General features: G+C 47.1%; 1 protein-coding gene, 2 long non-coding RNA genes and 3 pseudogenes across 3 annotated transcripts; 4 read left to right on the top strand and 2 right to left on the bottom strand.

Annotated features, from left to right (window-relative positions):
* Nucleotides 1-20,565: 20,565 nt before the first annotated feature.
* On the top strand, nt 20,566-23,866 carry LOC141041604 (uncharacterized). The gene is made up of 3 exons (XR_012202259.1): nt 20,566-20,949; nt 22,195-22,266; nt 23,600-23,866. It is a non-coding gene; the product is annotated as an uncharacterized lncRNA (long non-coding RNA).
* Nucleotides 23,867-28,891: 5,025 nt separating this feature from the next.
* On the top strand, nt 28,892-32,111 carry LOC141041992 (uncharacterized). The gene is made up of 3 exons (XR_012203800.1): nt 28,892-29,120; nt 30,366-30,437; nt 31,771-32,111. It is a non-coding gene; the product is annotated as an uncharacterized lncRNA (long non-coding RNA).
* Nucleotides 32,112-38,194: 6,083 nt separating this feature from the next.
* On the bottom strand, nt 38,195-39,700 carry LOC109777197 (aspartic proteinase nepenthesin-1-like). Its single transcript, XM_020335839.3, has one exon. The coding sequence runs from the start codon at nt 39,676-39,678 to the stop codon at nt 38,371-38,373; it is 1,308 nt and encodes a 435-aa protein (XP_020191428.1). The 5' UTR covers nt 39,679-39,700; the 3' UTR covers nt 38,195-38,370.
* A 1,763-nt stretch (nt 39,701-41,463) lies between these two features.
* LOC109777198 (uncharacterized) lies at nt 41,464-42,612 on the bottom strand (annotated as a pseudogene).
* Nucleotides 42,613-46,340: 3,728 nt separating this feature from the next.
* LOC120973226 (cysteine-rich receptor-like protein kinase 6) lies at nt 46,341-55,327 on the top strand (annotated as a pseudogene).
* Nucleotides 55,328-56,629: 1,302 nt separating this feature from the next.
* LOC109777199 (cysteine-rich receptor-like protein kinase 6) lies at nt 56,630-59,603 on the top strand (annotated as a pseudogene).
* Nucleotides 59,604-72,089: the final 12,486 nt, after the last annotated feature.

Here is a 72,089-nt window from a genome sequence, read left to right as displayed (position 1 = left end):
GTGGAAGCCGGCTTGACATCACTTAGCTTGAATCTCTTTAGCATGTCTTGAGTGTATTTGGCTTGGTTGATGAAGGTTCCTTCTCTTCTTTGTTTGATTTCGAATCCGAGAAAGAACTTCAACTCTCCCATCATAGACATCTTGAACTTTGAGGTCATGAGAGCGGCAAATTCTTCATTGAAAGCTTTGTTAGGGGAACCAAAAATAATATCATCAACATATAGTTGGCACACAAACAACTCCCCTTTGACCTTCTTAGTAAAAAGAGTGGGGTCGATTTTCCCGATTTCGAATCCACGATCTTGTAACAACTCCGTAAGATGCTCATACCACGCACGTGGGGCTTGTTTAAGGCCATAGAGCGCCTTGTGGAGTTGATACACATGATCGGGGAAATAGGGATCTTCGAACCCGGGGGGTTGTTTGACATATACCAACTCATTTATGGGACCATTAAGAAAGGCACTCTTCACATCCATTTGTTGCAAAGTGAAACTATGATGAGAAGCATAAGCAATCAACAAACGAATAGATTCAAGGCGAGCAACGGGGGCAAAGGTTTCACCTTAGTCGATACCCTCGACTTGGGAGTAGCCTTGTGCCACTAGACGAGCCTTGTTGCGAACAATGATTCCATGAGCGTCTTGCTTGTTCTTGAATATCCACTTGGTTCCAATGACATTATGATTCCCGGTTGGCCTTGGCACTAACTTCCACACTTGGTTATGTTCGAAGTTGTTGAGTTCTTCATGCATGGCGTTGAGCCAATCCGGGTCCTCAAGCGCTTCATAAACCTTTTGGGGTTCGACACAAGAAACAAACGCATGATGTTCACAATAGTTTGCTAATTGTCTACGAGTGCTTACCCCCTTTCTTAGGCTTCCAACCACATTCTCCATGAGATGACCTTTGGTGGTGAGCTTGGAAGCGATCTTAGCGGCACGACGCTCCAATTCCTCCTCGGAAGTGAAGTGAGGAGGGGTAACTTGATCATCTTGAGCATCGTCTTGAGCTTGTTCTTGATCTTGAACTAGCTCGAGGGGAAGAACTTGCCCTTGGGCATCATTTGGTGGATCACCACCATCTTAAGGTTGATCTTGCCCTTGATCTTGTTCATGAGGTTGAGGGCCTTCACTTTGTTCTTCGGAAGCGTGTGGGTCTTGGGTTGGTGATGGCTCCACTTGAGTGGAGCATTGTCCTTCTCCTTCGGCCACAAGGGGTTCCTCAATGGGTAGGATATAACCAATACCCATTCTTCTTATGGCTTGGGGAGGAATTTCATCACCTACATCACAAGTACCACTTTGCTCCACTTGGGAGCCGTTATTTTCATCAAACTCCACGTTACACGTCTCCTCAATAAGTCCCGTGGACTTATTGAGAACACGGTAAGCATGGGAGTTTGTAGCATAACCAACAAATATGCCCTCATGAGCTCTAGTCTCAAATTTAGACAAACGAACACCTTTCTTGAGAATGAAACACTTACACCCGAACACCCGAAAGTACTTGAGGTTGGGCTTGTTACCGGTGAGGATCTCATATGGAGTCTTGTTCAAGCCTTTGCGAAGATAGAGCCGATTTGAAGCATGACACGCGGTGTTGATGGCTTCGGCCCAAAAGTTGTATGGAGACTTGAACTCCGCCATCATGGTCCTTGCCGCATCCATCAACGTCCGATTCTTCCTCTCCGCAACACCATTTTGTTGAGGGGTGTAAGGTGCGGAATATTGATGCTTGATCCCCTCATCACTGAGAAACTCATCCAAGGTGTAGTTCTTGAACTCGGTGCCGTTGTCACTTCTTATTGTCAAGATCTTTGTATTGTGTTGACGTTGGGCTTCATTTGCAAAGTCAATGACTGTTTGTTGGGTCTCACTCTTCCTCTTGAATAAATACACCCACGTGTATCTAGAATAATCATCCACAATTACCAAGCAGTACTTTCTACCCCCAAGACTATCAAAGGATGGAGGCCCAAAGATATCTAAATGAAGGAGCTCCAACGGCCTCTTCGAGTAAATAAGAGTCGTGGGAGGGTGAGCCTTCTCATGAAGCTTTCCTTCGATACAAGCACTGCAAGCACGATCTTTGGCAAAACTAACGTTTGTTAGTCCACGGACATGGTCCCCCTTGAGAAGACTTTGCAAAGATCTCATATTGACATGGGCTAAACGGCGATGCCACAGCCACCCCACGTCAACTTTAGCCATTAGGCATGTCGCGGTCTTAGTGGGTTGCTCCGAAAAGTTAATCACATAGAGACCGTTCTTGACATGCCCAACAAAGGCTACTTTAAGAGTCTTGCTCCACAAGAGGGCCACGGTATCAATATCAAAGAAGGTGGCAAAGCCCATGATAGCAAGTTGACGAACGGAAAGTAAATTGTATGCAAGGGACTCAACTAGCATGACCTTCTCGATCGTGAGATCATGAGAAATGGCAACTTTGCCGAGTCCCAGTACCTTAGAAGACGAGGCATCACCCCACTCGACATTGGTGGGCATAGATGGATTCTTGTGCACGTCCACCACCAAGTCCTTGCTTCCGGTCATATGATTTGTAGCTCCACTATCGAGCAACCATGATCCCCCACCGGAAGCAAACACCTACAAGAGATCAATGCTTGGTTTTAGGTACCCATTTTGTAATGGGTCCTTTGATGTTAGCAACAAGGGTCTTAGGAACCCAAATAGACCATTCAATGTACTCATGAGGAGAACCAACGAATTTGGCATAGACATGCCCATCACTAGCACGGCATAACACATAAGAAGGATTGAAGTCGCCGGCTTTGTTGGAAGGAGTGGCATTGCTCTTCTTGACACCTCCACCCTTCGCATTGTTCTTCTTCTCCTTGGAAGCACCCTCTCCCTCCTTCACAAAAGTGTGCTTGAGAGGAGGTCGCTTGGTCTTGTCATTCTTCTTCTTGTTCTTGGGATTGGGTGCGAACCCAATCCCCTCCTTGGCCACAACTTCCTTTTGATTGCTCAAGAGGTCGTTGAGGTTCTTCTCACCTTGTATGCATGACATAAGGCCTTTCTCAAGTTGCTCCTTTAGCTTAGCATTCTCCTCAACAAGATGCACATGCTCACAACACGGGTTAGTAGCATTTGCATTATCAATTAACACCATATGAGGAAAGGTGGCTTTCTCCTTTGTTAGCTTCACTTGGAGTTGATCATGAGACTCCTTGAGGCTAGCATGAACACCCTTCAAGACTTTGTGAGCCTTGTCGAGAATGCCAAACTCCTCTTTGAGTCTAGCAAGATCAACCCCAAGTTTTGCCTTCTCGGAGTTTAGCACACGAGACACAACAAGAGCATGATCAAGATCATTCTTTAACTTAGCATGATCATCGTTGTATGACTCCTCAAGAGCCAAACGAAGACCACGCTCTTCGTCAAGAGCATTGGAAAGATCCGAAATCTCATCGGCATAGTCACGACTATGCCCCTCCATCTTAGAGATGGTATCTTCGTGAGCCTCGATCATGTCATTGGCTTCACCAAGTTGTTCCAAGAGAGCAACGAAGTGCTTCTTGGATTTACCCTTGAGTTTACTCATAAAGATCTCAAACTCATTTTCCTCCACATTTGTTCCCTCATGTTCATCAATGCTATCCGTCGAAGAAGGATGATTAATGATGGTAGTTTTGATGTTGGAGGTTACCTTATTGGTGGCTTTAGCCATGAGGCACTTGGCGGTGATGTTCTCATTGGGTGAGTCGAAGAGAGACACCCGTGGAGTCTTTGCAACGGCAACGGAGGCCATGGCAACCGACTCACTATCTTCATCATCGTCATCATCCTCATTGTACTCTTCTTGAACCACCAACGCCTTGAAGGGAGTCTTCTTGGTGAAGTTGCTCTTGTTGGGGAACGACTTGGCCTTGTCTTTTCTAATGAGCTTGCCACCATTGTCTTCCCTCTTCTCGTAAGGGCACTCTGCAACAAAGTGGCTCACATTGCCACAATTGAAGCAAGTTCTCATCCGTTGCTTGCCCTTTACGCCACTTGAGTTGCTTTTGTTGAAGTTTGGCCTCGTGTTCTTCTTGCTCCAAAATTGCCTTGAAGCAAGAGCCATGTGTTCATGATAGGCATACTTCGTATCTTCGAGGTTGCCCTCCTCTTCTTCCTCTTCATCCTCTTCCTCCATACTAGCCTTGGCCTTTGGAGCAAGGTTGGGCTTCTTTACTCTTTGAGAGCGAAGAACCGCATTGTCGGCGGTCTTGTCCAAGATGCTCATAGCAACAAACTCATCCAACACTTCACTTGATGACAAAGTGTGGAAGTCCGGCCTTTGACGAATTACAGAGGACATGGCTTTGTGGTAGGGCATCATTGCCTTGAGGAATTTGCGCTTGATCCAATTGTCATCCGTGTCCTTACTTCCATGATCTCGGAGAGAGACCGCGAGTTTGGTCACTCTCCGAAAAAGCTCACGAGGTTCTTCATCTTCTTTCATTGCAAACTCGTCGGCTTCATCTTGCACCACTTCATAGTTGGAGCGTTGAATGCTTGCGCTTCCCCGATAGAGGGAAACAACTTGGAGCCAAGCATCTTTGGCCACGGTGTAAGGCCGGAGATGAGGAAGATCTTCGGGCGGGATTGCTTCTTGGATGATGAAGAGAGCATTCTCATTGAATTGATGATCCACAACTTCTCTAGGAGTGAAGTTGCTTCGGTCATGCGGATAAAAGCCTTCTTCAATGATTCTCCAAAGGTTAGTGTTCACATGATTTAAATGACGCTTAAAACGATAGACCCAAGAATCAAAATCTACATTCTTCTCAATCTTAGGGGCCGGGCCGACATGATTCAAATGAGTGGAAGGAAGCGGTCCACCATAGACGGGTGGAGGTTCCACATGGGCAAAGATGCCGGTCCCATTTTTATCACTAGAACAAGGAGCCTTCTCGCTCGAAGCTTCCCCCTTGTCGGAGGTAGCATCCGTCACCTTGTTAGTGGGATCACCCACTTTCAACGGTGCGGTTGTAAGTTTAAGCCCTTCTAAGAATTTATTCAACATGCTTTCGACCTTGGTCGTCATGGAGGTTTTCAATGTGTCCAATGCCACATTGAATTCCTCACGAGAGACCGCGGTTCCCCCATCTCCCGTAGACGAGACAAGATTCTCAACGGAGTGCTCCTCCGCACCGTCTACGACGTCAACCATACTCTTTGGACGATAAAGTCCTTAATAAAGAGACGAGGCTCTGATATCAATTGAAAGGATCGATATAGTTGACTAGAGGGGGGGGGTGAATAGGCAACTAACAATTTTTACCTTTTCTTTACCAAATTAAACTTTGCATCAAAATAGGTTGTCTAGATATGCAACTAAGTGAGCAACCTATATGATGCAACGACAACAAGCACGCAAGCAAGTAAGAGAAATAACACAAGTAAACTAGCGAAAGTAAAGGAACAAGATAACCAAGAGTGGAGCCGGTGGAGACGAGGATGTGTTACCGAAGTTCCTTCCTTTTGAAGGGAAGTACGTGTCCGTTGGAGCGGTGTGGAGGCACAATGCTCCCCAAGAAGCCACAAGGGCCACCGTATTCTCCTCACGCCCTCACACAATGCGAGATGCCGTGATTCCACTAGTGGTGCCCTTGAAGGCACGACCGAACCTTTACAAACAAGGTTGGGCCAATCTCCACAACTTAATTGGAGGCTCCCAACGACACCACAAAGCTTCACCACAATGGACTATGGCTTCGCGGTGACCTCAACCGTCTAGGGTGCTCAAACACCCAAGAGTAACAAGATCCGCTAGGGATAAGTGGGGGGAATCAAATTTCTCTTGGTGGAAGTGTAGATCGTGGCCTTCTCAACCAATCCCGAGCAAATCAACAAGTTTGATTGGCTAGGGAGAGAGATCGGGCGAAAATGGAGCTTGGAGCAACAATGGAGCTTTTGGGGGAAGAGGTAAGTCAACTTTGGGGAAGAAGACCCCTTTATATAGTGGGGGGGAACAAACCAACCGTTACCCCCCCTCTGCCCCGAAGAGAGCGGTAGTACCGCTGTGCCAGCGGTACTACCGCTTGCAACAATAAGCGGTACTACCGCCCAAGAGCGCGGTACTACCGCTTGGTCCACAGCGGTACTACCGCGGAGGGGGGCGGTACTACCGCACAGGAGCGGTACTACGGCCCCCCATAGTCGCGGCTAGTACCGTAAAACCCGACACGAAAAAGGAGCCCTCGAATCGAGGCGGTACTAGCACGAGACCAGAGCGGTACTACGGCTTGGGGCCACCAGCGGTACTACTGCTCTAGAGCGGTACTACCGCGCCCAGAGCGGTACTACCGCTTGTGGCACCCAAGCGGTACTACCGCTCCGTCCCGCGGTACTACCGCTGGGACCAGAGATAGCACACACACGGAGGTACTAGCGGTACTACTGCTCTGGGCGGTACTACCGCTCCGGAGCGGTACTACCGCTTGTACCACCCAAGCGGTACTACCGCTCTGGCCCGCGGTACTACCGCTGGGACCAGAGAGGGCACAAAGAAAGGAGAACCAAGCCCATCATCGAAACGGAAAGGCTCGGAGGGAGGGGCAAAGGAAGTGTACGTGATGATTTCGCCCTAGCCTTTCCAAAACGGACCCCCTCTTGATAGTACGGTGATCCCTATGAAACTAGTCCACCAAACTAATCCGAAAGGACTACACCGTCTTCGCTTTAAGCTCCGAGGGGAGGATATCATCTCGTGCCCAAACGAATGAATCTCTGAAAAACACTCAACGCACACGATTAGTCCGCAAAAGCATTGTCATCAATCACCAAAACATCTAAGGGATAAATATGCCCTTACAATCTCCCCCTTTTTGGTGGATTGATGACAACCGGTGGCCAGGGCGGTTTGTGGCGCTGGAGCGGTGGCGAGGCGACTGCAGCAGGGGGCTTTGGCGGCGGCCGTGGCCGGTGACAGCAAGCACGGGGCGCAGCCAGGAGACGAGGGAGGATCCGCGGTCGACCAGCGTCGAGGAGCAGAGGCATGGCCACACGCGGCGCGCGTGCGCGGGCATCTACGGCGAAGGGGCTGCCGGCGGGCGCCTATGCGCGGTGGCGCACCAGCAGCAGGGGGACGGTGACGCGGCAACGGCAGCGCAGCGGTGAGGCATGGGCGCGCGCGCTGGGCGCGCGGCCTGCGCAGCTACGGCGCGACACGGGCACATCAGGGGGGTGGTGAGTGCGTGGGTGGCCGCGGGCGGCGTAGTCGCGGTGAGCGCGAGGTGGAACGGTGCGGCGGAGGAGCAGGACGGTGCGCGTGAGGGAGAGGGGAGGACGCGGGCTCACTATGGGCGTAGGGCACGGGCAGTGGGGCGCGAGGTGGTCGATGGGGACGACGGCGTCGGAGGAGGTAGACCTGTGGGGAGGTGGAGGCAGGCCGGCGAGGGGCGTCGACGACGGACAGGTCCGAGCGGCGCCACGGGGTGACGGCGACGGCGTCGAGCGCCCCGATCCCGATCTGGATCGGGGAGGGAGGCGAAGGGGGAGTGGGACGAGTGGGGGGTTAGGGTTTGCGGGTGAGTTGGACTGGGGTTTGTAGGGGGCGGCTAGGCCGGCCTAGTCGGCTTGGTGGCCAGTTGGGCCAAGGCCCATCGGACAGGGGAGGTTTTTCTCCTTTTGTTTGTTTTTTTGTTAGTTTTGTTTTCTTCTTTTTTTATATTTTCTTTTCTGTTCTATTTATTTTAGAGCCTTTTAGCATTTTCTAAAAATGAGTTTCCTTCACAACAATTACCTATGTAATATTTGGCACTAACCGAACATTTTTGTTTTAATGTTTGAAAACTTTTGTTGTATGCCATATTTGGAATTTGAATTTTGAATCGGTTTTTGAACTAACGAGGAATTAGCAACAGTAACGGAGGTGACGTGGCATATTTAGCAGAGTTTTATTGTAGCCTAATTATCCGGGCATCACACCTGGCCCAACTCGCTTAGAACCACCGGAGTTTCTTAATTTCAAGATGTGTATATAGACAATTTGAATGACTATATGAATTGAAAGTACATAGATAAACATATAAGAGAAGATGCAGCACCAGCACCTGTTGTTCTTGGGCGTCTGAATCTGATCATCCTTTTCTTCGGCATCAAGCGAAGAAGCATCAGCCTGAGCATCCGGGGTGGCCTGAATCGCAAAACAAAACGGATCAGAATGCAAAGATGTGTATATACAGCTCGGCTGCTGGAGCACAGGTTTACTCTGGTGCAGCAGTTTTGTTGGCCTCACCTGCTTTGTGAAAACCTAAGAAAAGAAAACCAAATCTTCTCTTCTAACTTCAAGTCACCAATAAGAGAGGAAGCAGTTGGTACAAAATAATTGCTGCAACTACGAAAAGAAAAACTGGAAATTTTACTTATGCACAGTATAGTGCCTAGCCATCAATTGAATATAGGTGTAGTACAACAGCTCTTACAGACATTAGCACAAACAATTTGCAGGCAAACTTATACCTGGCAGAACACAACCTAAGAGAAGGCAAAATTCCACCCCAAAAACATAGGCAGAATGCATATGTAAGTGCAAATCGCCATGGTTATTGGCCTATCAACCAACAACAGTTCAGAGAGACAAATGCTAGCAAGGGATTGCCTAGAATTTTGCCATATGCTCTTTTCTTTGTCCAAATAACTTCATATTTGGTGCTAAAGTTACTAATTCGTCTTGGAAGAAGGAATCCATCATGAGATGGAAAGGAGAGAATAAAATCACTGACTATCAATTGAGAGAGGGGAGAAAGGGAGTCGAGCTTACCTCGATGTTGTGTATCGTGGCGTCCAGCAAGAGCCGCTGGTGGTGCCGTCATGAAAGGAGGTGCTCCATCGAGGAGCCACCACTGGTGCCATGGCATCAGAAGAGGTGCAGCCAGGGATGAGACGAGGATACACCGCCAGACTCCTTCCTCTTCCCCTGTGAGATCCTTCTTTCGCTCCCTCGATTCACCTCTTCTCCTGCTCCCTCTCACTTGCTGCCCTCCATCCTCGGCGGATCCACGGCGCTGGAAGCTGGTGGGGCGAGGTGGCCGAAGGAGGAGGCGTGTGGATCTGGGCCGGCCGGATCAGCAACCCCGGCTCCTCCTGTTGAGCACGGAGGCCCTCATTTTCTGTTTCTCCCGCAGGGACCGATCCATGGCTGGATCAATTCGAGCGTCGCCCTTCCCTTGCAGGTCGCTGCCGCGCCCGCACGCCTCGGGTCCGGTGGGATCCGGGATGACGAGGGGGATGGGATGCGTGAGGGGAAGGTCGCCGCCGCGCCACCATCTCCACACTCCTCCTCCGCCACCAGAGGGCGCCGCCGCCACCATCTCCCCCCTCCTCCGCCGCCACTAGAGGGCGCCGCCGCCACCATTGTCGAGGGAGTGGAGGGGATGAGGAGCTTGGGAAGGCGGCTGTAGGGGGAAAAGATTTAGGGTTGGAGACTGAGGGAACGGGAGGAGAAAGCGGACGGGCGCGGGGCTCACCACGGCGCGGTGGTTTTTCCCCTCACGTGGTGCGCTGCACCCCCACGCGCGGGCGCGGTGTGGTGGTTTTTTCGCCTCGCGTGGTGCCGTGCGCTCGAGGCATCGGTTGTGCCTAGCACTTCTTGAGGCTTTATATGTTAGATGCTACGAATAGTACTGCCCTATCCTGTACAGATGTACCAGTCTGAGCCAGAAAATAACCTGCTGTAGTTTGTGTAGTTTGAGGAGACGTGATCAAATTATTATTTTTTATTTGACCAAGTTGAAAAACCATTTTCTCAAGTTGCAAGAAGATATTTTCTTCAGTAGACTTGGTTACTGTGACCAAGCCATTAGTAGTAAGAGTAAATTTTGACACACTTCTACTACACATGCAGTACCCACCTTTGAACTGATGGAACGAGTATATATATATAATAAAAAAACTGAACGAACTACATCAGCAAACAGTGATTTTCTTCTAATAGAAACAGATTTAATAGATTCACTCATCTGTGAGGTTACTAGTTACAACCATACATTAACATAGCTTAACTGTATCCATCAAGTCTGATTGTCAGGTAACATCATCTCAAGGCTTAACACTAATCTAAACGAGAAAGCAATATCCAAAATACCCGAACCACACAAACCAACCCCAGTTACATCAAGTCACGACTTAACACTAATCATGGATTGCATGGTGCCATCTCCTCTGTTTCCCGTTGCACTTCACTGAATACGTACGGGCTCCGAAACTCCAAGTACGAACAAGTAAGAAACAAGATTCAATCGTATAATGGCTAGCGTGTTGTCCAAAGAAAAATTTAGGAAAAAACTCAGAACTTGAGCGATCCAGGCAAGGCCGTGCTAAGATCAAAAGTGATATGGTTGGATCACAATTGTCTTTATAATGCTGAAAAACTAAGACATATTTGCTCAGAATAAAATCTTGTTTGAGTGTCTATTAGAAGAGTCTCACTTGCTAAAGTACAGAGCAAGAATTTCTGATGATGATGCTAAAAATATCTGTTACAGTTGAACATGTTCTCACTTATCTTCAAAGTTTCAGATGATGATGCTGAACATGTTCTCACTTAACTTCAAAGTTTCAAATGATGATGCTGCTGCAGTACAGAGCAACAACACACAGGGGAAAAAGGAATTGTGCTCAGTACACATAGTAATAAGGTTGCGCTAATTGGCCGAATAGTCACATGAGCACAATATATAGCAGTTGTCTACAAAAGGAATTAACATATTAAGTCGAACCAAATCTTGAAATCTATGTGAAACTAGGCTTAGCAATTCCCTTTCCGGGTCATACAATCAAGTTCCTGAAGCTAACAGTAATGCTCATTCAGAGTTACATAGAATAATTACACATAACTGGATAAACCAAAGAGAAAAGTCCATTTTTGGTCCCTCAATTCTTCGGTCTGCTCACTTTTGGTCCCTCAACTCTAAAACCGGACAAATTGCACCAAGAACTCTCGAAACCAGCCATTTTTCGTCCCTGCAGGGTTTCGCTGCTGAGTCAACCCGGTTTTGATCATGACGTGAACAGTGCTTTGATGAACAGTAAATTAAAAAAATAGCAAAAAAAATAAGAAAATTCTGAAATTTTATGACATCGAAGATACTCAGATGCGCAAGGTGCGTGCCAATCTTCGTCGTGTTTGGAAGTTCGAGAAGCTCGCGGCAAAAAAAACAAAAGTAAATTTACTCTATGATAAACAGTAAAATTAAAAAAATAGCAAAAATAAAAAAAAACTGAATTTTTTTGGCACTCAAGATGCTCAGGTGCGCATGGTGCATGCATAATTTCGTGCTAAAATGACATCCGAGGAGCTCATGGAAAAAAATTAAAATAGCGTACGTGTGTGTGCTGCTTCGGGTGGTTTCCAAACCCTCGGCATTTTAGCACGAAAATTTGCATGCACCTTGCCTACCTGAGCATCTTCGATGCCAAAAAAATACGTTTTTTTTTTAACCTTTTTTGCTATTTTTTTGAATTTACTGTTCATCATAGAGTAGATTTATATTTGTTTTTCTTTGCCGCGAGCTTCTCGAACGTCCAAACATGATGAAAATTGGCACGCACCTTTCCCATCTGAGTATCTTCGATGTCATAAAATTTCAGATTTTTTTGAATTTTTTTCGAATTTACTGTTCATCTGAACACTGTTCACGTGGTGGTCAAAACTGGGTTGACTCGGCAGCGAAACCACGCAGGGACAAAAAGTGGCTGGTTTCGAGAGTTCGTGGTGCAATCTGTCCGGTTTTAGAGTTGAAGGACCAAAAATGAGCAGACCGGAGAATTGAGGGACCAAAAGTGGACTTTTCTCTAAACCAAACATATGCATGCTTCAACAAAACACCTGCAAATGTGAGCTCCGAGGTAATATTTTTTTTAACATAAAAAATAATGCGTGTACGCATCACAGGAAAAAGTAGTAATTAACATCACAGAAAAAAGTAGTAATGAACAAACTCTTGCCATGTATGCGGGCTCATAGGTGATCATTTTTCACATACATGTTCAGCCATTCATTTACAACTTTAGTATAAATTTGGTGTAGTACATGATAGCTCTATACAGATGAAGGATCAGAGCAGATATAGCACATCTCTTTTCGACTCTAACAATTGTAATTAGTGATATAATTTTAGCATTATGGCTGCATCTCGCACATAAATTAGGCGCCCATACTGCTTAATTTCTGAAATGGTTTCAAACGAATTGGGGAGACTGAGGAACCAGAAGAACCAATATGGCTGCCCAGGAGCAATATAAGAACTAAATACAGTGCACATAACTCGGCTCCTTGAGCTGTAATGGCGGAAACGGATCCTATGCAGAAGTACCGTCCATCCATAGAGCTACAGCCCCGCGTCGCTACATAGGCGCAATCACACCAAGCCGCCGCTCGACCACACGATTTGGATCCTGAGTGCTGGTGTTTCAACGCCGGTGGTCGGAGAGGGAGAGGGAGTTCTCGAGGAAGAGGAGAGGGAGATCGAGGGAGAGCGATTCAGTGGTACAGTAGATGGCGAAAGGGGAAGACTAAAGTGGAGTTTGGAGGTTGTTTCGCTCGATTTAGCTACACTTCAAGGTCCCTTTGCAAAATATACCAGCACCCACGTCTTAGATGGATCCGGTCCCTCCCATTCCGATCCGACGGCTCATGTGCAGCCGGCGCATCTGGTGCACGAGTTGACTCGTTGCACTGGATAAATTCTCAGGTCGGAAGATACTTCCTATATATGTTTTTTTCGCGAATACGCAAAAGGCTTGCGTATCATTGCATTGATAGGTAGAAGAAGTAGCAAACATCAAGTACAGAATAACACCTCTGACAAGCATGAACACGCATCGCGGCATGAGTCAGGAGGTGGGGCGTACAATCAGAAAAAAGGGGGGGTACGCACCCCAGGTCCTAGACACTACGTCTGTGGCAAGATGGTGCAGATTCCTTTGGCGCCTGCTCGTGCCCATGCGCGAGCCTCGTCCTTGATTGTCATCGTGAGATGCGGGACGGATGCCCTGTCGTTGTCGAAGACGCATGAGTTGCGCTGCTTCCAAATCCACCAGGCAGTGAGCAGGACTAGCGAAGTGAAGCCTCGGCGCAGGCAGAGCGGGGAGTTTGCCGTGGACGCAGCGAGCCAGTCGAGGAATGGGACGTCCGCAGAGGGAATGGAGACTGGAAGCCGACACCAGCTCAAGATCTCGTGCCAAACCTGTCGGGAAAAGGGGCACCCCGAGAGCAGGTGAGACATCGTCTTAGGCTCCTGGTCGCATAAGGGGCAGGTCGGATTGTGCGGCAGGCCATGCCGGGCAAGACGCTGCCCAGTCCAGCAGCGATCCCTAAGAGCGAGCCAGAAGAAGATCTTCACCCGGAGAGGCGCCCATGGCCTCCACGTGAGCTACCAGTGGGGTGCTTCGATGGATCCATGGAACAGAGCTTGATAACAGGAACTCGCCGAGTAAATCCCTGTCGAGGTCCATCTCCATCTGATGAGGTCGGGCGTCTCAGAGAGCGCAATATGCCGTAGGCGACGCCATAGCTGAACGTACTGCAATAGAGCCGCTGGCCCAAGAGAGCCCGAAATTTGCCGCGCCCAAGATCGGTCTAGCAAGGCATCACGAACGAAGGTGAGTTTACGGCAGCGCCTCGGTACCTTCTGGAATATCAGCGGTGCAGTCTCCTGAATAGAGTTGTCGTCGAGCCAGTGATCCACCCAAAACTTGCAAGAACGGCCATCACCAAGGGTCCGGGACGTGGAGGCCCTGAAAATAGCCTGAACCTCGGGGCTGTTGGGCATATGCAGGTGATGCCATGGACGCGCGGGGTCGGTGGATTGGAGCCACAACCATCTGGACCGCAAGGCGATGCCGGCCCGCTGAAAGTCCGGGATGCACAGGCCGCCAAGAGAGATCGGACGGCATACAGTAGCCCAATTTACAAGGCAGTGGCCACCATTGGCCTCTTTCCGCCCACGCCAGAGAAAGGAGCGTACCAGGCGATTGAGCTGCTTCAAGATGGGAGGGGTAATAGCCATCGCCATGAGAATATGAAGTGGCATGGCGCCCAGAACATGCCGGGCCAGGGCAAGTCTCCCGCCCCTCTAAAGCATGGATCCCCACCACGGCGAAAGTTTCCGCTCGAGCTTGTCAATGAATGGTTGCAGCGCGGAGGAAGAGACCTTCCTGATGGAGAGGGGAAGTCCAAGATACTTGGTTGGGAAATCCACGATCGGGGACTCTAGGCCACCGACGATTGCGCTGCGATCATCTGCAGAGCAATGAATGGGTGTGGCCGTACACTTGGCAAAATTGGTGTGCAGACCAGAGGCGACACCATAGACCCGAAGGAGCTCGCGCACCACCGCCAGCTCGTGCACTGTGGAGTCACTAGTAGAAAAAGGGTCATTTGTCCCGGTTGGTAAGGGCCTTTTGTCCCGGTTTTTGAACCGGGACTAAAGGGTCGTTACTAATGCCCTAACCCTTTAGTCCCGATTCTTACACGAACCAGGACAGATGGGCCTCCACGTGGACGGTGCGGCGAGCCCAGGCAGGAGGGCCTTTGGTCCCGGTTGGTGGCACTAACTGGGACCAATAGGCATCCACGCGTCAGCATTTCAGGGGCTGGGGTTTTTGTTTTTTTGAAAGGGGGGGGGGGTTGGGGGTTTTGGGGGGTTAATTTAGGTGTTTCATATATTGTGTTAGCTAGCTAATTAATAGAGAGAAGTGTCCTCTCTTATCTCCGTGCTTGGTCGACGCTACATACTATATACGTATAGAGAGGACTAGACACGCTAGCTAGTAAGCAAATGAAGGAAACAGAAGATCGTCATGAACATATGCATACAGAGAGAAGTGATATCGACCACCTCTCCTTCTCCGAGAGATTGGTCGAACAACAAGTTCTCGTATATCTATCCGACACTACCGGCTACATATATACAATAATTATCTCTTACAATATAATCTCCTAATTAAATTGTAAGAACACAGGGTCCACATAGTATTCTCCGTTTTCAGGGATCACGTGGTCAAGGAAGAATGCCGCCAATTCCTCTTGAAATGCTCGCATACGATCTGGTGCTAGGAGTTCATCCCGCATCCGAAAGATCTAATTTGAAGAAGGGGGTCAATACATATATATATATATATATATATATATATATATATATGAATAAATGAAACTCAAAACAAATGACGGTAATAAAATAAAATTATGAATATTATTGCTTACGCACTTCATATTGTTCGTCAGAGTAGCCCCGCTCACAGGTCGTGTGGCGGATGGACTCGCAAACGTAGTATCCACAGAAATCATTCCCTTGTTCCTGCCACAACCACTTTACAAGAAATAGAGGTCAATCAAACTGATAAGAAAGCATGCTAAATGGTATTGATGAAACTAGCGCTTGAATCACTAGGAGATGCACGGAACATGCTACTATAGTACATACTTTCGGGTGTCTAAATTGCAGCTTCTTCGGCAGTCCCGGAGCTTTTTTGGTGAATTTTCTCCAAACCCTGCCAGACAAAGAAAACATTTACTTGATATTAGGAAATGAACAAAGTTGCTGATATGGTGGATAATGATCGATTTAACTTACTTCTTGAGCATTTGAGTCATGTCCGCATAGTCCTGGGGATCTTTTCGTCTCGAGTCTAAGACGGTTACTACTCCCTGCTCAAGCTTAATCTCTAGGAGAATATAGTAGAAGCTGCGCACGCATGCATAAGTCATCAATTACATTACTATAACCTGGACTAATAAGGGAAACTGAATATGCACAAGACAGTAACACTCACTTGAAGTTGTAAGGAAAGAGTATTATATCTTTGTTTTCATTTTTTACCAATGATCGTAGCAAGTTGGCCTCGGTATTTTCGGCATGATATTTAACCTCAGTTGCATCTATGAGATTTGTGTTAATGAACCCAATATCACCGATTTGTTTTTTCTTCAATTCGGCGATCTTCAATCTGCATAATATAGTGAGGATAATTATAAATACATGCAATGAAAGAGCTGACCTATATAGAGAGACTTAATGACAGAAGTAGTACTACTTACAGATAGTAGCAAGTGACCGTTGATTTATCGAGGGCCTTTTGATTGAAAAACTGGAAGAACTCCTCAAATGGAACATTCAATAGTTCAATTCGGTTATAGCAATCTTGGAGATTCGCTAGACACCTTGAGCGGGGGGCACGATTGGTTCGCTTGTTCGCCGAGCTGGGCAATTTTTTTCCCAGCTCGTCGTTCTTCTAACCTTTGATCACTGACAGTACTTCCCGACCGCTCCGCTTCGGCAAATGTCTTTGCAATAATGCGCTCATAGTTGCCTCTCGGCGGAGACTTTGGTGGTTTTGTCAGGGCAGCCAGAGTGCGCTTCGCTTTCACCGGATCTACCTTCTCCTCCGGAGGTGGATGTTTCTTTGCTTTCACCCCTTCAAAGAAGTTCGTCACTTCGGCTCGCATGATCTTCGTGGTTTCCTCCTCGGTCCTCTCATATGGTAACTTCTTTGGAGTCTTCAGAGAAGGACCGAATCTGTATTGCCTCCCGCCTCTAGCTGTACTGCTAGACGCCGACAGAGCAGACGGAGCGGCTGCGGCTGTCTTCTTTCCTTGCTTACGAGGCGGAGGAGAAGGACTACGACGCGCCGGAGCAGCCGGAGCGGCGGCGGGTCTCTTCCGCCCTTGCTGACGAGGCTGAGTGCCCTGATCACTCGCCGGAGAAGGAGGCGGAGTGCCGCCATGCGCCGGAGAAGGAGGCTGAGTGCCCTGATCACTCGCCGGAGGAGGAGGCGGAGTGCCCTTACTCGCCAAAGGCGTCCAGTTCGGAAGGTTGATGAGCTCCTTCCGCCATAGGCATGGAGTCTTCAGAGCAGAACCCAGCCGAGTCTCCCCTTCACCGGTAGGGTGGTCAAGCTCGAGGTCCTCAAATCCGTCCGTTATTTCATCCACCATCACCCTAGCATATCCTTCTAGAATCGGCCGGCAGTGATAGGTTGCGCCAGGTTCAGTAGGTAAAACAGAGCCAACAGCCGCCTTGACTTTGAATTTCATCCATTGCGTCATAAGGTGGCAATGTTGAGACTCCGTGATAGCATCCACGGGGTAGCTAGCAGGAGCCGTCAAGACATGCTCCGGCTGAAGCAGCTAGGTGGAAACCACGCTGCTTCTCCGCTGAGATGGCGGGGTAGTTTCGGCATGTCGATTGCCTTCTCGTTCCTCTAGCGCTTGAACCCTTTCGTGCAGCTTCTGAATTTGGGTCCGCTCCACTTTTTTCCTCCTCTCCTGGCTTTTGTAACCGCCTGCGTCCGGAAAACCAGCCTTCCACGGAACGGAGCCTGACGTGCCTCGTGTCCGTTCAGGGTGCTCAGGATTCCCGAGGGTCATTGTGAGCTCGTCGTTCTCTCTGTCTGGAATGAACATCCTTTGCTGCGCTGCATCGATATAGTGCTGAAGCCTCTTGACTGGTATTCTCAAAAGCTCGTCCGTCCAAACGCACCTCCCTGATACAGGGTCCAATTTTCCGCCAGCCCCGAAGAACCAAGTCCGGCAACGGTCTGGCCAGTTCATTGTCTCTGGTTCGATCCCTTTATCAAGCAGATCATTCTCAGCCTTGGCCCACTTAGGCCAGACTTTGAGGTAGCCACCTGACCCCGTGTGATGGTGAAGCTTCTTCTTCGCAGCATTTATCTTGTTTGTCGCTGACAACTTCTTACTCTTTTCCGATGTCTCGTGGGCCACAAATGCGGGCCAGTGATCTCTGATCTTCTCATATTTGCCGATGAATTATGGTGTCTCTTCTTTGTCGACAAACGTTTTCAGCTCATTCTTCCACCTCCTGAATAGGTCGGCCATCTTCTTAATAGCATGAGACTTGATTAATTGCTCTTTAATTGGCTTCTCCGGATCCTCCTCTGGCGGTAGGGTGAAATTTGCCTTCAGCTCAGTCCAAAGATCATCTTTCTGCATATCATTAACATAAGACACCTTAGGGTCTTCCTTCTTAGGCTTATACCATTGGTGGATGCTGATCGGGATCTTGTCCCTAACAAGAACCCCACACTGAGCAGCAAATGCTTCCTTTGTCCGGATGGGTTCAATCGGTTGGCCGTCGCGCGCGATTGCTGTGATCTCAAAACTTTCATCCGAGCGCAACTTTCTCTTCGGGCCTCGTCTCTTTACCGAAGTTGTGCTCGATCCGGAGGGCTAGAAAAAAGAAGAAAGACGAGAGTTAATTAATATGTGTACATACCAAAATAATGAATGCATCAATTTGCTAGTCAGCACAGGCTTAACTAATATATTTACCTGGCCGGACTCTGTTCGGTCACCGGAGCCGTCACCACGGGCTCCTTCTTGCACCAACATTGGGTCACCGGAGCCATCATAATCATGTCTTTCCTCCTCCACTCTTCGGTCACCGTAGCCTGCTTCTTCACCCTGTTCTTCTAGACCATCATTGTCGTTAAGATACGACAAGACATCACCTCCGGCTAAGATTATGTCCCCCAACACCTCTTCTGCTTCCTCGCCTCGTCCATGCTCCATTATTTCTGCAAATATTACAACATGGCAATTATTACACAAACATGACAGCATGTGGATATATTAGTGCAAACGTAGACCTAACTTATTCTAGGTTTGGGGTGGCCTCGGCAACGCTTCAAGGGTAGGGGCGCCGCGGGAGGGGGTAGGAGACCGACATCGTTTTTTCTACGGTTTGGGTGTCCTCGAGAGTTTTGGTCGAGCGAGAGGGCCGGGGGGTACTCCCGTGGTATAAGTTATCACAGTCGAGAGGGGGTATATATATCGACCGCCCATCATGTCGAAGTTATTTTGGAATGGAGTTCCCGATAAAAATTAAGAAGAGGAAGTAGAAGATAAAAAAAGAGGAGAAGAAGAAAAAAAAGGAGAAGAAGAAGGAATAGAGGAGAAGAAGAAAAAATAGAGCTTCTTCTTCTCCTCTTATTTTTCTTCTTAATCCTCTTCTTAGTTCATTCCTTCTTCCTTTCTTCCTAGCTAGATATATAAAACTTGTCTAAAATATGTTATCAGGGAGGGGGTATCGACCTCCCCTCATATTGAAATTATCGGGGAGGGGGTATATCGACCCCCACCCCCCTCATCATGCATATATAGCTACCACATACATATATACATTGAAAAAAATTACATATATACAACAAAAATATTAATACACATATGAACAAAAAATACATATATGAACAAAAACATGTTGTGAACAAAAAAATTAATGTAATAAATCTAATAAGAAATTAATCTAATAAAAAACATGCTCTGAACTTACATATAGACACATACATACAAATATACATTTTATATATATGAACAAAAAATTAATCTAATACAAAATAAAAACAAAGCCGGACCGGCGCGACGGCTCACAGCGGGGGCGTCTGGCGATGGCGACGACGGGGGAGGCGAGGGCGCCGGCGCGCGGGGGCAGGCCGCGGGAAGGGGCTCGGGCGCGGGGCAGGGGCCGGCGCGGCGACGGCGTCGGAGGCAGGGGCGGTGCGGCGACGGCGTCGGAGGCAGGGCGATGACGGCGACGGCGACGAGGAGCAGCGCTGGGGCGTCGGGCACGAACTGACGGTGAAGTTGTGAAATTTCACAAGTCCAGCTTATATACAAAGGGCATTGGTATCGGTTGGTGGCACCAACCGGGACCAATGCTACCTTTAGTCCCGGAAGCGGCGGCCTTTGGTCCCGGTTGGTGGCACCAACCGGGACTAAAGGGGGGCATTGGTCCCGGTTGGTGCCACCAACCGGGACCAAAGGCACCCTTTAGTCCCAGTTGGTGCCACCAACCGGGACGGAAAGCCTTGCACAGCGGCGTGGTGGTGGGAGTTTAGTCCCACCTCGCTAGCTGAGAGAGAGCCGCACCTGTTTATAAGGTGCGGTGCGCCTAAGCTGTCGAGCTCCTCTCTAAAGCAGGCTTACGGGCCTTGTGACGCCTGGATAATTATGCTATAGTAAACTTACGCTAATGATGCCACGTCACCTCTGTTAGAGTTGATAATCTCGCGTTAGTTCAAAACCGGATCAAAATTCAAATTCAAAATATGGCAAACAACAAAAGTTTCCAAATATTAAAACTAAAATGTTGGGGTGTTGCCAAATAATGCATAGGTAATTATTGTGGAGAAACTACACCTTTATAAAATGTTTAAATAATATCAAATGGTAATAAAACAGTAGCAAAACTATTATTTAAATACTTTAAATACTCAACAATTACAAAATATTTTATTTTAGGTGCCAAGTTAATTGTGGCAGTGGACGAATTATTAATACTAAATTAGGTGCTCATTTGGCATTTTACAAAACTAAAAAAAATGTAACTAAAATAAAACAGAAAAGAAATAAGATACAAAAAAACAAAAGGAAACTAAAATACAATAAAAGTAAACGTTAAAAAAAAGGAAGAGAAAAGCCCCTCCCCTCCCCTGGGCCACTTGGCCCAGTTGGCCTGCTGGCCCAGCAGCCCACCTCCATCCCTCCTGCTACCTCGCTACAGTGAGGGCAGGGGGCGTGGAGGCCATCCGTCGGCCGACCGACGCCGTGGAGGCCATCTGCCGGCTCCCCCTCACCTACATGACCACGGCGCCCCTCCCCCTCGAACCCTAGGACGCCCCTGCCTCTTCCCCCTTCCTCCTCGCGCCGCGCCTCGCTCTCCCTCGACGCGCCCGCTCGCCCGAGCTCGCGTACGCCATGGCCGTCGACGCCATCACGGCCACCGTGCTCCCCGCGCCGTACGAATTTGTCTTGAAGCATCCTCGTCGTCGTCTCCTTCGTCCCCGACCATTGAATCAAGCCGGGAGGGCCTGTACGCTCGCCATCAAGCTCGAGTCATTCACGTACATCGCCGGCCGCCGTCGCCGATTGCCTCGTCTCCGGTCCACCTCAGGCCTCCTCGTCACTTCCGTTGGAACCGTGGTGAGCTCTTCTTCCAAAAACCCCTCTCCCCCTGTCGATTTCGTCGCCGTAGACGTCGTCCCCGAGTTCGTCCGAACCCCCCGCGTACGCGTACGCGTACATGCGTGCTGGAGCCGCCACTGCTACGGTCTGCTCACTGCTGCTCCCTGGCCGCGCCCTGGGCCTTTCCCCGCGCCCGTCTGCGCGTGTGGCCGCCGCGCCCCGGCCGTATGCGCACGTCGCCCGCTGTTCCCGCGCTTGTCGCTACTGCTCTCTGCTCCTTGCTGCCGCTGCTCTATGCTGTTGCTGCTGCCGGCGCCCGTGCGCCGTTAGCCGCTGTGCCTGACCGCCGTGGCCTCCCTTGTCCGTCCGCGCGCGTGCCCACTCCCGCAGCTGCCCGCCCGCGCTTGCGGCCGCTCCTGCCGCTGCGTTTCGCTGCTTTACTGCCACTGCTACAGTAACTGAATGTTACTGTAGCGCTGGCTAGCTTTTGCTATTTCTACCTTCTTAGCTCTCTGGATGGCAACAAAACTATGGTCAAACAAAGTCTAACTTCATTGAAATTAATTTGTGTTGGGAGTACACATGACAACCTCCAAATTATTCCATTGGACCAAATTCAAATACGGCATGGATTAATTCCTATAAAAATGACAAAAGTCTATGTTCTGTTAAGAGAGAAAACTGAAAAACAGATTTACTGTCTTAACTACTTCAGAGCTGTAAATGGACCTGTTACAGAAGCTGTTCAGGCTATCTAATGGCATGGCCTTGTAGTGCTGTTGATATAGAATAAAACACTTATATGTAGTGTCTTCATTAGATCTACATAACGTTAGTTATAGCCTTCGGAAAACAGCCAAGTGAAGTTTAAGAAAAAAACTGAACAATTCTCAGACTTAGCCAATTTTCAGGAATTCCATAATATTGTTTAAACTTCGAAAATTCATAGAAAATAAACCGTAGCTCGGATGAAAAAACTTTGTACATGAAAGTTGCTCAGAACGACGAGACGAATCCAGATACGCAGCCCGTTCGTCCGCCACACCTCCCTAGCATAGCAAACACGCAACTTTCCACTCCAGTTCATCTGTCCGAAAACGCGAAACCCCGGGAATACCTTTCCGGATGTTTCCCCCCTTCGTCGGTATCACCTACTACCGCGTTAGGGCACACCTAGCACCGCGTATTGTCATGTTACGCTTTGTGTTGCTTTGATTGCTCTGTTATTTATTATGTTCCCCCTCCGTTACTTCTTTCCGGTAGACCCCGAGACTACCGGTGACCCCCAGTTCGACTACGGAGTTGACGACCCCTCCTTCTTGCCAGAGCAACCAGGCAAGCCCCCCCTTGATCACCAGATATCGCCTATTCTTCTCTATACTGCTTGCATTAGAGTAGTGTAGCATGTTACTGCTTTCCGTTAATCCTATCCTGATGCATAGCCTGTCTTTGTTACTACAATTGTTACCCTTACCTGCTATCCTACTGCTTAGTATAGGATGCTAGTGTTCCATCAGTGGCCCTACACTCTTGTCCGTCTGCCATGCTATACTACTGGGCCGTGATCACTTCGGGAGGTGATCACGGGTATATACTATATACATTATATACATGACACATGTGGTGACTAAAGTCGGGTCGGCTCGTTGAGTACCGGCAAGTGATTCTGATGAGGGGGCTGAAAGGACAGGTGGCTCCATCCCGGTAGAGGTGGGCCTGGGTTCCTGATGGCCCCCGACTGTTACTTTATGGCGGAGCGACAGGGCAGGTTGAGACCACCTAGGAGAGAGGTGGGCCTGGCCCTGGTCGGCGTTCGCGGATACATAACACGCTTAACGAGTTCTTGGTATTTGATCTGAGTCTGGCCATTTGGTCTATACGCACTAACCATCTACGCGGGAGTAGTTATGGGTATCCCGACGTCGTGGTATCAGCCGAAGCTCTTTTGACGTCAGCGACTGAGTGGCGCGCGCCGCATTGGACCGTAAGCTCGCGCTTGTATTAAGGGGGCTAGGTCTGCTTCCGGCCGCGTACGCAACGTGCAGGTGTGCATAGGGCGATGGGCCCAGACCCCTGCGCGCATAGGTTTAGACCGGCGTGCTGACCTCTCTGTTGAGCCTAGGTGGGGCTGCGACGTGTTGATCTTACGAGGCCGGGCATGACCCAAGAAAGTGTGTCCGGCCAAATGGGATCGAGCGTGTTGGGTTATGTGGTGCACCCCTGCAGGGAAGTTTATCTATTCGAATAGCCGTGTCCCTCGGTAAAAGGACGACCCGGAGTTGTACCTTGACCTTATGACAACTAGAACCGGATACTGAATAAAATACACCCTTCCAAGTGCCAGATACAACCCGGTGATCGCTCTCTAACAGGGCGACGAGGAGGGGATCGCCGGGTAGGATTATGCTATGCGATGCTACTTGGAGGACTTCAATCTACTCTCTTCTACATGCTGCAAGATGGAGATGTCCAGAAGCGTAGTCTTCGACAGGACTAGCTATCCCCCTTTTAATTCTGGCATTCTGCAGTTCAGTCCACTGATATGGCCCTTTACACATATACCCATGCATATGTAGTGTAGCTCCTTGCTTGCGAGTACTTTGGATGAGTACTCACGGTTGCCTTTCTCCCTCTTTTCCCTTTTTCTATACCGGATTGTCGCAACCAGATGCTGGAGTCCAGGAGCTAGAGATCCCGAGGATGATTCTACATGGAGTTCGGCTTCGAGGAGTAGTTAGGAGGTCCCAGGCAGGAGGCCTTGCCTTTTCGATCGTTGCTACTTTTGTGCTAGCCTTCTTAAGGCAAACTTGTTTAACTTATGTCTGTACTCAGATATTGTTGCTTCCGCTGACTCGTCTATGATCGAGCAGTTGTATTCGAGCCCTCGAGGCCCCTGGCTTGTATTATGATGCTTGTATGACTTATTTATGTTGTAGAGTTGTGTTGTGATATCTTCCCGTGAATCCCTGATCTTGATCGTACACATTTGCGTGCATGATTAGTGTACGGTCAAATCAGGGGCGTCACAAGTTGGTATCAGAGCTGACTGCCTTTAGGAGTCCCCTTTCCAACTCCTTGGCCGAAGTCGAGTCTAGTCATTGAAAAACTTTTACTAACATGGTTGTGTGGCTTACGGGCCCACGTCGCCATTGGGTGGTATTAGGATCTTTTACTCCTTGCCTATACTCTGGGACTCTGATCTCTCTTCTATTCGGGTTAAATGATTTTACTAAATCTAACATTAGGATCTCGTTATCACTTTCACCCGGAGAGCCCCTTATTACTGATGATCGTCTGTTGCACGTGAAGACCCTGAAGATACTCTACGCTGATAACCCGAGAACTTGTGTTCATCGCTTTTGCAATTCCCTTTCATCGATAAACTCCTATGGATAACCACGTATACTCGCCATTCATACAATGTTTCCCAGATGATCTTGTTATTACAAGATACCCCGAAATTCTCTCTGTTGTTCCGAGAATCCTTTGAGCTTACTACCTTGCTGTTCTTTGTCACCTGAATACCCCTACGGATAATCCTCGCACTTACCGAGTATCCGCTCATCCCCAAATGATTCATGTATTTCACAAAGTCTCGAAATACCATTCAATCTTTCGAAAATCCTCAGCAACCTATTGCTCTGGAATTTCTTGCTTGCTTTAATTATGATTAATCCCATAAGTCTGGTAATCCTATTGGCATCCTTTGTCATTATCTTTTGAGTCTGTTGATTCTATATGTTGCGATGCTCGCATTCCTCAGTCGAATCCTATAATTCATCCTTCTGGCTCAGATGTCATTTGAACAGGAGCTGGTTCTCGACTAATCAAATTACTGTCGATTGTATCCCTAAGGCTATTCAACTTATCCATCCCTAATTAGAGCATTGCTTCGGATCCCTTGATTTGGAAATCATAATCCCTTTGCCTTTGAGCTTTGAGTTAGTCAGTTGTTTCTATAATCTGATCCCCTTGCATTCTTCTTCCTCTGGTGGAGTACTGTTGCTCACGTCAGATCCCTTGTGGACCACCAGATCCTTTGTTGGATTTTATCCGACAGCGTCCTTCATATTCAATAAGCCTGTGAGCTTTTCCTCGGATACATAATGCCTTTGGTAAATTGTATCCTCTGCTTTGTCAACCATGCTCTACTTTTGAGCTTGTGTTGTTTACTCCTGAAGTTTGTAGTATATCTTTCTACGATGCCCCGATGGGTTGAAACTATGCCTTCCTTAATCTGTGAGAACCCGAAAGATTTTGCGGGACATACTTATCTGGTATTGCAGCAGGTAAAACTTTCGACAACTAATGTCATTATCAAAATACGAGAGGCGAATGGAAGGTTATGCATTGAAGAAGTGGGAGTCGACCTTGAACCTTTGAGTTCATGGCCATGGGCACGATGTAGATCCTATCATGGAAGCTTCTCTTATAATAATTACCCCCTTGTAATAAGTTCATCTGGTATCCGTGGACGTGGTTCCGACCATGTTTCTCCTTGATTCCGTTTCTTGTGCAAGTTTGAGCACTTGTCTTCTGCAGGGCAATACCCTAGTCCAACCTTTACCTTGATCTGTCGTCGAGTATTACCCCCTGGTATCTCGAGATTATCATGGAACTGCATAACTTCTTATGAGTTCTTCATCAAGTGCTACATTCTCACTGATCCCAATTTTCCACGGGCTCTGAGTTATTAGTCACTCGAGAACACCGATAAGCGAATCGATTCCGCACTCTGATTCAATAACTCTAAGTAATTCTTGTTGCTTACGAGTGTAATAATCCTTCAAGTCATTCCTAGCCTTATCGGCTATATCATTATCGTGCAAACTTTTAACTGTGCTACCCGGTCCTTCCCGGAACACAACTTTCGGTGATGAGCTAAGCTTACGTCGATCTTCCTCGTCATATTAGTTCGCCTCGAACAACAGGCTTGATTTCAAGTTTGTGCCTTCCCCTTGGTTCCATTAACCTATCGCTTCATCATTCCTTTGACTTGATGTCATCGCCGATCGATTACATCTTCGTGGAGCCTCTTGACAAAATTTGCCGTGAACATCATCAACATTTTGACTCCTTCCAGGATATCAATGGAATTCTTGATGATAAGTGCCATCCTCGTTCCTTGGTAATTTGAGTTACCATCGACAACAACCTTTCATTCCTTTCATCACAAACTTGATCAAATTATGGAGCTCCTTGCTAACCAGCCTATGTTATGTTCTACCTTGGAGTATTACCATCTTTTATGTCAAGGATATTGTGAGAATTTCTCCACCTCTTGAGAATTCTTGATATAGTAATACTTCTCTCCATCTCTATTTGTTATCTGATCCCCGTGTTGTTTCTAAACGAAATACCGACAAATGGTTTGTGATGTGTAAATTCTAAACTTCTAGCAACCCTAATGCTTTGAAGTTATTGGCCTATAGTTTCAGTCTACGTCTATGGCTTAATGAATCATCATTCAAACATTGATCCTGCTACCTAGCCCATATTTCGGGTGCACCTTTCAACCAATGTTTAACTGTGTATGTTTTCCTCGAGCATACGTCATTAAGACATTCGATCTAGCTATGTTATCTCCTTGTTGAAATAGTTGGGGAAATCCATCTTTTGGAGATCTCAACGGATTGTCGCTGAGTCAATCAGTCACCTCCTCACCTCCCCTTGATTTAATGATGGACCCTTGTTCAGAACTCGCTTCCATAGTTCATTTTCCGAGGATCTTACAATGTCGTCTCGTCAAATTGTTTTGCACCTTTCTTCTCAGGCATCCAGAGTCTGAGGTATCCAAACACCGTTCATATCTGAATCTCGGTCATATATGATGGTTGGAACATTTTTCCAAGAGTTATAACACTGGTCTACTATGACCCAATAAGGTGATGATACCCAGCACACCTGGCGGGAGGACCTATTGTTATAAGTTTTTCTTTTTAGCAAGGTTAGCTATTCTTCCATGAGGAAATTGTAAGACTTATTCTATAAGTTGTTCCTGATGGATCCTTTTTGTTTCCAAATTCTGATCTTCACCTGTTGACCATGTCAATGCTATCTCAAAGCATGTCTATGGTACTCCGATTTTCAACAAGAACATTTGAAGCCCAATACTAAATGTTTCTTGTTCAATTATCCAAACACCGCTGTATGGGTGATGTCATGAAATTCCTCTCCCCTTACCTAAATGATTTTCTACTATCTATCCTGTCATGGATATGATACGCTGCTTGTCCTTGGGAAGGATATACCCCTGAAATATGTGTTTAAACACATTTTCCTTTCCATTCTTCTGTTTAATCTGATAATCATATTTTCCTTTTCATTGTTTGGTTTAACCTTTCTGGTGATCTATATGATCTAAGCAGTAATATTCTCCTGCTTATGTAAACACCTCGGTGTACAACTCTGTCAGTAAGACCCTGTTACTATTGTTGGTGACATTTCGGTAACCACCGATGGACGAGAACTTTGCCTAATGGTCCGCCTCGTTTGAACGAGCAGGAAAATGGTTCTCTTCGTCCCTCGCCCTTGGTACCAACGTGTTGCCGACATAACTGACAGGGTGTTCCCTGACATGCCTTGCTATCATGACCGTGCAAGATGTCACTGCTCCTATAAAAAAAACCATATGGTGGGCCCATAACCCACAGTTCCACAGGATCGAAACCTGACTCTCCTGTACACCCCCGGTTTCCAAAGTTATTCCTCGCGCTTGACTTCTTATGTAACTCACGGGCCACCTGCCTAGTGATCTATACTGGTACCAGACATAATACTTATTCCGATTGCTTTGAACCCCTTTCACACTCTGTTTCAGGCAATGAACGATTGCCTATCCGCTCGAAACTTCTTATTGCACTGTCCTAGTTTGCTCTCGATGTGTTTCCTTTGTTCAACTCGAGAGATACTCATATGTTCATTCTTGGGATACCCCCAGATGATTTTCCCTTATAACATCCTGTCGTTGTAGAGTTGCCCCTTACCTATTCGTAAGTACGATGGAGTTCCCGAAGAAAGGACGACAGCTTTATCTTGATGACCTGAAACAGCAGAATGAAGACATCAATGTAATGGATCAATCTCTTCGAGAAGAACCACCAAGACCAAGAACACTCCCTAGAATTTCGTAACCCGAACCTTCCCCCTTTACTTCCCTCTTAAATCTCGGGACGAGATTTCTTGTAGTGGAGGAGAATTGTGACGCCCGGATAATTATGCTATAGTAAACCTACGCTAATGATGCCACGTCACCTCTGTTAGAGTTGATAATCTCGCGTTAGTTCAAAACCAGATCAAAATTCAAATTCAAAATATGGCAAACAACAAAAGTTTCCAAATATTAAAACTAAAATGTTGGGGTGTTGCCAAATAATGCATAGGTAATTATTGTGGAGAAACTACACCTTTATAAAATGTTTAAATAATATCAAATGGTAATAAAACAGTGGCAAAACTATTATTTAAATACTTTAAATACTCAACAATTACAAAATATTTTATTTTAGGTGCCAAGTTAATTGTGGCAGTGGACTAATTATTAATACTAAATTAGGTGCTCATTTGGCATTTTACAAAACTAAAAAAAATGTAACTAAAATAAAACAGAAAAGAAATAAGATACAAAAAAACAAAAGGAAACTAAAATACAATAAAAGTAAACGTTAAAAAAAAGGAAGAGAAAAGCCCCTCCCCTCCCCTGGGCCACTTGGCCCAGTTGGCCTGCTGGCCCAGCAGCCCACCTCCATCCCTCCTGCTACCTCACTACAGTGAGGGCAGGGGGCGTGGAGGCCATCCGTCGGCCGACCGACGCCGTGGAGGCCATCTGCCGGCTCCCCCTCACCTACAAGACCACGGCGCCCCTCCCCCTCGAACCCTAGGACGCCCCTGCCTCTTCCCCCTTCCTCCTCGCGCCGCGCCTCGCTCTCCCTCGACGCGCCCGCTCGCCCGAGCTCGCGTACGCCATGGCCGTCGACGCCATCACGACCACCGTGCTCCCCGCGCCGTACGAATTTGTCTTGAAGCATCCTCGTCGTCGTCTCCTTCGTCCCCGACCATTGAATCAAGCCGGGAGGGCCTGTACGCTCGCCATCAAGCTCGAGTCATTCGCGTACATCGCCGGCCGCCGTCGCCGATTGCCTCGTCTCCGGTCCACCTCAGGCCTCCTCGTCACTTCCGTTGGAACCGTGGTGAGCTCTTCTTCCAAAACCCCCTCTCCCCCTGTCGATTTCGTCGCCGTAGACGTCGTCCCCGAGTTCGTCCGAACCCCCCGCGTACGCGTACGCGTACATGCGTGCTGGAGCCGCCACTGCTACGGTCTGCTCACTGCTGCTCCCTGGCCGCGCCCTGGGCCTTTCCCCGCGCCCGTCTGCGCGTGTGGCCGCCGCGCCCCGGCCGTATGCGCACGTCGCCCGCTGTTCCCGCGCTTGTCGCTACTGCTCTCTGCTCCTTGCTGCCGCTGCTCTATGCTGTTGCTGCTGCCGGCGCCCGTGCGCCGTTAGCCGCTGTGCCTGACCGCCGTGGCCTCCCTTGTCCGTCCGCGCGCGTGCCCACTCCCGCAGCTGCCCGCCCGCGCTTGCGGCCGCTCCTGCCGCTGCGTTTCGCTGCTTTACTGCCACTGCTACAGTAACTGAATGTTACTGTAGCGCTGGCTAGCTTTTGCTATTTCTACCTTCTTAGCTCTCTGGATGGCAACAAAACTATGGTCAAACAAAGTCTAACTTCATTGAAATTAATTTGTGTTGGGAGTACACATGACAACCTCCAAATTATTCCATTGGACCAAATTCAAATACGGCATGGATTAATTCCTATAAAAATGACAAAAGTCTATGTTCTGTTAAGAGAGAAAACTGAAAAACAGATTTACTGTCTTAACTACTTCAGAGCTGTAAATGGACCTGTTACAGAAGCTGTTCAGGCTATCTAATGGCATGGCCTTGTAGTGCTGTTGATATAGAATAAAACACTTATATGTAGTGTCTTCATTAGATCTACATAACGTTAGTTATAGCCTTCGGAAAACAGCCAAGTGAAGTTTAAGAAAAAAACTGAACAATTCTCAGACTTAGCCAATTTTCAGGAATTCCATAATATTGTTTAAACTTCGAAAATTCATAGAAAATAAACCGTAGCTCGGATGAAAAAACTTTGTACATGAAAGTTGCTCAGAACGACGAGACGAATCCAGATACGCAGCCCGTTCGTCCGCCACACCTCCCTAGCATAGCAAACACGCAACTTTCCACTCCAGTTCATCTGTCCGAAAACGCGAAACCCCGGGAATACCTTTCCGGATGTTTCCCCCCTTCGTCGGTATCACCTACTACCGCGTTAGGGCACACCTAGCACCGCGTATTGTCATGTTACGCTTTGTGTTGCTTTGATTGCTCTGTTATTTATTATGTTCCCCCTCCGTTACTTCTTTCCGGTAGACCCCGAGACTACCGGTGACCCCCAGTTCGACTACGGAGTTGACGACCCCTCCTTCTTGCCAGAGCAACCAGGCAAGCCCCCCCTTGATCACCAGATATCGCCTATTCTTCTCTATACTGCTTGCATTAGAGTAGTGTAGCATGTTACTGCTTTCCGTTAATCCTATCCTGATGCATAGCCTGTCTTTGTTACTACAATTGTTACCCTTACCTGCTATCCTACTGCTTAGTATAGGATGCTAGTGTTCCATCAGTGGCCCTACACTCTTGTCCGTCTGCCATGCTATACTACTGGGCCGTGATCACTTCGGGAGGTGATCACGGGTATATACTATATACATTATATACATGACACATGTGGTGACTAAAGTCGGGTCGGCTCGTTGAGTACCGGCAAGTGATTCTGATGAGGGGGCTGAAAGGACAGGTGGCTCCATCCCGGTAGAGGTGGGCCTGGGTTCCTGATGGCCCCCGACTGTTACTTTATGGCGGAGCGACAGGGCAGGTTGAGACCACCTAGGAGAGAGGTGGGCCTGGCCCTGGTCGGCGTTCGCGGATACATAACACGCTTAACGAGTTCTTGGTATTTGATCTGAGTCTGGCCATTTGGTCTATACGCACTAACCATCTACGCGGGAGTAGTTATGGGTATCCCGACGTCGTGGTATCAGCCGAAGCTCTTTTGACGTCAGCGACTGAGTGGCGCGCGCCGCATTGGACCGTAAGCTCGCGCTTGTATTAAGGGGGCTAGGTCTGCTTCCGGCCGCGTACGCAACGTGCAGGTGTGCATAGGGCGATGGGCCCAGACCCCTGCGCGCATAGGTTTAGACCGGCGTGCTGACCTCTCTGTTGAGCCTAGGTGGGGCTGCGACGTGTTGATCTTACGAGGCCGGGCATGACCCAAGAAAGTGTGTCCGGCCAAATGGGATCGAGCGTGTTGGGTTATGTGGTGCACCCCTGCAGGGAAGTTTATCTATTCGAATAGCCGTGTCCCTCGGTAAAAGGACGACCCGGAGTTGTACCTTGACCTTATGACAACTAGAACCGGATACTGAATAAAATACACCCTTCCAAGTGCCAGATACAACCCGGTGATCGCTCTCTAACAGGGCGACGAGGAGGGGATCGCCGGGTAGGATTATGCTATGCGATGCTACTTGGAGGACTTCAATCTACTCTCTTCTACATGCTGCAAGATGGAGATGTCCAGAAGCGTAGTCTTCGACAGGACTAGCTATCCCCCTTTTAATTCTGGCATTCTGCAGTTCAGTCCACTGATATGGCCCTTTACACATATACCCATGCATATGTAGTGTAGCTCCTTGCTTGCGAGTACTTTGGATGAGTACTCACGGTTGCCTTTCTCCCTCTTTTCCCTTTTTCTATACCGGATTGTCGCAACCAGATGCTGGAGTCCAGGAGCTAGAGATCCCGAGGATGATTCTACATGGAGTTCGGCTTCGAGGAGTAGTTAGGAGGTCCCAGGCAGGAGGCCTTGCCTTTTCGATCGTTGCTACTTTTGTGCTAGCCTTCTTAAGGAAAACTTGTTTAACTTATGTCTGTACTCAGATATTGTTGCTTCCGCTGACTCGTCTATGATCGAGCAGTTGTATTCGAGCCCTCGAGGCCCCTGGCTTGTATTATGATGCTTGTATGACTTATTTATGTTGTAGAGTTGTGTTGTGATATCTTCCCGTGAATCCCTGATCTTGATCGTACACATTTGCGTGCATGATTAGTGTACGGTCAAATCGGGGGCGTCACAGGCCTAACCTCTTTGTACATGCTTGTGGGCCTACTGGGCCTTCTGCGGGCCTGAATCCTGGCCCATGGATGGGTTTCTAGTCGTATTCAGGCCGTGGTGGCCCAGTAGGTGGCATAATTTTCATTTTTAGTCTATTTTTTTGTTTTATTTTTTGCTTTATTTATTTTGTTTTGTTTCTACTTACAACAAAAACTTATTTATTTTATTTTATTTTGTTTCTAATTACTTATTTATTTTACTTTATGATAATTCTTTTTGCTATTAAAGTTTCTAACAAAAAAGTTGTTTATGAAAATTATTTTTTCTTTCAATGATTTTGAACAGAAAATACTTCGATAATTTTAGTTCCATCAATTTTATATAATTTTAGTTTCAATAATACTAGAGGTTGTTTATAATGTTTTGAACAGAAAATACTTTGATAATTTTAGTTTCATAAATTTTATTTATGTTATTAAAGTTTATTTTATTTTTTTTCTACTTATATATTTTATTAAATTTTATATTATTTTGTTTCTAATTACTTATTTATTTTATTTGTTATTTTTCATGCACCATTTTCATGCATTTTACTGATTATTTTGAGCTATAAGACCCTAAAATTGAAAAGCATTTCAAATGAACTCTGAAAAGGTTGAAAGTTGGCATGGTATCATCATTTCATCCACATAGCATGTGCAAGAAAGTTGAGAGGGTTACGGCAAAAACTGGATGCACTTCGTGTACAAAACGGATAATCTCTTTCGAAGTATCAGGATTTCATACGGAAACTCGTCTGTTACAAAAGGATTTCATTTTTTTAAACTTATTTGAACTCCTGACTTTTTGTGTGTTCAAAATGCACCATTCAAAGCCACATCATCAATTTTCAACCCTTTCTGACTTCATTTGTTATTTTGCATGCATTTATTGGTTATTTTGAGCTATAAGACCCTGAAATTGAAAAGCATTTCAAATGAACTCTGAAAAGGTTGAAAGTTGGCATGGTATCATCATTTCATCCACATAGCATGTGCAATAAAGTTGAGAGGGTTATGGCAAAAACTGGATGCACTTCGTGTACAAAACGGACAATGGTATCATACTCGTCTGTTACAAAGTTGGCATGGTATCATCATAATAGTTGCGGGAGAAAGTCTTCACTTTTTCTTCGCTTGTGTCATTTGCTTATTGCGCTGTAACCATGGATAATCTTCATCGTTTATCAGGATGCTTGGGTCAGCCTTGAATTTGAAGGGAGGAATTTCAGGAAACTTTTCATAATCTTCAGACATGTCTGTCTTGCCCTCCACTCCCACAATGTCCCTTTTTCCTGAAAGAACTATGTGGCGCTTTGGCTCATCGTATGATGTATTCGCTTCCTTATCTTTTATTTTTCTCGGTCTGGTAGACATGTCCTTCACATAGATAACCCGTGCCACATCGTTGGCTAGAACGAACGGTTCGTCAGTGTACCCAAGATTGTTCAGATCCACTGTTGTCATTCCGTACTGTGGGTCTACCTGTACCCCGCCTCCTGACAGATTGACCCATTTACACTTAAACAAAGGGACCTTAAAATCATGTCCGTAGTCAAGTTCCCATATGTCCATTATGTAACCATAATATGTGTCCTTTCCCCTCTCGGTTGTTGCATCAAAGCGGACACCGCTGTTTTGGTTGGTGCTCTTTTGATCTTGGGCGATCATGTAAAATGTATTTCCATTTATCTCGTATCCTTTGTAAGTCAATACAGTCGAAGATGGTCCCCTGGACAACGAGTACAACTCATCACAAATAGTGGTGTCACCTCTGAGACGTGTTTCCAACCAACTGCTGAAAGTCCTGATGTGTTCACATGTAATCCAGTCGTCACACTGCTCCGGGTGTTTGGAGCGCAGATTGTTCTTGTGTTCATCGACATACGGGGTCACCAAGGTAGAGTTCTGTAGAACTATGTAGTGTGCTTGAGACCAAGAATGCCCGTCCCTGCATATTATTGAGTCCGCTCCTAGCGTGCCTTTTCCAGTCAGTCTCCCCTCATACCGCGATTTAGGGAGACCTATCTTCTTAAGGCCAGGAATGAAGTCAACACAAAACCCAATGACATCCTCTATTTGATGGCCCATGGAGATGCTTCCTTCTGGCCTAGCACGGTTACGGACATATTTCTTTAGGACTCCCATGAACCTCTCAAAGGGGAACATATTGTGTAGAAATATGGGCCCCAGAATGACAATCTCGTCGACTAGATGAACTAGGACGTGCGTCATGATATTGAAGAAGGATGGTGGGAACACTAGCTCGAAACTAACAAGACATTGCGCCACATCACTCCTTAGCCTTGGTATGATTTCTGGATCGATCACCTTCTGAGAGATTGCATTGAGGAATGCACATAGCTTCACAATGGCTAATCAGACGTTTTCCGGTAGAAGCCCCCTCAATGCAACCGAAAGCAGTTGCGTCATAATCACGTGGCAGTCATGAGACTTTGGGTTCTGAAACTTTTTCTCTGGCATATTTATTATTCCCTTTATATTCGACGAGAAGCCAGTCGGGACCTTCATACTGAGCAGGCATTCAAAGAAGATTTCTTTCTCTTCTTTCGTAAGAGCGTAGCTGGCAGGACCTTCATACTGCTTCGGAGGCATGCCGTCCTTTTCGTGCAAACGTTGCAGGTCCTCCCGTGCCTCAGGTGTATCTTTTGTCTTCCCATACACACCCAAGAAGCCTAGCAGGTTCACGCAAAGGTTCTTCGTCACGTGCATCACGTCGATTGAAGAGCGGACCTCTAGGTCTTTCCAGTAGGGTAGGTCCCAAAATATAGATTTCTTCTTCCACATGGGTGCGTGTCCCTCAGCGTCATTCGGAACAGCTAGTCCGCCGGGACCCTTTCCAAAGATTACGTGTAAATCATTGACCATAGCAGGTACGTGATCACCGGTACGCATGGCGGGCTTCCGGTGATCTGCCTCGCCTTTGAAATGCTTGCCTTTCTTTCGACGTTGATGGTTGGTCAGAAGAAATCGATGATGGCCCAGGTACACATTCTTCCTGCATTTGTCCAGGTATATACTTTCAGTGTCATCTAAACAGTGCGTGCATGCGTGGTATCCCTTGTTTGTCTGTACTGAAAGGTTACTGAGAGCGGGCCAATCGTTGATGGTTACAAACAACAACGCGTGCAGGTTAATTCCTCCTGTTTGTGCTCATCCCACGTACGTACACCGTTTCCATTCCACAGCTGTAAAAATTCTTCAACTAATGGCCTTGGTACACATCAATGTCGTTACCGGGTTGCTTAGGGCCTTGGATGAGAACTGACATCAGAATGAACTTCCGCTTCATGCACATCCAAGGAGGAAGGTTATACATACATAGAGTCACGGGCCAGGTGCTGTGATTGCTGCTCTGCTCCCCGAAAGGATTAATGCCATCCGCGCTTAAACCAAACCATACGTTCCTTGGGTCAGCTGCAAACTCAGCCCAGTACTTTCTCTCGATTTTTCTCCATTGCGACCCGTCAGCGGGTGCTCTCAAGTTCCCGTCTTTCTTACGGTCCTCACTGTGCCATCGCATCAACTTGGCATGCTCTTCGTTTCTGAACAGACGTTTCAACCGTGGTATTATAGGAGCATACCACATCACCTTCGCAGGAACCCTCTTCCTGGGGGGCTCGCCGTCAACATCACCAGGGTCATCTCGTCTGATCTTATACTGCAATGCACCGCATACCGGGCATGCGTTCAGATCCTTGTACGCACCGCGGTAGAGGATGTAGTCATTAGGGCATGCATGTATCTTCTGCACCTCCAATCCTGGAGGGCATACGATCTTCTTTGCTGCGTATGTACTGTCGGGCAATTCGTTATTCTTTGGAAGCTTCTTCTTCAATATTTTCAATAGCTTCTCAAATCCTTTGTCAGGCACAACATTCTCTGCCTTCCACTGCAGCAATTCCAGTACGGTACCGAGCTTTGTGATGCCATCTTCGCAATTGGGGTACAACCCTTTTTGTGATCCTCTAACATGCGATCGAACTTCAGCTTCTCCTTTTGACTTTCGCATTGCGTCCTTGCATCGACAATGACCCGGCGGAGATCATCATCATCGGGCACTGGTTCCTCTTGATCTTCAGCAGCTTCCCCCGTTGCAGCATCATTGGGCACATCGTCTGGTTCCTCTTGATCTTCAGCAGCTTCCCCCGTTGCAGCATCACCGTATTCAGGGGGCACATAGTTGTCATCGTCCTCTTCTTCTTTGCCGTCTTTCATCATAACCCCTATTTCTCCGTGCCTCGTCCAAACATTATAGTGTGGCATGAAACCCTTGTAAAGCAGGTGGGTGTGAAGGATTTTCCGGTCAGAGTAAGACTTCGTATTCCCACATTTAGGGCATGGACAACACATAAAACCATTCTGCTTGTTTGCCTCAGCCACTTCGAGAAAATCATGCACGCCCTTAATGTACTCGGAGGTATGTCTGTCACCGTACATCCATTGCCGGTTCATCTGCGTGCATTATATATAATTAAGTGTGTCAAAAACCATTATAGAACATCATGAATAGATAATTAAGTGACCAAATTAATAGAAGTTCATCGTCACATTAAAACCAAAGTACATACATAGTTCTCATCTAACAACATATAGCTCTCCAGAGCATCTAATTAATTAAACCATACATTGAAACTATGTAAAACATTTCAATGCGAAAACAAATGCGATCATAATTGCAACCAAGGTAACAATTGATCCAACGGCATAATGATACCAAGCCTCGGTATGAATGGCATAGTTTCTAATCTTTCTAATCTTCAAGCGCATTGCATCCATCTTGATCTTGTGATCATCGACGACATCCGCAACATGCAACTCCAATATCATCTTCTCCTCCTCAATTTTTTTATTTTTTCCTTCAAGAAATTGTTTTCTTCTTCAGCTAAATTTAACCTCTCGACAATAGGGTCGATTGGAATTTCCGGTTCACATACCTCCTAGATAAATAAAATCTATGTCACGTTGGTCGGCATAATTTTCATAAACAGTAAATGAACCAATAGTTATAAAGATAATATATACCACATCCGAATCATAAACAGGACGAGGGCCGACGGGGGCGGATACCAAAACCATCGCACTATATAATAGCAAGCAATACAATAGTAAGAAAATTAGACAAGTATCTATCTAAAGTAAGAATTTTTTCTTTCAGAAAGAAGATAAGAACAAGAGGCTCACCACGGTGGTGCCGGCGACGAGATCGGCGCGGGCGATCGACGGCGGTGAAGACGGGAATGAGACGTGACGGGCCGCTAAACCTAGACAAATCTCGAGGAAAATGGAGCTTTGAGGTCGAGCTTCGAGAGGAGAAAGCTTAACTAGCGTGGCTCGGGCATTTCATCGAACACCTCATGTGCATAGGAGGTGAGCTAGAGCACCACAAAGCCCTCCCTTCGCCGGCCAGAGAAAAACATAGCATTGGAGTGCTCTGCTCGCGGGCGAGAGGTATATATAGGCACCTCATTGGTCCCGGTTCGTGGCATGAACCGGGACTAAAGGGCAGCCTGTGGTCCCGGTTCAAGCCACCAACCGGGACCAATGGTGGTGGGCCAGGAGCGAGGCCGATTGGTCCCGGTTCGTCCCACCAACCGGGACCAATGCCCCCACGAGGCCCGGTAGGCCCCTGGCCTCACGAACCGGGACCAGTGCCCCCATTGGTCCCGGTTCTGGACTGAACCGGGACTAATGGGCTGACCCGGCCTGAACCAAAGCCCTCTTTTCTATTAGTGGGTGACAGAAAACGACCACGTCGTCAGCATATAGGGAGATGCTAGAGGCCATGTGGCGCGGAGTAAGCCGCATGAGGACGCCGGCAGCGACGGCATGCTGAAGGAGTCGGTCGAGGACGTCAATCACCAGGACAAACAACATGGGAGAAACCGGATCGCCCTGCCAGAGCCCCTTGCAGTGAGTGACAGGCGGCCCAGGACAGCCGTTGAGCAGCACCCGCGTACTTGCCGTGCCAAGTAGGATGGGGACCCACTCCCTCCAGCGTGGTCCGAACCCGAGGTGGCGCAATATGTCCTATATATGTCGGGCGGGCACTAGGCAGCCTTCCCGCAAATAAATCTGAAGCATACAATTTACACTCTGAACTCAACCGGAGAAAAGAATAAAGAATCGAAACTATACAAAACTGATGAAAAACACCTACGAAGGCACACATGCATGTACACACATATTTGTACATTTCTCTTCAGAGCGTGCTGCATTTGGCGGGAGCGAACGACAGCGTCTCCTTGTGGATGTCGTAGAGTAGGTGAACGTTCTGCTGCTGGTAGTTGCCGAGCGTGCTCATTGCGCCGATGGTCTGGTTCCGCATTGCCAGGCACCACACCCCGGAGCCCAAGATCATGTAGTTCTCCACCGGCAGCACCATGTCCGCGCCGTCGAAGTGGAGCGTCATGCTCGGCATGCTCGGCGGCGTCGACGTCTCGGACGTCAGCGCGAAGCACAGGTCCAGCCCCGTGGAGTCCGACCCGTCGGCCACCGGCAGCGTCACTAGGGACTTGATCGCGGCACGGACCTGCTGGTATGCCGCGTCGACAAGCGACGTGATCGTCGTGCCGGAGTCGATGATGAGCCCGCCGGTGCCGTCGGCCCTCAGGGCGAACGCGTTGGGAGGGATGGACAGAGCCGTCGTGCCGACCGATATGCCCGTCAGGTTCAGGTAGTAGTACGTGCTCATGGGCGCCTTCGATGGGCTGGCCACAAACGGCGTCGTGCGGACCCCGGTGCCGTTGAGCGCCGCCGACGGCCCGAGGAGGAGCATGCTCGTGCTGTTGGCGTCCTGGAATGGTGTGAGGCAGTACGAGAACATGCCGGCGCCGAGCTGCGAGACGAGCGACATGCTTCCCCTGCCCAGCCCGACGAGGCCGGCTGAGCCGTTCCAGTCGTCGCTGCTGGCGTTGCTGCAGCCGAAGGCGATGCCGGGGACGCGGGTCTGGTCCGCGGGCGTCGAGCCGAACGTGAACGTCTCCACGCTCTGGATGCCCGCCGTCCACCCCGTGCCGTACGTCTGGTTGTACATGCAGGAGCACCCAGGCGGCGGGCTCGGCCCGGCCAGCGCGGCGCACATGCTCACCGAGCTGGCGCAGGGGAGCACGCCGAACGTGGTGGAGCTCGACGGGTTGTACAGCTGCCCGGCCTGCTTGAAGCACTGGCTGCCGCAGGGCGCGCACTGCGTCCAGATGAGGTCGCTGCCCGTGTCGGCGATGGCCGGGTAGGACAGCGGCGGCGTGCCGATGGACAGCGTCATGATGTACTCCCCGCCGTTCGGCAGGTCCTTCCGGGTTGGCGCGGCGACGGTGCGGCCGCCCGACGACGCGAGTTCCCGGGCGAACCGGGCGTGCCGGTGCATGTCCCGGCGCAGCGCGCCACGCACGAACTCTGTGGCGGAGACATCGGGGTTGGAGTGGACGCGCGTCAGCCCGACGCGGACGGCGGCGGCATTGGAGGCCCGAGCTGCAGAAAGGATCAGGAGGAGCACAGCGAGCGACGCCATTTGCACACGCGATGTCTGGAGCTAGAAGACCGATGCAATGCACAAGAATGGAATATGTAATGAAATGTTCAGGGTTATATACGAGAGATCCTGTGATGTGCATGCGATGAGCCGGCGACACTTGTTCGCAGTACGTACTAGGTCAAGCACAGCATGCTGCGCTGGTCTTTTTGGTGTGTTGCCGGGAAATAACTGCAAAAGGTTTATCCTGTGATTATTGTCACATCATCACACCAAGAGAGTGATGCATACGATTACGTGCAGGTGCAGGCCAAAGTTTGAGGGATTAGGTGAGCTATTTGTTCGGCGTGCGAGGGAATAAGAATTCAAACTTGCCTCCTAAATTGGCTTAGACTCGTGGTCGCCGGATAATTGCGCTCGCTCGTCAAAGCCGTCATGGTCCGAAAGCACGTAAGATGCATGAATTGACTGGATCAATCAGATAATAAGAGAGAACCGCGTTGGGGCAGCGCGCGCCTGGAAACGCCTGTTACACTACATCATCGTCAACCAGATATAAATGATTAGGAAAAATTGGTGATATGTGCAAACGTCAAACGACCGTTTCTTTGCTGAAAGGTACTCAAATATTTCGGTTGTCAACCTACTTATATAAATCATCAAACGAAAGAACCAAAACGCAAGCACACGTCCGTCCGGCCTAAACGCAACCATGCATGCATGCATGCCACAGATATAGGTAACCAGCTAGCTTCACACTGCAGTTTTTTTTAGACATCCTAAAAAAAAAAATTTAATTGGGGTAGCTATATCAGCCCAGTTCCCACTTACCCTCACAGAAACAGAGGCACCGCGGGGGAGCCGCACCGCCGCCGCCGCATCCCCTCCCGTCCTCCCCTTCCTCGCACCTCTCCCACCTGCGCTACCCCGGCCGGACGGGATGGCTAGGTCACCGCCAGCCGCAACCCCGACCTACAGGTCGCCGGCAACATAAATCCCAGATAAGTGATCACGGGGATGGCACGCATGGGCAGCAACATGACCTGGGGAACGGTGAGCGTGGGCACGGCCGGCATCGGCGGCACTGCATGTGACCTGCGGTGTGGTTAGCGCGGGCACGGTTGGCACTGGTGGCATTGTAGGAATGGTGGGCACCGGCGGCTTCGGCGCGTGGATGCCTGGGACAGCGGCAGGCGTTGCAGCGGGCGCTCGCGCTTGGCCTCGCCAACGCCAGTGCCGACCGGACGTCAACATGGACGTGTCAAGGATGCCTAAGAAGAGGATGTCTACCACGCTGCTGCACTTTGCTCCAACTCGACAATCCCGAGGATGTCTTCGTGTTCGCCGCGGAGGCCAGCAAGCTGACGCCGCCGTCGCCGGAGCCCGAGGCCGAGAGCCTCATCGACAAGATCGCCTCCTGCTGTCAGGTCTTTACGTTCGCGGACAACGACGCCGGCGAGCGGCTTGTACCTGTTTCAGTGCAGGTTTAGTTGTCAGCTTGCTTGATGCATAGTGCAGACAACAGGACGTGCATGCATATTTATGCAGGATAGCAAGATCAAGAGATTAGGGGGTAATTAGGTTGTTGGTCGGCCGGTCTAAGCAAAGCGCCTTCTGTTTGGCGTTGGTGATGGTCAGGCCAGTTTGATTCGTGTCGCTCGGAAGTGGGATCCCACTTATGCCCATATAACCCACATAAAAACTAATGGAGTGTTGGCTATCATCAAAGTGTGTTGGGATTAAGTGGGGTTGTGGTGGGACTCCCACGATCAGTCCCACCTACAGCTTTAAGCTAGCTAAAGCCCACTCAATGGCAATCCAGTCGATCTATGCCTTCTTCCCCTCGTTGGCCTTCTTGAACGCCGCCGCCTGTGCCGCCACGGCACTGTCGGAGCCACCAGCCGCGGCCGCCGCGAATGCGTCCCTCACCTGCTGGGTGGTGTAGGCGAACCCCGGGCGGGTCATGGAGTTGAGCAGCGATAGGGTGCCCTCGCACAGCAGCGCGCCGGCGCCGTCGGTCCTCGTGTTCGCCAGCGCGTCCTTGATGCTCACGCTCGGGCCGCCGGCGATCGCGCCACCGGCGGCGCCGAAGAAGTGGCTCACCGAGCTCGGCCAGCTCCCAGCGCCGACCAGGTCTGCATGGGGTGCGTCCTCCAGTAGCTACGTGCAAAAACAAGTGGAGCGTCACGGGCCCAACACGTCAGTGACTTAACTCGTGGTATGCACAGAAGAAAGAAAATGTTACGTGCCGGTGTAAGTGGCTTACTCGCATGTCCCGAGGCTGTTGGGGTCGACTGGCATGAGCGGCGTCGGTGTGACAGACCCGTGGCTGCTGTGCGACGGTGCAGCCGGAGTTCCCCTGTAGGAGCCTCCGTCGTGGGCCGGCGTCGAGGAGCTCCCGTAGGCCCGTCGTGGGACGGCGTGGGTGAGCTGCCGTAGGCACCGCCAGTACGCGCCTCCGCCGTGGGATGGCGCGTCCGGAGTGGACCCGTAACCTCCTCCGCTGTGCGACTGGTCAGGCAACGAACCAGAGCCGCCGTGCGAAGGCGGCGTCCCGTACCCGCCGTGCGACGGGTCAGGCAACGACCCGGAGCCGCTGTGCGACGGAGTCGAGCCGGAGCCGCCGTGCGACGGCGTAGTGCCGGAGCCTCTGTGGTAAGGCGGCGTGCCGGAGGAGCCTCCGTGCGAGGGAAGCGGCACGGTGGTGCCCCCGTGGCCGGGGAAGTTGTGCGGGTCGAGCGACGACGTATAGTCCGGCTTCTTCACATCATCTGCGAGCACGCCACGAGACGACATTTGTTACAACCTAGCTCACTACTCACCACAAGCTGCATGCACAAGATCCAGAGTAGCTAGGTACGCACCTTGGCTTGCCTTGTCCGTCGGGCCGGTCCTGGCCGAGATGGCGACGAAGGCCTGGGTGGCCAACGCGGCGAGCAGGAAGCTCGCGAGGAGAGTTCTCTGCGCCCCCATGTCCTCTAGCTGGTTGATGGTTGCGTTTCGGCCGGACGGACGTGTACTTGCGTTTTGGTTTTTCCGTTTGAGTTGATGGTTTGGTTTGTGCGGGTTGATTCACCGCAACGCCAGGGGCCTCTTTGCAAAAGAGCACGCGCTGACCGGGTATGCACCCACACATCCACATGGCGCTTTTTGATTTGTCAGGACCAAATTTGCACATCTTATGCAAGTTGAGGGACTAAGTAGGATTAAATTTTAAGTTATAGGACTAAAGCATCACATGGAGAGCAAGTTCTAGGACTCCGGGTGCTTTTAACTCTTTCCCGGATAGGCATACACCATTTTTCGCATGTTGCATTGGGACATGCTTCATGGGTGCTGGGTTGGACACCGCTTGTCGGTTGTGCCTCGTTCATCGCTACAAATGTCGCATCGCTGCTCTTTGCGGTGCGAGAAAAATGGATGCGCCATGTGCTTGGTATGTCTCGGCTTCTCCAGTGTGCCAGGTGTGCCCTGTGACGAGGTCGTTAGGGAGAGTGCTCGATTTGTGTAGATCAGACTGCCCTAGGTTAGATACGACTTGTCGGTTGAGTCATTTTTTTTTGCTGCGATGCAATGTCACATCCCTGCGCTTGCGATGTGCAAGAAGTAAATGCATCGTGTGCCTGGTCGGTACAACACTTGTCCGGTGTGTCCCTTGTGTGGTTCGCCGCCATGCAACGTCGCATCGCTGCGCTTGCGGTATGGCGGGAGTGGCTGCGTCGTGTGCCAGGTTGGTCTTTTGCTGCGCTTGCGGTGCGCGTGGAGAGATTGTGTCGAGTGGGGGTGGTGCTTCTACTCTCTCTTGTTGTGTTTTGGCTGGTGTTCTGTCACAAACCAATTTTCAAAATTTTCACCCATGCCTTTTTTGAATTTCATTTCGCTATTATTTGCTTTGGATTTCTTTCTCTGAACTAATTCAAGAAAATGGTCAAACCATTTTTCAGGGGCTAATGGGCATGATTTTAACTTGTCGAATCTTTATCTAACTATGCTCTTTCACATATACCAACCAAGACCAAGAGAATGGATAGTGCTCATCATATGAAAAATCGCAAAAAATAATCTCAAATGGACATGCGGTTTATAAACTAGGTTTAATTGAAGTTTGAATCCAAATTTAAATGAAAATAAATTTTAAAAATCCAAACTTGTGCCAATTTGGTTCTACTGAATACTTGGGATCAACATGAACTCAATGCAAAAAGACTTTCAAAATTGGAGCTCTAGATTCAATTTTGATTTTGTCCAAAAACTCTGCCAGGTTGGTCTTTTGATGCGCTTGCGGTGCACGTGGAGAGATTGTGTCGAGTGGGGGTGGTGCTTCTACTCTCTCTTGTTGTGTTTTGGCTGGTGTTCGCTCACAGACCAATTTTCAAAATTTTGACCCATGCTTTTTTCTGAATTTCATTTGGCTCTTATTTGCTTTGGATTTCTTTCTCTGAACTAATTCAAGAAAATGGCCAACCCATTTTTCAGGGGCTAATGAGCATGGGTTTAACTTGTCGAATCTTTATCTAACTATGGTCTTTCACATGTACCAACCAAGGCCAATAGAATGGATGGTGCTCATCATATGAATCAATCGCAATAATTCATCTCAAATGGACATGCGGTTTATAAACTAGGTTTAAGTGAAGTTTGAATTCAAATTTAAATAACAATAAATTTTAAAAATCCAAACTTGTGCCAATTTGGTTCTACTGGATACTTGGGATCAACATGAACTCAATGCAAAAAGACTTACTAAATTTGGAGCTCCAGATTCAATTTTGTTTTTGTCCAAAAACTTTGCCATGGCAGCGTTTTGAAATCAGTGGAAACTCTGCATGGCAACATTTTTTGGCTTTGACAGAAATGGACACGTGGCGGAACGTGATTGCTTGGTACCAATTCCCCCTTGAAATATAACATGATGTTGGATTTTATGATCATAAGACAGCTTAGATTAGGTCGTACCGATTTGGTTGATTAAAATGCAATTGACGAATCTGAGGGGATGAACGGCTCACAAGAGCCCACATCATCCTAGGATTTTGGCGGGTCAATATATGCCATCGGCGACGCTATGGTGGTGCTTAGGATCAATGCTACAGGGAGTCCTTGGCGTTATACATTCCGGCTCAGCACGACAGGACGGTGACCATGGTGGCACCAAGGATGGAGAGAGTCATTGGGAATCACTCCCTAGAGATGCAGACACGACGGTGACCTTAAGGTTTGGACGACGATTAAGCTTTAGTGCTCCCTAGTGTTGCGCAAGTTGTCAGCGAGGTGCATTGCAGCGCGACGAAGCGAATGAACAAGACGACGGGTCGGGAATGTTCTTGCCTCACTAGAAATGTCGATTGGTGGTGGTGGTTCTCGTGCATGGTCAAAGTCGTGCTTAGGGGTCGCCTTGGGTGTGCGCAAGGTGTCAGGAAGATGCGCTGGAGCACGAAATAGAAGTGGGAAACATCATACTTGAGTCAGTGGCATCAAAAGACTCGTGGATTTGTCATTCTTTGACATGCCAGGTTCCCACAACAACATCAGTGTCCTTCAACGTCCTATGTTATTCTCAAGGGACTTTGCGATGGGATACTACAATGTGTAACTACACTATCAACACGCACAACTACAGCATGGGTACTACCTTGCCGATGATATCTATCATTAGTGGTCGGTGGTTGTGAAGACTATCCATGAGCCCCAAGACAAAAAAGATGTTTGTTTGCACAAATGCAAGAAGCTATTATGAAGGATGTGAAGAGAGTATTTGAAGAGCTTGGTGTAATCTTGCACAGGAGGGCCATGTGGCTTTCCATATTTCTGTTTTGAGAAGCTTGGAGTAAATGTCTGCCTCCTGGAAGAAGATGCAATGCATGTTGTTAAATTCTTAGAGATGCATCGACAACTTTAAGATCAACATGCGCGTGTGCAACTACTCAATGATCCTGTGGAGCATATGTTGATTCACATTGGAAACCATTAAATTGGTGATTTCTTATTAGTTATGTTTACACTATGCACTCCGGATAATATTTATGTTTGAACTATTTTTAAAACCTAAACCGTTTATTTTTTAATTGACATGTGTTATTTTGGTTGTTCTTTGTTATTTGTACGGTTCAATAATCCATCGTGCATGTATTTGCATAAGCATGAAGGTTTGCATGGGGAGCGTGGTTGACCGGAAATGAGGGTCAGTATGTTCCTATATGCGGACGCGTTCACAGACATGATTCAAATTAGGTAAATGTCATTGAAGATGCTTTTAGAGAATACAACCAACGAAACACAAATGACTCACACCGGGAATATCAGGTAGTCCCACACCTTCCATGCCTCCCTTGATACGGGAGCTCCTGGGCCATTGGATCCTTGCCCAAACTTGCAAAAAAAAACCCCGAAGAGTCTCATAATTCCACGTAGGTCTAGAGGCTCTGACACCAACTGTTGGATCCAGAATCCAACGGTTCAAGAGCACCTGTATCATCGGAGCATGAGATCCAATGGTCCAGGAGCTCTAGTATCATGGGAGCACGAGACGGTACGTGATATCCTCGCACGACTCGTGTAGCGATCAACGTGTAAACTGCAGTGCCGTGTTGAAAGTGTAGCTGCAGTCAATACACTCAGCAAAGGAGGAAAGATCAAAGCAGTTGCCCGTGCATGTTATTTCGCGGCTGTGCCTCCGCAGTCGTCAATCGATTTGCAGACACGTCGTAATCACCTATGCAGTTCCACTTCAGTTTCTGTTCTTACCTTGCCCCTGGTGCGTTGTGTTAATTTTCTTTTCTTTTGCGATGATGCTCTGTTACATTTCGAATGAAAACACTCCAAACGGAAGATCATTTTTCGCTCCCTATCCCGGCCGTGCGATGTTTGTAGGCCTCGTAGTTCTGCTGCTCTCCTCGCCGGCGCCATCGGCCGGTGACCAGCTGTTCTGCGCCGGCGCCAACAGCAAGTACAGCCCAAACAGCACCTACCGGACCAGCCTTAGATTCCTCGCCGATGAACTTACCGCGAGAGCCATGAAGTCCCACTCGGCCACTGGCACGGCCGGCACGGGCTCCGACAAGGTCTACGGCGCCGTGCTCTGCCGAGGGGACTCCACCGGCGCCGACTGCAGCAGGCGCCTCCGGGAGGCCTTCGGCAGGACCATCAACGCCGACAGCACCGGGGCCGCCGCATGCGCGCTCCACAAGGACGTGGCGCTCTACTCCGAGCTGTACCAGCTTCGCTTCTCCGACGAGGACTTCCTCTCCGCCTTCAGCAACGCGCCGTTGTGGGTCGACGGCACCAACCTGAACCTTGTGCCGGCCGCCGATGCTGGGCAGTTCGACGAGCTGGTCGCCAAGCTAACGAGATCCCTTGCCGAGGCCGCGGCAGCGCAGCCGGACAGGTACGCAACGGCCGACGCGCCGTGGTCGTCGCGGGAGAGCGAGCGGACCGTGTACGGGCTCGCGCAGTGCACGCAGGACATGCCGCCGGAGCGCTGCCGCGCTTGCCTCGACGGAATCGGCGCTGAGATACAGCGGCGGATCGGTAGCAGCAAGATGGGCGGGGCGATTCATGGTGCGCGGTGCACACTCCGGTACGAGACCGGCACCCAGTTCTTTACGGAGACTGCCACAGGCAAGGTTTTTTCCTTTTTCAATTCCACAGGCAAGTTGTTGCCCATGTTATTCCAAACTCTAATTGAACATGTCACATATTCAGATCATTATGCCATATACATTTTTTGTCTTGAGCATTAAGTTTTTCCGCCCTTTTTTACCCTCAGAGTTGGACTATCAACAGTTAGATAGGATCATAAGACTGAAAACATACTCCCTGTGTTTCTGGGTAGCTTAAGAATGAAAAGTAAAATTGCACAGAGTTTTGCTAGATGTATGATCTATAATAGTAATAGAACTAACAGAAGACGGGTAATGGCACGAAGGTTCAGTTTGCTTAATCAAATTGGGTACATATACTGGAAGGAGCAACCATGAAAAAAACATGAATTTACCTATCTGAGTCACCTTCTGACATATTTCCCTTCTAAAAGTATGAAAGAGCTGGAGCCTTGAGAGGCTATTAGAAGTATCGTTCATTCGCTGCATGTCAATTATTCTCTTGCAATATTCAGGGCAACGGAAGGGCCATGCTGTCAGGCTCAGTTCTTATCATTCCCCTGTCTAGCGTGCCGGAAGACTCAGTAGCCGTAGATCTGTCATCGTGTGGCTCTGAAGCGAAGATAACGGTTCGATCAAGTGGGCAGCTCTCCTCCGTCGATCTGCCATCCAAGGGCGGGTGATGCTAGTGACTTAACTGTAGCGGCTCCGACAAGCGCATGTGCTCTGTTTCGCTTTCCTTCATCTTTTCCGTCTTGTAATGGCTATAAAGCCAGCGACCCTGCTTGCGAGAGGGGCATGACTTTGTGTATTGGGTGTAAACCCTAGCCGCCGGTGGCGTGCTGTATCTACTTTCCCAATTCGCAACAAGAACCCTAGTTCGACGCTCTCTGTTTTCGTTCCTAAATTCGCTATTCACAAGCTAAATTGCGTAGATCAATGCTCTGATCCTGACAATTGGTATCAGACGCCAGTCTTTCCTCGGAGGCGATTTTGATTTGAGCAGTGTTGGGGTTGGTCGTCGGCCGTAAAATCCCTCTTCACGCTTGAATTGGGCGGCGGAGTACTCAGGAGGCGGCCGGAGTGGCAGAGTTCGGGTACAGTCAGAATTGCAGCATGGTTGCCGGAGAATAATTCTCTGGTGGTAAAACCCCAGCTCCTGCGATCTAACCGTGTACCAGTGGAGGCGGGCGCAGGCGACGGCGTAGGCGGCGGCGACGAGGATTCCCTCCCTCCCAACCACTGGTGTGAATTGCAGCAGCAGGCAAGATGACAAGCCAAGCTGATTCGGTCACGACTACTGAGTTGCAGCTTGAGTCACTGGAGTTGGACATCAAGATGCTGCAGCGCGACAGAGAAGAAGATCGCAAAGAATTTCAGCAGTTCCAAGCGACAGTGAACAGAAACTTTGCCACGATGCAGAAGAATTTTGACAAGATCCAGGATAATTTCAGGCGTTTACTGTTGGATCCGGAGCCAGTTAATGCAGAGGAACGAGAGGAAGGTCAGGGTAGTGTCCAAATCAAGGACAACCACAATCAATCTCCTCAAATAGCTCCTGGTCGACCCAAACAGCTCCAAGCTCCAACTCCTCCGTCAGTAACAATGCCAGAGAAAGGAGCCCCTTTGCCTGTAGGAAATGCAACTCTGCGTGATCACACAGGAAAAGAGCTCAATTTGGATGGGACTCTGAAAGTACCTTATAGACATCCAAATTTTGGTCAAGGTAAAGAAACAACACCAAACCTTGTGGTGCAACTGGAAGAAAGGCAGGAGGAAGAGGTTATTGATCCACAATACAGAAGAGGGCCCAATTTCCCTATTGATGGAAGAAGAAATGTGCTAACAGTAAAGCCAGCAAAGTTGAATATCTGTGAATTTGAGGGTCAAGACCCAGAGTCTTGGATACAGAATTTAGAGCAATACTTTGCTGCAGCCAGAACTCCAATTGAGCACAGAACTGAACTGGCCATTTCTTACCTTAAAGGGCCTGCTGTACAATGGTGGTGAGGAACAGGATTTGCTCCTAGCAATATTCCATGGCACAAATTTTGCTCTTACATCTCTAACAGATTTTCTGTGGATTCTGTTTGTGACATTGTGAGCTCCTTCCATGCAGCTCAACAAACTACTACAGTTACTGCATATGTGGAGCAGTTTGAGCAACTGATGAACATCATGAGAAGAGAAAACCCTGGAATCCCTGATGATTATTATGTTTCCAGCTTTGTAGCAGGACTTAACCCATATATTAAAAGTCATGTGGAGTGCTTCAGGCCTAAGGATATGCAAACTGCAGTGTGGTATGCTAGGAGGATGGAGAAAGCTCAGGTACCAGCTACTGCAGTGCAAACTAAACCTTATATTCCTCAACCTAGAAGGCAGGTAATGTTTGATCAGCCCAAAACCCCTGTAACTACTGCCACACCAAACAGAAACACTGTTATTCAGCAGGCAAAACAAAACCAAGTGTGTTATAAGTGCAGAGAACCATGGGTGCCAGGTCATAGGCAGGTCTGTAAAATGAGCCAGAGAGCTCAGATCCAAGCACTGCAAGCCGAGGAAGTTGAAAACCCTAAAACAATCTATGTTACAGACTTTGATGACCCTGATTTGGAAACACAGGAGCAGCCATCAGGTGAAGCGGTATTGAGAGTGTCAATGCATGCTGCTATGGGTATAGGAGCAACCAAAAAATACTTTTATATTGTCTGTGAAGGTAGGAAATACAGTTGCCACAACACTGGTGGATAGTGGTAGCACTTCTACCTTCATTTCTCCTGAAATGGCAAGCAAGTTACCTGTCAGTACAAGCCCTACATCCAAGATAAAAGTGGTGGTTGCTAGTGGGGGAGTGCTCTGGACTGAATTTCAAGCAAAAGATTGCCCTTATGAAATTCAAGGCCATCTCTTTACTGACATCTTCAGAGTGTTGAAACTGAAAGGATATGACATGATTTTGGGAGTTGATTGGCTCAGGAAATATAGTCCAATACAAATGGACTTTATTAAAATGGAAATGAAAATTTCTGATAGTTCTGGACAGTTTATTACATTTGTGGATGAGACTGTTCCCCTGGCCCCTGTAGCTGAGGCTAGGGACAACACTGAAAAACCGTTAGAACAAGCTGTCTGTGGGTTTTTCTTGTTCACAACTTCTGGTACTGAATTTACAACAGCTAGCCCAGAAATCCCTACTGAATTGCAGCCACTGTTGGACCAGTATGAACAGTTGTTTCAAGAGCCAACTGAATTGCCTCCTAGCAGGCCTTGTGATCACATAATTCCCTTAGTGGAAGGAGCAAAGGTGGTTAACCAAAGGCCTTATAGAATTCCTCACCATTAGAAAGAAATTTTGGAGAAAATCATCAAGGAGCTGCTAAAAAATGGGATCATCAGACCTAGCACAAGCCCTTTTTCTTCTCCTGTGCTACTGGTCAAGAAAAAAGATGGATCTTGGAGGTTATGCACTGATTACAGAAAATTGAATGCTATAACTATCAAGAATAAATATCCCATTCCTGTGATTGAGGACCTTTTGGATCAACTTAAAGGAGCAAAGATTTTTTCCAAAATTGATCTCAGAAATGGATATCACCAAATCAGGATGGCAGAAGAGGATATACCAAAAACTGCATTCACTACTCACATGGGACTGTTTGAATTTTTAGTTATGTCCTTTGGACTAACTAATGGTCCTCCCTCCTTTAAGGCATTAATGAACTTATTGTTTGGCCATCTCAAATTTGTGGTGGTTTTCTTTGATGATATATTGGTGTTCAGTTTCTCCTTGAAAGAACACAAGGACCACTTAAAGCAAGTGTTTGATATATTGCAAGCAAACAAACTATATGCAAAAATGGAAAAGTGCTCTTTTGGACAGCAAGAGATTGAATATTTGGGTCATGTTATTAACTCTGAGGGAGTCTCTACTGACCCATCTAAGATATAGTCCATTAGAGATTGGGCAACTCCTACTACTGTAACTGAATTGAGAAGTTTTTTGGGACTAAGTGGATATTACAGAAGGTTTATCCAGGGATATGGAGTAATATGTAGACCACTATTTGATTGCTTAAAGAAGGATGGTTTCTCGTGGAAGGAAGAGCAACAAGAAGCATTTGTGACTCTGAAAAACAAGCTTACCAACACCCCTGTGTTAGCACTGCCTGATTTCTCCAAACCTTTCATTTTGGAAACTGATGCTTGTGGGTATGGATTGGGAGCTGTGTTGATGCAAGAGGGAAAACCTATTTCTTACTTCAGCAAGAGCATTGGCCCCAAAGCAACTGCAATGAGCACTTATGACAAGGAAGCCTTGGCCATAATTGAAGCTGTTAAGAAGTGGAAGCATTATTTCTTAGCAACATCCTTAGTGATCAAAACTGATCAAGAAAGTCTGAAATATATTCAGGAACAGAAAATTACTGAAGGCATTCAACATAAACTGTTGCTGAAGTTGCTAGGATATAACTTTACAATTGAATACAAAAAAGGAAAGGAGAACAAGGTGGCTGATGCATTATCCAGAGTAAAACATGTGATTCATGCTTTAACTGCAACTGCAGCTTCTCCTGCTTGGGTCAAACAGGTCACAACAAGCTACCATCAGGATAGTAAGATCAAGGAGCTCATAGCTCAATGTGCTGTGGATAAATCTGATACCACTGCTTACTCCTTCAAAAATGGAATATTGAGATTTCATAACAAGATTGTAGTGGGATATGCTTCTAACCTTAGACAGGAAATCCTCCAAACATTCCATAGTTCAGAGTTGGGAGGCCATTCTGGTGAAAGGGCTACTTACCAGAGAGTGAAATTAGTTTTTCACTAGTAGGGTTTAAAGCAAGATGTGGTGCAGTTTGTCAAGCAATGTCCTGTTTCCCAGTTGAACAAAGTTGAGCACACTCCTTACCTCGGGTTGTTGGGACCACTTCCTGTGCCTGATTTTGCTTGGGCACATGTGAGCATGGATTTTGTGGAAGGGCTACCTAAGTCTGAACACAAGAACTTGACTTTGGTAGTGGTTGACAGATTCACTAAGTACTCTCATTTCATTGCTACGAAACATCCCATTACAGTGCAATCTGTTGCAAGAGCATTTTCTAATAATGTCTTCAGGTTACATGGGATGCCCTTGGTGATTGTCACTGACAGAGACAGGATTTTTACTAGTCATCTATGGCAGCAACTGTTCAAATCCTTGAAGATCAAGTTGCACTTGAGCACCAGCTACCACCCTCAAACTGATGGTCAAACAGAAAGAGTTAATCAGTGTTTGGAGAACTACTTGAGATGTATGTGTTTCCAACAACTAAGGAAATGGCATGGGTGGTTGTCACTAGCTGAGTGGTGGTACAACACTTCTTTCCACACATCATTAAAAATGACACCCTTTCAGGCTCTATATGGTTTTCCTCCCCCTATGATTGCTGAATCTGCTTTGCCTGATGCAATTTGTGAGGATAATGAAGATCTGTTGCATAACAGAGAATTGGCACTGGAAGTAATCAAGCACAATCTGCTTAAAGCTCAATCTCGAATGAAGTTCTTTGCTGATAAGAAAAGGAAGGAAAGAGAGTTTGTAGTGGGGGACATGGTCTATTTGAAGTTGCAGCCCTACAGACACACTTCTCTCAGCCTGCATAGGCACATGAAGCTGCACTCTAAGTTTTATGGCCCCTTCAGAGTAATGGAACGAATTGGAAACCATGCATACAAATTACTGTTGCCAGAAGGCTACCAGCTTCATGACACATTCCATGTCAGCCAACTGAAGAAACACATTGGGCCAACAGTAATACCTTCCCCTATGCTTCCTCTAGTTGGCCCTGATGGTATTATCAAGGTGGAGCCTGAAGTTGTGCTCGAACGAACACTCATTCCAAGGAAGCAAGGAAACATCAGTATTCCTGTCGTCAGGTGGTTGGTTAAGTGGACCAACATGCCCGTGGAGGAAGCTACTTGGGAAGACTCTGCATTTATTCAGAAAGTTTTCCCATCTTTCAGAGCTTGAGGACAAGCTCGGTTTCAATTGGGGGGGGGGTATTGTCAGGCTCAGTTCTTATCATTTCCCTGTCCAGCGTGCCGGAAGACTCAGTAGCCGTAGATCTGTCATCGTGTGGCTCTGGAGCGAAGATAACGGTTCGATCAAGTGGGCAGCTCTCCTCCGTCGATCTGCCATCCAAGGGCGGGTGATGCTAGTGACTTAACTGTAGCGGCTCCGACAAGCGCATGTGCTCTGTTTTGCTTTCCTTCACCTTTTCCGTCTTGTAATGGCTATAAAGCCAGCGACCTTGCTTGCAAGAGGGGCATGACTTTGTGTATTGGGTGTAAACCCTAGCCACCGGTGGCGTGCTGTATCTACTTTCCCAATTCGCAACAAGAACCCTAGTTCGACGCTCTCTGTTTTCGTTCCTAAATTCGCTATTCACAAGCTAAATTGCGTAGAGGAAGAAAAAGAGGTAAGCAGTTCAATAAATTCCATGCGCTAATGATGATAGTGAAAACTAACTCACTACCAAGTGATCTAATTTCATGTAATAACTGATAACTGATGGAGGGGTGTACATTTAGGGAAGATAAATTCCACGGAGCAGCCCAAGAACATGGATGAAATCCTTAGGCTTTAGAAGATGGAAGATACCGGCTCTGAGTTCTCCCTGTATGATTTCTCGCAAATTGCAGATGCTACAGACAACTTCTCACCCAGCAAAATATTAGGACAGGGTGGCTTCGGGCCCGTTTACAAAGTATTTTCTGTTGTATTCATATTTCCTTGATAAAAACAAAATTAACATGGCACCATTCTAAGTTATAGAGGATGGTTCATGATTTTTGCAGGGAATTTTTCCTGACGGACAAGAAGTAGCAATTTAAAAACTTGCTGCACGGCCAAGACAAGGTCTAGTGGAATTCAAAAATGAGATCCAACTGGTAGCAAAACTTCAACACAGACATCTTGTTAGGCTGCTGGGTTGTTGCATCCATGACGAAGAGAAGATACTGATCTATGAATACATGTCAAACAAAAGCTTGGACTACTTCATTTTCGGTTGGTTTTTGGAGTAATTTGCTAATGTTCAATTGTATGCCTTCCCCTCTATAGTACTAAACACTTGGCCGTGTGTCATATTTGCAGATCCAAACAGGAGGACATCATTAAACTGGATGATACGACTTAAAATAGTTGAAGGAATAGCCCAAGGGCTTCTATACCTTCACGAGCATTCACGGCTGCGTATCATCCATAGGGATCTGAAAGCAAGCAATATTCTGTTAGACTCCGAGTTAAATCCTAAGATCTCTGATTTTGGCATGGCAAGGATATTTCCGTCAAATGCCACTCAAACAAAAACAAGCAGGCTGGTTGGAACATAGTAAGTATAGCACACGAGTAAATTACCAATTAATGTTTCTACCCACACATTTTCCTTCTGATTATTGCATGTCATCTTTCCTAGTGGTTACATGGCCCCTGAGTACGCATTTGAGGGCCTCCTTTCCATCAAGTCAGATGTTTGCAGTTTTGGGGTATTGCTTCTTGAGATTATAAGTGGAAAGAGGAGTGCAGGATTTCAGCATTATGGAGAAGGAGAATTTCACAATCTTCTTCAATATGTAAGCAAGTTTGAATCTGTAAAATTGGTGCATTCTCGAATTTTTTTTCCATGAATTGTAGGGGACTTTCCATTCTTTTCCCGTATTATTAGCTATAAGTTTTTATGCAAATTTAAATGCCGATATATAAGGTTACCCCTACCGTCAAATTTATGTAAGAACCCTATTTTCAGGCATGGCAGATGTGGGATGAAAAAAGATGGCATGAATTCATTGATCAATCAATTGGTGATGAATATGAACCAGGAGACATGATGAAATGTCTCAGGTTGGCACTGATGTGTGTCCAAGTAAAAGCAGTAGACCGTCCCACTATGTCTGATATTGTTGCAATGCTTAGCAGTGACGACATCACCGTACCAGAGCCAAGGCAACCAGCTTACTCCTATACCAGAGTAGATGTGTCAGTAAACATCAATTTATCATGCACCAGAAATGATATAACCCTCACCACTACTGATGGTAGATAAACGGTCATTTATTCCATTTACAAAGTGTGTGACTACTGGTTTTGGATGTTCTTCTTGTGTTGACAAATTAATTAGACAGGGCACTGTTTGTATTCCATTAGTGACTCAGAATTTCACCCATTTATCCTATTCCTGCATATATAACAAGATTTTCCATCATAAGCAATATTTACAAGGGACTATGAGAATATTTACATATCTGTTTCAAAACTACATAGCACTGGAACTAGTACAAGACCTGAGAGCTGCTGGGCAGATCAACAAAATCACCATACTATCTACCGTCAGACCGTCCTTTGAGACATATCTACTGTAGCTTGTAAAATCGATTATAGAGAAGGTATTCTACACTCCCGGTACTCCCAACTCTAGAAATCTCATTCTAGAAGTCATGAAAAATTTGAACAAAAATTGGCAATATAGACAAATTTATGTATAAATCATATAACAAAAAAATCAAATCGATGGATTTGAAACACACGTCTAGAAACAAAAATGACAAATATTGCTGTGAATAGTACTAATCCAATTTGGGCTGTGAATTCAGCTCACTAACAATAAGAATGCTGGATTCTTCTTTTTTATTTCTTGAGCTACAGAAACTTTGGAACTTTGTGACATACTAGATACATACAGTATAAGTATTGAGATTTTGTTCATAAGTTTTGGTAATTTTTTATAGGCCAAAATTTTTGGGAGCACTGGGAGTATTCCACACCGGGATTACTCCATACATTCTCGTCCGTTATATGCATGTTAGACATGGAAATGAATTAATGATAAAGTGAAAGTGCAATCTAGACCATATGCCGACCTTGTTTTAGACATGAAGGTACTGTAAAATTGACTTTACTAAGATGTGAAACTAGGACATGCTACAACAGTGACTCAAGGCTCGATCTTATTAGAGGTGGTATAGTCCACCGGGGATGGCAACATATGTCCCAACCCAAATAGATAGTGTTTGTGTTAAATATTCAAATAATTAACATGTATGATGGCAGGATTAGAAGGAAAAAACCGCAATTTCAGATAACGGGATTGAAAAGTATGACAACACCTGTGTGTGTAAATAAAGTCCAATGCTTACACTTGGACCAAATTGGAGGTCAAAACCCGTCCAGTAGGCATGTTTCTCTGCCCTACTTTGCAGGATATGGTGACCGTCACCATCAGTCATCCTGTCAATTTCAAGAGAAAAGGTCAAACTTAGACCAGTCTGGTCCCAAAGGTCATTTTCGTAAGAACCTTCAACATGCTTACCTCTTGTACACAAAGAGAAGATGTTATTTGCCACTCACTCATTACAGCTTCATGAGTACTTCCGCAATGCAGATAGATCAAAGACCATTTTCTGAAGTAAACAAGGATGCTATTATTATCTCTCTTAGTTCTCTTCCTCACCTCCCCGGCTTCGTCGGAAGGTCAGGCACTTTGCAGCGACAATAATGGCGGCATGTACATGCCAAACAACACCTACAAATCCAACCTTGTATCCCTCGCCGAATTACTGTTTGCCAAAGCCACAAAGGAGCACTCAGCTACTGGCACGGCTGGCATAGGACCAGACAAGGTCTATGGTGCAGTGCTTTGTCGGGGTGATTCTGATGGCTCCGACTGTCGGGAGCGCCTAGCCAGGGCCCTTGATGAAGCAATCAACAGCAAAGCTGGCAACTCTTACTCCCTCCAGAGTAATAACGTGACCTACTACTACGACCAATACCAGGCACAGATAAGCTTCTCCGACCAGGACTTCCTTTCCAACTTCAGCGACATGCCCGGGTGCACCATGAATACTAACCTGAATTATGTGACGGACACTGTAGTAGCCGAGCGTTATGAAGACCTTGTCACCAAGCTGCTGCATGCGCTTGCTGATGTTGTGGTGAGCCGAGCAAAAAAATATGCAGTCGGCAAAGTGTGGTTTGAGGAGACAGGACAGACGGTGTATGGGCTGGCGCAGTGCATACGGGATATGCCATATGAGCATTGCGCGGCATGCCTGGATCGCATAATCTCTGGCAGGCAGAGTAAGATCATTTCTGGCCAGATGGGGGCAACACTTCTTGGGGTGTGGTGCACATTGCGTTATGAGACGAACACAAAGTTCTTTACTGATACCAAGATGCAGTCGCTCGATGCGCTCCCAAGAAGTATGTTTTCTTAAATGGTTCCATTAATTGCATAACATATTTATTGGCTTCTTTTGACCATTCCAGTAGAACAGAAGTAAACAACTTAATCTTAAGTATTTTCATTAGTAATTTCGACTTTGAGCCTCTTTATCTTATCCTAAGAGGGCATAGATTTGAAACAAGGGGGTGTTTGCAAGTTTCTTTTCCTAGAATTAGGGAAAAAAACTTATCAAAGATGTGCTAAAGTAAATGGCTAGAAACCAAAATACCTATTCCACTTCAACTGTTTCAGATAGTAATTGACAACTCCTTTAGCCTCCAATTTGCCTTTTTACAACCAATTTGTTTCCAAGATCAGTCTTCTCCACCCTAGACATGATGCTGGGAGACAAGCTTGGCAATAAATATGAAAAGTTGAAAACTACTCCCTCCGTTCCTAAATATAAGTGTTTGTAGGCATTCCACTATGGACTACATACGGAGCAAAATGAGTGAATCTACACTCTAAAGTGCATCTATATTTAGGAACGGAGGAAGTATGTCTTAAAACTCATATTCTTCAGTTTCAAGAGTAAAGACACTTTAACCTGTAGTTGGAAGTGTTCCTTCAGTTATGATGAATGGCACTAGTCATAGCAAAGACATAGCTTTTCAACAATGCAGCACATAACTTGCCATTGGTTTATCAAAATAGATTTTCATTGGAATTTTATGTGAATGTACAGGTAAGACACACTTTTTTCGATGGAACAATGCAGTCTTGGTTGGCGTTGGAGGTTTCATACTAGTAATATCAATTTCTTGCTTGGTTTTCCATATCTGGGTCAAAACACAATGACGAAGAGGTATGTATTCTCATCAATTCACCACTGCATAAGATAATATTTTCCACTCTTTATTTTTCTATGTACGTATATGAATAGCATAACATTTCATTATTATGTTTCAGAACAAACAATATTTAAACTAGGACGGCTGTATTTGTCAATACAAATTGCAATAAATCTTTGGAGGATGGGAGGAGCCAACCCAGAATTTTCACTTTATGATTTCTCCAAGATAAAAGAAGCTACAAATAACTTCTCAATTGGTAACAAACTGGGACAAGGTGGCTTTGGTCCTGTATATAAGGTGATTGTGTTGTGTACTGGCATCCTAAATGCTATCTTACTCAAAATCCAAAGTAAACATTCACTTGCTTGACTGCTTTTGTTTGAATACCATATTTTGTAGTGAGTTGAATTACTTATAGTCACCCATGAAAAAGATATGTGTTCTGCAACTATGCATAATTTAACTTTTCCCCAAAACATGATACACTGTATACATTTATTAACTTGTTTTCCTTTTCTCAATCTCAGGGCCGATTAAGAAATGGACACAAAATAGCAGTCAAGAGACTGGAAACATCTTCTTTGCAAGGTTTACTGGAATTCCTGAACGAAATTCAACTTATAGCAAAGGTTCAACACAAAAATCTCGTTAAACTGCTGGGATGTTGCACTCAAGGAGATCGAGAAAAGATGCTTGTATATGAATACATGGAAAACAAAAGCCTAGACTACTTCATCTTCGATAGCATTTCTAGTTTTGATGTGCCAGAAGCCTAGAGCACATTATTATTTATAATTTGGCGACGTGTTTTGATTAATTATATATGTTCTGCAGATATCATTAAAGGAAGGCGATTAAACTGGTCAAAACGTTTGCGCATAATTGATGGGACAGCTCAAGGTCTTCTTTATCTTCACAACTACTCACGAATATGCATTGTTCATAGGGATTTGAAAGCAAGTAACATTCTCTTGGATAGTGTCATGAATCCAAAAATATCTGATTTCGGAGTGGCCAGAATATTCTCCTCAAATATGTCAGAGTCAAATACCACCAGAATAGTGGGAACACGGTAAGAACATAAAAGCATGTTCACTTTTAGTAAATATCAAATACATCTGCTTCTTTTGGAAGGAATGAAAATGCATTGAAGCATCCTATGAACTTAATCTTGAATTTCGACCTTTTGCATTAGTGGCATGCATTGATTTTACTTCCACCATACAGTGGCTATATACCTCCGGAGTATGCTTTGGGGGGGGGGGGTTGCTCAATCAAGACAGATGTATTTAGCTTTGGTGTATTGATTCTGGAAATAATAAGTGGAAAGAGGACAGCCCAGTTCTATCGATACAATGGGAAACTATGCAATCTCATTGCATACGTGAGTGAAGTTACCCTAGACCCCAATTTGCACTTCTATGCATACCAATTTTCATTTTACAATGTAGTGTGTATATTGTTTGTTTCAATGTTGATAAAATCACAATATTTTGACAACATGCCTCGCAACTTTGGATAGATGGAAAATGGAGTGAGATGACTTATTGTCCAGCAGAGAACGAAAATCAAGAGATAGAAAGGTGTGTTCATGTGGCACTTTTATGTGTTCAAGAAAGTGCAGAGGATCGACCAACTATGGAGCGTGTTGTCACAATGCTAAACACCAAGAGCATGAGCTTACCTCCACCTAAGCAACCAGCTTACTTCCATGTAAATCCGAGTGAGCAAGAAGTTTCATCATGCAACATTACTATAAGCATCACATTAGAGAGATAGCACCACATAGTCATTAGCCTTAAGAAAGATGCTAGTTGCATTGATTAAGTTTATTTGCCTCCAGATGAAACTATTTGCATTAATATAGTGATGCCGATGTGCTTGATGTTTATGCACATCTTTCTGTCCTATTTTGTCACCCAAACAATATTATACATTTTCTTTCAGCGCGCAAACTTTATTGCTTGCTTCTTGTTTATTTGCATTAATGCATAAACAGAGCTCATGCTTTTCCCCGTCAGAAAAAAGAAGAAGCGTGTTGAAGATATATATCACCAGTTGCAAGATAACTGAAAGAACGAAAACAGAAATGGTAACATTTTGTTATGTTGTCCAGTGACACATTCCTACAATAAAGTACATACATACAACAATAGAGATGAAGTGATACTTGGCAAATGGCAAAGGACTCTGATAAAATTAAGAAAATAATTCAAACGAAACCTATATGCTCTTGGAAGAACAGTAATTGCTAACATTGCAATCTCAGTTGGCAATTCAAGTACACCAGCAAAATGAAATTACTAATACTACAGAGCTGACAAGGAACTCGGGATAACCGCAAAGCTGTTTCCCCGGCAGTCCAAGCATAAAGGACCACATTTTCTCCCATTATTCTACCGAATCGGCGATTCATATGAAGAGCAGATAACAGTATGCAGCATCCCTATGAAGCGAACTTAAAAGTGGAATTGCGATGCCGATTCTACATAGGGAAATTAGATCGGGTATAGAGTTGTAGAGACGAATCTGGGCTCCCGTTTGCTCAGGTAAGCGAAGTTAGGTCGCCCGAGAAAGGCTGGCTGAGACTTGTCGGTCCGCACGCTGCAGCCCTCGCCGTCACCAGTAGGGTGCTCCGCCGGCGCAAGTGCGTCTATCATCGGGAAGGAGCCTGCGGCGCTCCGGTGGGCTGGAACGCAAGGTCGCCCCCCGTTGGGCCAAAATCGCTGTTTTATCCTTTTGGTCAAAGGTTTGCTCCCACTTTAAAATTTTAGTTTTTTTTAACGCTCAACATAAAAAGCAAGATGAATTTTTTGTCATCTACTAGTGTGGGCTCTTCGGTGGTAGGGTCACCTCCAGTCATCTCTTTAGACTAAGCTAACGTAACCACTACGGTAATCGATGATAGCGCACATACCTTACCATTAGGGCTTCAGCGGTAGACTCCTGAAGGGTAAGTGGTGGGGGCGCACCAACCCATCCATTCAGCCCCAATCTTCTTCCTTTTCTCATAGCCAAACATTGCCCACCTCTCTCTCTCTCACACACACACACATACACACAAATTGATGCTATTTGTTGGTGAATCAGATGTTTCATCTTTGAGGTGGCCTCTGCCATCCCTCACCATTTTGATTGGTTGGAATCATCTTATTTTATAGCATTGTTCATTTTTAAGCAAACTAGTTTTGGTGATTTCTCTCAAATCCATTGCAAAAATGGTGGAATGTAGGGTTGTATGAGTTTTATGATGTGTAGTAGGCATTTTGCTCATGGTTTATAGCAAGAACTAAGGGTAGGGCTAGGCTATATGTTAAGTAATGCCACGTAATGATCAACCTGATAAGGCTTAAGTCTCCGTGCTTATCATGCTAGTCCATAGATCGATTTGTCAGAATACACAATATCGATGTAATACCAAACACAATGCATCATTCTATTACATTGAAATGACCAGAAATAACATAATTAATTAGAAATCTAAGTGAAGTATTCTATTACCAAATATAGTACGTATCAATAGTTCAATGTAGTGGAAAGTATAAACAAATCTTGATAGAGCTCCAACTATGCCACGTGCGAGGTATGTCGAGTGAAGGTGTGTAACCCTACGCAAGGTCACGCTTCAACATAATCACCTGCAAATATGATACATTGCAGCCACTAGGTGTTGGGTACCGTAGTGCAAAAAAAATCATGCCTTTGATCAAAACCCTGGGAACAACTATGAAGATGTAAGAAAACAAGCACAACGGAGAAGAGATGTTTGTGAAGACATGCAGATTCCCACAACCAGGTTAAACCTGTGATGCCCTTTGAGATCCGGTTTAGTAGAAGATTCCTGTACCTTTTCCCCAAGGCTGTGCACCATGATAGAGTGCCAAACAAGTTATTGTTATCAGATTAAATTCCAATTATTGTTGTGGCTGGGGATAGGAGAAAAACTATGTAGATCGAGATTCTTGGGTATGTTAATCCCATCGTGTGGCTCGAAGCTAGGGAACGGGTTGGGATCACCCATGAGAAGGTTGGCGAATGACAGATTAGATGCAGTGTTTGTGTGTGAGAAATGAGGTGGGGGCATTTATTGTAAAAATTCAACAATTTTCAGACCATGTAACCCCTCCAAATTTCAAATTTGAAGTTTAAAAGGGCAAACATTGCTAAAAAGGTCAAGCAACCCTAAAAAGGCTAACTTGGGCCACATACCTCATGTGCCGGGCACGACCCTGTTCCCGTTCACATGCCATGCGCTGGGGATGCCCCTCCTGGCCAACAGTCTCTCTCACATGCCTCACGTGTCGGGCATGACCCCTTTGTCCCCCTCCTCGCTCGTGTGCCACGCCAGCCTGGGCTATGGCGGCTCGCGAATAAGGCTTGGTTTCGAGGATCAGCCTGGTTCCATGGTAGGCCGAAGGTCGGCCTGACCCTTTTTATTTGTGTGTAGTGTTGGGCCCATGCCAGGCCCAAAATCCATGCCCACCGGCGAGCCGCGAGGCAAGACCCATAAGGCGAGGTTTGTGCTCTAACATGTGAATGGAATAAAAAAATGAACACTGTGCTCACCCGACGGACCACCTTGCGCACGTCTGTAGGATCGGAAGTATGTCTAGAGGGGGGGTGATTAGACTACTTGACCAAATAAAAATCTAGCCTTTTCCCAATTTTAGTTCTTGGCAGATTTTAGCAACTTAGCACAAGTCAAGCAATCAACCTACACATGCAATTCTAAGAGTATAGCAGCAGAATGTAAAACAATTGCATATGAAGGTAAAGGGATGAGTTTGAGGGAGCAAACGCAATGTTGACACGGAGATTTTTTATCCGTGGTTCCGATAGGTGGTGCTATCATACATCCACGTTGATGGAGACTTCAACCCACGAAGGGTAACGGTTGCGCGAGTCCATGGAGGGCTCCACCCACGAAGGGTCCACGAAGTAGCAACCTTGTCTATCCCACCATGGCCGTCGCCCACGAAGGACTTGCCTCACTAGGGTAGATCTTCACGAAGTAGGCGATCTCCTTGCCCTTTCAAACTCCTTGGTTCAACTCCACAATCTTGTCGGATGCTCCCAAGTGACACCTAGCCAATCTAGGAGACACCACTCTCCAAGAAGTAACAAATGGTGTGTTGATGATGAACTCCTTTCTCTTGTGCTTCAAATGATAGTCTCCCCAACACTCAACTCTCTCTCATAGGATTGGATTTGGTAAAAAGAAGATTTGAGTGGAAAGCAACTTGGGGAAGGCTAGAGATCAAGATTTATGTGGTTGGAATGGAATATCTTGGCCTCAACACAAGTGTAGGTGGTTCTCTCTCAGAAAATATGTATTGGAAGTGTAGGCATGTTCTGATGGCTCTCTCCACGAATGAAGAGTGGGTGGAGGGGTATATATAGCCTCCACACAAAATCTAACCGTTACACACAAATCACCAAACTCGGTGGGACCGAAGCATTGAACTCGGTCGGACCGATTTAGTTCCAAATGTGAATGTTAGGATTCTCGGTGGGACCGACATGTCAACTCGGTGGGACCGATGTCATTAGGGTTAGGGCATAACGTAATCTCGGTGAGACCGATTACACAAACTCGGTGAGTCCGATTTTGGTAATAGCCAAACAGAGAGTTGGTCAGCCAAACTCGGTGGAACCAATTCGCTCATCTCGGTTGGACCAAAACGTTACGAAGGGGAAATAGAGAGTTTGCATTGCAATCTTGGTGGGACTGATCGCTCATCTCGGTTTGACCGAAACGTTACGAAGGGAAACTGTGACGCCCCCGATTTGACCGTACACTAATCATGCACGCAAATGTGTACGATCACGATCAGGGAGTCACGGGAAGATATCACAACACAACTCTAAAACATAAATAAGTCATACAAGCATTATAATACAAGCCAGGGGCCTCGAGGGCTCGAATACAAGTGCTCGATCATAGACGAGTCAGCGGAAGCAACAATATCTGAGTACAGACATAAGTTAAACAAGTTTTGCCTTAAGAAGGCTAGCACAAAAGCAGCAACGATTGAAGAGGCAAGGCCTCCTGCCTGGGACCTCCTAACTACTCCTGGTCGTCGTCAGCGGCCTGCACGTAGTAGTAGGCACCTCCAGTGCCGTGGGAGTCGTCGTCGACGGTGGCGTCTGGCTCCTGGACTCCAACATCTGGTTGCGACAACTAGATAGAAAGGAAAGGGGGAAAAAGAGGGAGAGAAGCAACCGTGAGTACTCATCCAAAGTACTCGCAAGCAAGGAGCTACACTACATATGCATGGGTATATGTGTAAAGGGGCATATTAGTGGACTGAACTGCAGAATGCCAGAATTAAAAGGGGGATAGCTAGTCCTGTCGAAGACTACGCTTCTGGTCATCTCCATCTTGCAGCATGTAGAAGAGAGTAGATTGAAGTCCTCCAAGTAGCATCGCATAGCATAATCCTACCCGGCGATCCCCTCCTCGTCACCCTGTTAGAGAGCGATCACCGGGTTGTATCTGGCACTTGGAAGGGTGTATTTTATTCAGTATCCAGTTCTAGTTGTCATAAGCTCAAGGTACAACTCCGGGTCGTCCTTTTACCGAGGGACACGGCTATTCGAATAGATAAACTTCCCTGCAGGGGTGCACCACATAACCCAACACGCTCGATCCCAATTGGCCGGACAAACTTTTCTGGGTCATGCCCGGCCTCGTAAGATCAACACATCACAGCCCCACCTAGGCTCAACAGAGAGGTCAGCACGCCGGTCTAAACCTATGCGCGCAGGGGTCTGGGCCCATCGCCCTATGCACACCTGCACGTTGCGAACGCGGCCGCGAGCAGACCTAGCAACCCACACGATCACGGCGGTTACGTCAAAGCGGTCCAACACGGCGCGCGCCACTTAGTCGCTGACGTCAAAAGAGCTTCGGCTGATACCACGACGTCGGGATACCCATAACTACTCCCGCGTAGATGGCTAGTGCGTATAGACCAAATGGCCAGACTCAGATCAAATACCAAGATCTCGTTAAGCGTGTTAAGTATCCGCGAACGCCGACCAGGGCCAGGCCCACCTCTTACCTAGGCGGTCTCAACCTGCCCTGTCGCTCCGCCACAAAGATCCACTTGCGGGTACTCCTACGAGCCGACCCGACTTTAGTCATCACATGTGTCATGTATATAGTATATAAGTATATACCCGCGATCACCGCCCAGGTGATCACGGCCCGATAGCGTAGCACAGCAGACGGACAAGAATGTAGGGCCACTGATGGAAATCTAGCATCCTATACTAAGCATGTAGGATTGCAGGTAAAGGTATCAACAGTAGTAGCAAGGATAGGCTATGCATCAGAATAGGATATCGAAAAGCAGTAACATGCTACACTACTCTAATGCAAGCAGTATAGAGGAGAGTAGGCGATATCTGGTGATCAAGGGGGGGGGGCTTGCCTGATTGCTCTGTCAAGTAGGAGGGGTCGTCGACTCCGTAGTCAAACTGGGCAGCAGCAGTGTCGGTCTCGTAGTCTACCGAGAGAAGAGGGGGAAGAAACAGTAAATACAATGCAAACATAAGCATGACGATGCGTGACATGACAGTGAGCGGTGCTAGGGGTGCCCTAACGCGACAGTAGGTGGTACCGGTGAAGGGGGGGAACATCCGGGAGGTATTCCCGATGTTTCACGTTTTCGGACAGACGGACCGGAGGGGGAAAGTTGCTAGTTCGATAGGTTAGGGAGGTGTGGTGGACGAACGGACCGCGTATTTGGATTCGTCTCGTCGTTCTGAGCAACTTTCATATAGAAAACATTTTCATCCGAGTTACGGTTTAAAAGATATGAATTTTCAAAGTTTATTTGAATTTCTGGAATTATTTAATTAACAGAAAAAGGGATATGACGTCAGCATGACGTATGAGTGACGTCAGCGGTCAACAGTCCGGGTTGACTGGTCAAACTGACAAGGGGGACCCACCTGTCATAGACAGTGGGTTAACAGAGGATTAAACTAATTAGTTTTTTAGTTAATTAACTACTGGGCCCACCTGTCAGTGAGAGATTAATTAAACTAATTATTTTTATTTATAAAACATTTTCTTTTTCTTTTTTTTTTAATTTTTGCGGCGGGGCCCGCATGTCAGTGACTGGGCCTGCCCAGTCAGCAGTTGACTGGGTCAACCCAGTCAACTGGGCCCGTGGGGGCCACTGGTAGTGACCCAGGGGTGGCCCCAGGTGTGCCACGTCGGCGGCCGGCGCCGGAGTATCGCCGGCGACCAAAACGCACGGCGGCGCGCGCGGGAGGGGCGCGGGTTTCACCCACTGTGGGTTTGCGGGGGCGGGGCTGGGCGCGTTCGACGCGGCTCGACGTCGCGCGTCCAACGGCGGTGGTCGGAGGGGCTGGAACGGACGGGGTCGACCGCTACGGGCTCGCCGCCGGCGAGGAGCTACGGGTGCCCGACGGAAGCTACGCTAGAGCGCGCGAATGGCCGAACTAGCTAGCTAGGCGGGTGCGGCATGGTGCGGTCGGGCTAGCGGGCCAACGCCCGTGACCACTTGGTCACCGGAGACACGCTGGCGGCGAGCTCCGCGGCGTGGCGTTCGGGCGCGCGCGGGGAAGAAGCTAGGGAGCGGGCGAGCTAGCGGAGAGGGGGAGGAGGTAGAGGAGCTCACAGCGGAGCCGTAGGGAGTGGCAGCGAGCTCGGGGAGGGCGCGGGGTAGCCGGAGTCGGCGACGATCGACGGCGGCCGTGCGGGGAAGACGAGCTCGGGGAGGTCGATGTAGTGGCGCTCGGCTCGTTCCCGATGGCGCAGTCGGCGTAGTCGACGGCGGGGAGTCGTTCGGGCACGTCGTCGGGGCGATCTGGGCACGGTGGCCGCGGGAACTACGGTGAACGGCGGCGAGCGCGCTCGGGCAGAGGGGAACGGAGGGGAGAGGGAGGGGGATCTGGCGGGGAGAAGGCGCAGAGGTCGAGGGAGAGCGGGGGCGAGTGGGAGAGAGGCCCGAGGGAGCGGGGGGGCTGGCGCCCTTATCCTCTCGCGGGGTTCACCGCCGGCGAGGGGGTTCGGCGGCGACGCTCCCCTGTTCCGACCCGGTCGGGGGAACAGGAAGGGGACGCGGGGGAAGGTGGGCTGGGCCGGGGCGCGGGTGGCGGCCCAGCTTGGGCCGGGGGGGGGGGGGGTTTGGGCCGCGGGTCCAGTGGGGGGGGAGGCCTGCTCTTTTTTTCTTTTGACTGTTTTGTTTTCTGTTTTCTCTTATTTGTTTATTTCCTTTTTTGTTTTATTTCATTTAAAAGTATTTAGACATTTTATAAAAATGTGATTTCTCCACCATACTTACCAGTGTATTATTTAGAACCCACTAAACATTTTTGTTTGAATTTTTGAAAACTTTTATTTTCCACTTTTAAATTTAATTGAAGTTTGAACTAGGAGTTTGACAAGGGTGTGGTTCAAATGTGATCAAGCCCTGTTTAGCAACATGATTAGCTTAATCACAGGGAGTTACTGTAGCATGATTCTCAGGGTGTTACAAATCTCCTCCACTACAAGAAATCTCGTCCCGAGATTTTAAGAGGGGAGTAAAGGGGAAGGTTTGGTAACGAATCTAGCGGGTCTTCTCATCCTGGCTTGCTCTTCTCGAAGAGGCTGGTCCAATACATTGATGTCTTCATTCTGCTGTTTCTGGTCATCATGATAAAGTTGTCGTCCTTTCTTCGGGAACTCCATCGTACTTCCGACAGAGTAAGGGGGTATTCTGGAAGAACGGACTTCTGCAGGGTTTACTATCTGGTCAATATCATCGGGGAAGGTGGCGGAAAGTATCTCTCGAATTGCAACTTAAGAAATTATCGAGAGCAAAGTAAGAAGGTACAAAATAGAAGTTTTCAAGCGCATAGGCAATCGTTCGTTGCCTGAAACAAAGTGTTGAAGGGGTTTAGAGCAATGTGAATAAGCATTGCATCTAATACGAGTATAGATCACTAGGCAGGTGGCCCGTGAATTACATACAAAGTCAAGAGCGAGGAATAACTCTGACAACACGGTGTACAGGAGAGTCAGTTTTCGATCCTGTGGAACTGTGGGTTATGGGCCCACCATGTGGGTTAAAAGTAGGAAGGGCGGTGACATCTTGCACGATCATGATAGCAAGGCATGTCAGAGGGTAGCCTGTCAGTTATATGTCAGCGACATCGTCGGTACCAAGGGTGAGGGACGAAGAGAACCATTTTCCTGCTCGTTGAAACGAGGCGGACCATTAGGCAAAGTTCTCGTCCATCGGTGGTTACCGAAATGTCACCAACAATAATAACAGGGTCTTACTGACAGAGTTGTACACCGAGGTGTTTACATAAGCAGGAGAATATTACTGCTTAGATCATATAGATCACCAGAAAGGTTAAACCAAACAATGGAAAGGAAAATATGATTATTAGATTAAACAGAAGAATGGAAAGGAAAATGTGTTTAAACACATAATTCAAGGTTATATCCTTCCCAAGGACAAGCTGAGCATGATATTCATGACAGGATATAATGTAGAAAACTCTTTAGGTAGGGGAGAGAAATTTCATGACATTACCCATACAACGGTGTTTGGATAATTGAGCAGGAAACATTTAGCATTAGGCTTCAAATGTTCCTGTTTTAAAATCGGAGTACCATAGACATGCTTCGAGATAGCATTGACATGGTCAACAGGGGAAGATCAGACTTTGGAAACAAAAAGGATCCATCAGGAACAACTTATAGAATAAGTCTTACAATTTCCTCATGGAAGAATAGCTAACCTTGCTAAAAGGAAAAACTTATAACAATAGGGCCTCCCGCCAGGTGTGCTGGGTATCATCACCTTACCGGGTCATAAATAGGCCAATGTTATAACTCTTGGAAATATGTTCCAACCATCATATCTGACCGAGATTCAGATCTGATTGGTGTCAGGATAACTCAGACTTAGGAGGCCTGAGAAGAAAAGGTGCAACACAAATTGTCGAAACGACATCGAAGATTCTCGGGAGATGAGCTATGGAAGCGAGTTCCGAACAAGGGTTCATAATTAAATCAAGGAGAGGTGAGGAGGTGACTGCTTGAGTCAGCGACAATCCATTGAGATTTCCAAAAGATGGATTTCCACCACTATGTGAACAAGGAGATAACATTAACTAGATCGAATGACTTAATGATGTATGCTCGAGGAAAACATACACAGTTAAACATTGGTTGAAATGTGCACCCGAAATATGGGCTAGGTAGCACAATCAATGTTCGAATGATGATTCATTAAGCCATAGACGTAGAATGAAGCTATAGACCAATAACTTCAAAGCAATAGGGTTGCTAGAAGTTTAGAATTTACACATCACAGATCATTGGTCGGTATTCCTTTTAGAAACAACACGGGGACCAAGAAAGAATGGTGATGGGGAGAAGTATCACTGTACCGAGATGTCATACGAGGTGGTGAAATTCTTACGACATACTTGACGTAAAATTTGGTAATACTCCAGGGTAGAACATATCATAAGCTAGATAGCAGGGAAATCAAGGTACAACACAAAACACGCACAAGTTTGTGTTGAATGGAAGGCAATAAAATGGTCGATGATAAAACAAATCATCGAGGGCAAGGATGGTATTTCTCATCCAGAATTCGATAGATATCTTGGAAGAGCTCAGAATGTTGATGGTGATCACGACATTTTGTTGTCGAGGGGATCCACGAAGAAGCAATTGATCAGCGACTGCATCAAGCAAAAGGACTGATGCAACAAAAGATTATTGGAGCCACGGATACTACACAAACTCGGGGCAAGTTTGTTGTTCGAGGTGAAACGATATGACAAGGAAAATCGACGTAAGCTTAGCTCATCGTCGAAAGTGGTGCTCCGGGAATAAGGACCAGGTAGCACAGTTAAAATCATCAAGATAATGATATAGCCAAACAGGCTAGGAATGACGCGATCGGGTACAAACTCGTAGGTAAGGAACATTACTAAAAGTTGTTGAACCGTAGTGCGGATTTGATTCATTTATCGATGTCCTTGAGTGTTTAATAACTCGGAGCCCGTGAAAAATTGGAATAAATGAGAATGTAATACTTGATGGAGAACTCATAATAAGTTATGCAGTTCCGTGATAATCTCGAGATACCAGGGGGGTAATACTCGACGACAAACCAAAGTAGAGGTTGGACTGGGGTATTGCTCTGCAGAAGACAAGTGCTTAAACTTGCACGAGAAATGGTATTTAAAAGAGAATATGGTTGGAACCACGATTGCAAAATGTCAGATCCCATATATAAGACGAACTTATACCAAGGGAATAATTAATTTAAGAAAAGCTTTAATGATAAGATCTACACCGTGTCCATGGGCATGAACGCAAAGTTCAAGGTCGACTCCCACTTCTCCAATGCATAACCTTTCATTTACTTCTCATTTTTCAAAGAAGTTGTAGTGTTGAAATTTTATCTGGCAAAATACCAGAAGAGTATGACTCATGAAAATTTTCGAGTTCACACATATTATGAAAGGCATAGGTTCAACCCATCAAGGCATCTTAGGAACATATACCACAAACTTCGGAGTAAATATTACAAGCTCGAAAGAAGAGCATTATTCAAAAACAGATGATACTATTTACCAAATGCATTATACACCCATGGAAAGGCTCACAAGGTTATTCAATATGAAGGACACTGTCGGATAAAATCCAACAAAGGAACCGATGGTCCACAAGGGATCTGATGTGAGCATCGGTACTCAACCAGAGGAAGAAGAATGCAAGGAGATCTGATTATAGAAACAACTGACTAACTCAAAGTTCAAAAGCACAAGAATTACGATTTCCAAATCAGGGGGTCAGAAGCAACGCTCTGATCAAGGATGGATAAGTTGAGTAGGCTTAGGGGTACAATCGATGGCAATTTGATAGGTCGAGATCCAGCTCACGTTTTAAATGACGTCTGAGCCGGAAGAATGAATTCTAGGATATGATTGAGGATTGCGAGCATTCGCAACAAATTGAATCAACGGACTCAAAATGATAATGACAAGAGATGCCAATAAGATTACGAGACTTATGGGATTAACCATAATGCAAGCAAACAAGAATTTCAAGAGCAATAGGCTCCTGAGGATTTTAGGAAGATCGAATAGTATTTTGAAGACTATTGTGGAATACTTGAATCAACTGGGGATGACCGGATACTCGGTAAGTGCGAGAATTATCCGTAGGGGTATTCAGGTGACAAAGAACAGCAAGGCAGTAAGCTCAAAGGATTCTCGGAACAACAGAGAGAATTTCGGGGTATCTTGTAATAACAAGATCAACTGGGAAACATTGTATGAGTGGCGAGTATACGTGGTTATCCATAGGAGTTTATCGATGAAAGGGAATTGCAAAAGCGATGAACACAAGTTCTCGGGTTATCAGCGGAGAGTATCTTCAGGGTCTTCACGTGCAGCAGACGATCATCAGTAATAAGGGGCTCTCCGGGTGAAAGTGATAACGAGATCCTAATGTTAGATTTAGTAAAATTCACTTAACCCGAATAGAAGAGAGATCAGAGTCCCAGAGTAAAGGTCGAGGAGTAAAAGATACTAGTACCACCCAATGGCGACGTGGGCCCGTAAGACACACAGCCATATTAGTAAAAGTTTTGTAATGTCTAGACTTGACTTCGGCCAAGGAGTGTGGAAAGGGGGATTCCTACAGGCAGTCGGCTCTGATACCAACTTGTGACGCCCCCGATTTGACCGTACACTAATCATGCACGCAAATGTGTACGATCACGATCAGGGAGTCACGG

The sequence above is a fragment of the Aegilops tauschii genome, chromosome 2, assembly GCF_002575655.3.
Source record: "Aegilops tauschii subsp. strangulata cultivar AL8/78 chromosome 2, Aet v6.0, whole genome shotgun sequence".
NCBI classification, from domain to species: domain Eukaryota; kingdom Viridiplantae; phylum Streptophyta; class Magnoliopsida; order Poales; family Poaceae; genus Aegilops; species Aegilops tauschii.
This window is presented reverse-complemented; position numbering and strand designations above follow the sequence as displayed.

Excerpts from the sequence above, each read along its gene's own strand:
- LOC109777197 (XM_020335839.3), bottom strand. The coding sequence starts at position 39,678 with ATGGCGTCGCTCGCTGTGCTCCTCCTGATCCTTTCTGCAGCTCGGGCC.